The sequence below is a fragment of the Quercus robur genome, chromosome 4 (assembly GCF_932294415.1).
Source record: "Quercus robur chromosome 4, dhQueRobu3.1, whole genome shotgun sequence".
NCBI classification, from domain to species: Eukaryota; Viridiplantae; Streptophyta; class Magnoliopsida; order Fagales; family Fagaceae; genus Quercus; species Quercus robur.
Genome location: NC_065537.1, coordinates 40519869 through 40591957, shown reverse-complemented (window position 1 = coordinate 40591957; position 72089 = coordinate 40519869). Strand labels below are relative to the sequence as shown.

Here is a 72089-nt window from a genome sequence, read left to right as displayed (position 1 = left end):
CATCAAAATAAAGCTTCCAACGCCAAGGTTCCACATAGCTTGGTTTCGGCACTATTGCCAAAACATCTTCATTTAGGAAGAGAGATTTTGAGAAATCTTGATCATTTAATGGCTGATCTGCCAGGTAATCAGCTATAGCCTGACCCTTGATGGCCTTTCACACTGTAAACACAATATTGAACTCAGATAGCAACATCTGCCAATAGGAGATCTTTCCTGTGAGAGCAAGAAATCAACTGCGTGGTAAAGTAGAGCATGTATTGCTAAAGTTTACTCGAGGCCCTACCAGCACACAACATGTCTTTTTAATGGCGATGTAATTGATCTCGCAATTGGTGATCTTCTTACTTAGGTAGTAAATCACCTTCTCCTTTTTATTAGACTTACTTAACTAGCCTAACATGCAACCCATGGATGTATCTTGCACCGTTAGGTAGAGAATCAATGGATGTCTTGGCATAGGGGTACCAAAATGGGAGGGCTCAACAAATACTACTTGATCTTGTCAAAAGCTACTTAACATTCATCCATCCATTCTATCTTTGTAGAACAAAGGTTCACATGTGGCAGTTAACTACGCTATGAAGCGGGCTATATAATTAATCCTTCCTAAGAAGCTTCGAACTTGTTTCTCAGTTCTCGGTGCAGGAATATCCCTAATGGCTTGGACTTTCATAGGGTCCACTTCAATCCCTTACTAGCTAACTATGAACCTAAGCAACTTCCTTGTACTGGCTTCAAAGACGCACTTGTTAGGGTGAAGCTGATGGATAAATGCATGTGCGCAGCGGAAAATTAACGGATCTACTTCATACGAAATTGATAACATGTGCTATGAAATTTCAGAATACAAGAACAAGAGAGTGTACCTTGGTGTGATGAATTTCAAAACAAAGATTGTAAGCACTTGGGAATACTTTTAATCTTCACTCCAATTCCACTAACGCCCAAGATGTATGGTATCTCAATAAGTAATGTGAATTTGTTCAAGAGAAAATTAGAGAGTGTCCAACACTCAAATACACCATTTCATGTAAGTTGTCCATTTCAAAATTCTATATGTTTCTCTCCTTATAACTGATTATCTAATTGGGCTAGCCTTTTGGGCCTTTCCAAATGGGCTCTAGTATATGGCTTGGAGTGGGACCAAAAGGGACCAATAAAACACTAGCTCTAATGAGCCTTGGACTTTTCTATCAACTCTTGACAAGTCCAAAGTTACCATTAACTATAATTAATACCACTATATAAATATAGTTGCATTCTAGGTCTTATCTATAAATTATATCCCAAGACTTTATTGTACATACAACCCCTTCATAAAATATTCGTAGTAATACAAAGTTATAAATGTAGACTGCCACTTTGTAAATTACTACATCTCAATCCATGAGTACCGGGTTTAATCCTTTTAAGTTATTCACCATATATTTATGAAATCCAATTTGGATTTCATAAATATATACTTTAGTAATTTCTTACTAAAGTGGTTAGGCCTAACTCTCTGAATAACTGAACCTATTAAACTTATCTCAATGGAATACTTTATATCTCCGTTAAGAGATTATGAATTCCATCTTGAGAATATATGTTCCAACAACACTAAATGTGGCTGCTCAACATTCTGAGGTTTTGACTGTTACTTTAGATCTCACTCCTGATATATCAAAGTAACCTACATTTTATGATGAAGTCCATTATTCTCTCAGGATTAAGAGTTCATGTTAATATAAGTTGTGAGATTTATTATTCAATTAACAGTCATTATGAGAATAATAAATCTCACAGTAGTCTAGTTCAATATGTCTTAACTCTTAAAATATATCAACATATCAACTAGAAGTCACCATTTCCATGATCAAGACAAATCATCTTAGTTGATATGTTATAGTCTTCGCAGATGAAACGCCCAATTTCATCACCGACTACGAACTATATTTTGAGTTTACAAAGAACTTGTGATTTATATCTTCTGTGACTTTTCACATAAACCACATACTATGCATCTCATGGACTATATGATACTGTCTGAATATTCATGTTACCATTATTTTAGATAATAATAAAACAAATTTATTAATCATAATATTAAGTCATACACAATGTCATACTTAGTATCATACATAGCATCATACAATAGGATTTAAGGGCACTAATCCTAACAGAAGCTTTAACTTATACTAGACAAGGCGCTTGAACAACTTCCTCAAATATGTCAAACGATCTCTGGACTTCAATCATGTCATCTATGTAGACTTCAATCTCCTTATGCATCATATTGTGGAACAAAGTTACCATGGCTCGCTGGTAAGTCGCACCTGCGTTCTTCAAACTGAACGGCATGACATCATAGGCATAAGTTCCCCAATTGGTAGTGAATGGTGTCTTGGCCCTATCCTCTTCAACCATCTCGATCTAATTATAACTTGAGAACCCATCCATAAAGGAGAAGAATGTGTTGGTCATGGTGTTTTCAATCAGAGTATCAATATGTGGCAAGGGAAAATTATCCTTTGAGCTAGCCCGATTCAAGTTTCTATAATCAACACACATGCGCACTTTCCCATCTTTCTTCGGCATGGGGACAATATTTGCAACCTAATCAAAGTAGGCTATGGTAGTAAGAAAACCAACACTCAACTACTTTTCTACTTCTTCTTTAATCTTCAGAATAATCTCAGATTTCATCCTACGGAGGGCCTGCCCCACTGGAGGGCATTCGGACTTAACCGAAATCCTATGAACAATAATCTCTATATCTAATCAAAGCATATCTTGATAAGACCAAGTAAAGATTTCCTTGAATTCCTTTAGTAGAGCTATAAGGATGTCTCTTATGTCCTTAGGAAAGTTTACCGCAATCTTAACAAGTTTTTCCTTTTCGCCTTCTTCAGCTACGTTTATCACATTTGTCTATTCTATATAAGGCTTGGACCCTTCACTCTCTCTACTTAGAGCTTCTAGAATATCTCCAGGTAAACTTGAAATTTCTTCCAACCCTTCAATATCATGATCCAAATCTATTGTCTGTTCACATAGTCCACATCCTCATTATGGTAAAGAGATGATGTACCCACTTGGGAATTAGAACAGATCCTATAGAGCAAAACATATATAGAGAAACATAAGATAATTTGTACACACATTCATAAGAAAGAAATAAATAGAGATGCAAGAATTTTTCCTAAATAATACGCTGAATATTTCATTAATGGATTATGAGTAGGGGAAAACAAAGTTCATGTCTGAGAATGATAAAAGAGAAATGCTCTTTTTTTTTGGGGGTGGGGGTGAGGGGGGGGGGGGGGCAAACTGGGGAAATGAACAAGGAATACAAACAAAGCAGGAAATAACATAAGCATGCAAAACAAACTAGATATGCTATTCCAACCCTCTCAAGCGATTGGGAAACCTAACCACTTGAGGATGGAATACTTCTTACTTAGCTGGTGCTATCATAAAGCAAAGCTCGATGATCCAATGGCCTATCACATCGCCTAGTAGCCCTGGTCGGATAAAAGAAGCTGAACCATTTTCAGAAGACATGATAGTGTTCACTAAGAATTCCTTGGGACAAAGCCGAATAATACAAGCTAGATCAAACTCTTCATACTTTACTTCCTTGAAAGGTTCTGGCATAACGACCTCAGTCGGAGCCGGAAAAATTGCCCAGATATGAGGAATAAACATCCCTAGACTAGCACACTTCCTATTCTTTCCTCTGGAAGCTTGAAAAAGTTATTCATGAGTGAGCGCATACCTTAGACTAAATCCTCCTTTGTTATCTGAAAGCTCAACCAGAATACGGCTCCCATGACCTGTGGCTTTGAGGCCTATACCTAACTTGTACCCAAACTTGAGCATCTCCTTAACTGCCATTAAAACTGGTGCAGGCCATCCTAATTAGAGCTCTGAAGCATTGTGAATCATGGAAACTAGCTCAAATCTATGGAAAGATGCTTTTGGAAAGGCATTAGCATCAATGTAGGGTATAGATATCTCGTGGAAAAGAGTCACAAGCTCTTCAGCCATAATGGTTATCAACTGATTCTCAGATATAAACTTAAGTCTCCGATGAAGGGTAAACACAACTACACCTACTACATGTAAGCAAGGTCTCCCTAAAAGCATATTATATGGAGATTCCACCTTAATCACCTAGAAGTTAACCATGAAAGACCTCGGGCCAATCTCAATCATTAGCTCAATCTCTCCTTTCACTTCTCGGCTTGTCCCACCAAAAGCTCTAATAATCATGGTGCTAGGCTGAATAAGTGACAGGTCCACTTTCAAGCGCTCTAGAGTATTCATTGGGCAAACATTCAAGGCCAAACCATTATCAATCAATACCCTTGCAATAATCATGTCTTCACACTTGACTATAATATGCATGGCCAAAGTGTGATAATTTCCTTTTAGAGGTAACTCATCATTTGCAAAGGAACATGCATTTCCTTCAACACCTTCAAAAGGGCTTCATGGTGGACCTTAGAAGATAACAACAATGCCAAGGTAGAAATTTGAGCTGGAGACTTGTTCAACTACTAAATCACACTATAATTGGCCTTTCAGATAGTCTTCAAGAATTCCTCGGCTTCTTCAAAAGTGACCCTATTCCTGACTAGTTCGGTTGTACCTTGCCAAGCTCATTCCTTCTCTTTTCTAATTCCTTAAGAGTGTAACATTGACCACTCCTAGTGAGTTCAGCTAAACCTAAAGAGATATTGGAACAAGCTTTTTCCTTCCTAGTATAGGTAGAGATCAAGGCCGCATCACATTTCCACGAGACACTGTGGTCATCCTTGTAAGGAAAGGGCTTCGACATACAAATAATCAAACCCTCCTAAGCCTGCAAATTAGGTGTCAAATAAAAGGTCTTTGAACTAATAACAACCAGACCAGGTAAAGAAGCCTCTAAAGCCTTTGCACCAAGTGCCCCAGAGCTTCCTTAAACAAACGTTGACAAAACCAGTAGAGTAAAACCTTGAATAGTGGAAGCAACGTGGGTTTCTTTCTAAACAAACCCTAGAGACGACTTTGCAATCTCAGGCAATGATAAAATCAAAGGGGCAAAACCCTTAATGGCTGATACAACCTACTCTTTCTTCGAAGTTGAAACTTTTGAATCCAAAGATTATTCCACTATCTCTTCAATAACAACTGAAGTCAGGGGAGTTGATGTCCATATCCCAAAGGAACCTTGCAAACACGATATTTCGAGTACTCATCCTAATCTTTCCTTGATCCTAGCATTATCACTAGTTCTTGCTTGTAATCCAAAAAGGCATAGGCTAGTCGCCATGCAATCACCCCTATGCGCAACCTCTCTTTCTATCGAGATAATATCATGGTTGGCTAGACTTTGAACCTGTGCTCTAAGCACTCCACAATCGAACAAAGCATGCCTATCCCTACAATTACGAAATGAGCAGTCTTCCAAGTCGAATCCTGGGGCTCCCTTATTCTCTAAAACAACATGGCTTTGTTAGGCTAGAGCCCGCAACATGGCTTTCCATAGGAATGAGAGGGACAAGAAATCCAGAATCCTTTCTTCCACTATAGAGATAGCATTTACGTTCCCTTCTAGATGAGGAGGCAAGGGATCAGTAGTAACATTTGGCCTTAGAGTGTTCTCAAACTATAAGATCTGAAATCCGAAGCCTTAGAGGTTTGCATTCTTCTAAGGTGTGCCCCTCAGCCCCAAAATGGTGTTCGTATTTCTTAGACAGGTCAAAGCCGGGTGTAGAAGGACTATCCTTTAGTCTAATAAATAGGGGAATCTTCAACTTCTTTTCCAACAAATAAGGATAAAGCTCCAACATGGGTATTAGCAACAAAGGAAACTTTCATGGCTCTTTCCTAGGGTACTAGGATCAATCTGGCCTTCCCCTCTTATTAAACACTCGGTAAAGAGCCTGAGTTGGCTAAACCTGCTATTGATAAGGCTGGGCAACCGGGCGACATAAGCAGAGGTAGAACCCCTTGGCCTCTTAAGTGCCCTAGCAATCTTGTGAATATCAGCTTCCTTTCCCTTACAACAGATCACCTTCTTCACTCGTTTGTTCTATTATAGAATTCAAAACCTTTGGATTGACTATCTTCTTGCTCCTAATATCCTCATCAATAAGCTCCCCAATAGGAATCAGGCTTAAATGAATGACTTGAGCACTAATCATCTTCCCATACTATAGGGGCTTAAGGTTATCGATGAACCACTTAATCATTTCCTCATCCAATATTGGAGGAAGCACTCGTGTGGCCAACTCATGCAACCTCTACGCATACTTACAGAAAGATTCCCCATTTTTCTTTTCTGCTCCAGCTAGAGGTCTTCTCCAATCTCACATACCATGTGGCTGTAGGGCTAGTTAAACTATTAGGGAAAATTTGACAAAGAAAAGGCTAATTGTCCCCATAGGGTGCCATCTTTATATAGAACATATGCAAATGGGTATAGGGATCTCCAGTGCCGTCATACTTGACAAACTCAAGTGACTTGAACTTGGGAGGCATAATAACTTTAGGGAAATTGGTCAAATTGTCTAAATCGACATTTCCCTAGGAGCCTAAACACTCCATGATGCGTATCTTTTCCATCAAGGTTTCCACATGACTCTTGACCTGACTATAGCTAGACTTTGAAGTCTTATCCTTAGAAGGATCCACTTCCTTGTTTCCCTCCTACTGGCCAACAGGCGGTGTGGTTCCATCATGGTTTGGATGGTAGTGGTTGCGCCTCATTTTCAGACCAAGGCCTTCTGAAGTGGGACCAGATGAGTCACGCCCTCCTCCTATAACTAGTTGTTGCATCATGCACATCATTTCTACCATCTGCTCTTTCAGAAGAGCGATCTCATGGGCATTTTCCTCAACGAGAGAAGTACCACTAGTAGACATCTCTCTAGTATGAGACTTGGTGATAATGGGACCACAATGTGGTGGTAACTTAGATGATTTCCTTTGAGAAATTTTTTCTCTTTATCATCCTAGAAAGAAAAAGAATGGGACGGGAAAGAAATGGGTTACATTTGAAAATTTGACAATATGGAAACACAAAATGAACACAAAGTTAGTTTAGGTCCTTGCTTATTTAAAATGAATCTATCATTTTCAAAAATTGGCTTTAAACCATTGGTCAGGTTTTTATCATGGTGAATTTCTACAATGATGGGAATTGATGCATAAGCTTGGCAAGTAAATGAAATTTTCACATCATGCTGGAAAATGCGGAATGAATCTCTCTCTTTTCATTACAATGAAAGAATGCTTTTACAAAACTTTTCCTTTTACATTGCCCCTAAAACTGGGCTTTCACAATGGCCCTAAAATTGGGCTCTTTACAATACAAAAAAAAAAAAAAAAAAATCAAATTTACAAAATATATAGGTTTCATTCTTGTAGGCTTTGCCTTCTTGAAAATATCTTAGACTTTGGCAATGTCCTCCTTGATGCGAAATTTTGGCTACTTGCCATCAATTTTATTTGTACAAATTTACATGACGGAGCCATTAGTGTATGCTTGCATGCCCTTATAGGGTTGGAAACCCTTAGGATTTGAGTATGATCTAATGTGCAAGCAACATAGTTGCTTTTCCCTAAGGGTTGGTCACAAATGTTGTTTAAAGGGAACAGATAAAACCTGGAATAGAGCACAACCTTTCAATGCAAGCAAAAAGGGCAATCCTACAAATGAAAACTGGGCACTTTCCCAATAACTCGTTTTGAAAGAAGTCCTAACAAGGATATCCTACCATAGGCTTAGATGTTCACTCGACTTAACTCTTCCTAGCCCTCATGGGAATTTGACTTACTCTAGGCCAAATATATGAGACATGACTTAACTAGTGAGTTGGTCCTAATCTTAAAGGGGACCTTGACCATCTAAGCCTTCCCTTCATAGAAGTTGTGGGATAGAGAAAATCAAGGGGGGCCTTTTCAACTACTTATGTCCACCTATGGACCTAGAAGTGCCTACAAGTCGACGCCCAGTAATTATCTAAGGTATGTGCGTCAAGTGGTAACCTTACACTGCTGAGCCTTAGTTCGACTCAAAATGAGGGGTGATGTCATGCATTTTTTTATGAAAGGGGGAAGACTTTCCAAGCACAACAGGTATATGCATAGATAAAGGTTTAGTAAATATTAAATCTTACTACTCTAGGTTCACTCGTGTGAAGGAAAGCAGTAAAGCATGCTTACAAAAGAAGGAAAGCTTCACACATATGAAAATACCTCAAAGCTAGTTTTGAAAAACATTATTGAAAAATATTTTTTATTTTGAAAATAGTTTATTTGAGATATAGTAAAAAAAAAAAAAAAATCAAAAAGGAAGCCCCGAAGGCTAACGCCAATTTCAATATTTTTTTAACCTAACATCCAAAGATTAATATTTTATCAAAAGCTCTGAAGCCTAAACTCTCTAAGTATCCCCAGTGGAGTCGCCAATCTGTCAATGCCTTGCAGTGGCCAACCACCCATCACGGCAATGCTCGCATTAATGCTTAAGCGTAGGTGCTGTGAAAAGGATAAACCTCTAGTGTGTGACTTGAGTCGAGTCAATTTTAACCTATAATTACCAAAGATAGTGAAGTGGCCACCAATCATTGGGTTTTTTCTAAGGTGTGATTGGTCACCTTACTCTATTTGATTTTATAATTAATCCTAGGCTAAGAAAAATGGTAATTTTTCCTAATCTAATGCGGAATGGTAAAAATTCTTTATTCTTGAGTTCTAAAGTCTAGTCATGTATGGGGAAGGTGTTAGGCATCCCACAACGCCTATCCAGAGATAGTCCTTTGTTTTGGTAAAATCTTAATTTTCAGACATTAGCAGTTAAAAACAAGCTATTGGCTTTAGCTTTCTGGGCTCTAAAGGAATTGGGCTTTGAGGTTTGATTTTGGAAAGGGTGTGGCCTTAGTCAATGCTTTGCTAGCACATTTTGAAATTGTTGCCAAATTTCCACGACGAAAATCATGCAGCATTTTGCCTTATTTTCGTGACGAAAATCTGGTAGCATTTCACCTTTAGTGCTTCATAGCACACAAAACACTATCCTTACCAAGCTTTCGCTATGAGAATACAACAACAAGGGTGCCCCACTTTCACAGCAAAAATTCAATAGAATTTTACATTTGGTGCACTATGGCGCACCAGCAAGGTTTCGTGCCTGTGTATACGGCACGCATCAATATGTTCATACTAAAGCAAGCCAAAGCTCTCCAAAGCATCGAACATGTTGATGCGTGTCGCATACACGGGAAAACCAATGTCACTAGTTGACATGGATCGAGACATACACTGTGATGATCATGCACACAATATAGTATGAATATACACCTACAGCAATCATCTTGAACACATGCCTAACCCATGATTAAGATAAGGTTGCTCTCTAAACCGTAAGAGTCCATTGTACAAAGTGCACAACCACCCACAAGCAAGCATGTGTATATATATATATACACACACACATCATTCACAATGCAAGCACACAGAGTAGGGTAAGTAAAGCAGACATTGCCAGACCTAAGGAACGTAGCCCAAGCAAGGTACAAGAAAAGAAAGCCTATTCTAGATACAAGGTTCTAAAGAAAGAGGCTAGGAGAGAGAAAGAGATAACCCCACGAGAGGCTAAGCCCCCTAAACTACTAAACATTGCCCATTTTGGGCTTGCGTCGTTTTGCTTGCATTTTTCCCTTTTTAGCTTGCACTTTAGAAGTCATGCCCTTGCTCTGAGTGTGTACATGCAACAACAAAGAAAACAAAGTCAGCAGACAGCAAACAAGGAAAGATAGCACACAATGGGGCAAACAAGCATGTTATTAAATAAACAAGTAAGAAAGGGTGTCTTAGAAGGACAAATAAAGGTTTGAATTGGTATTTGTAGTTCCATTATATTGGAGTACAGACGACACACATGCCATTAAGAAAAGCTCCTAAAAGGGACTCGGGGTCTCGTGTACAAAAGACAGGTGCGAACCTGCACGAGATTATAAGTAGGAACTAGGCTTGATGATACGAACAAACACACAAAGACAGATGCATAAACACATAACCAAGGATGAAAAGATGCACACAAAAAAGGGAAAAGCCAAACGAGATGGCATAAGGCAAGCATAGCAAGCATAAAGGAAGCCAAGCATGTTATCACACAAAGGGGAAGGTTAAACATGTTATGAGACACATACAAAGGCTAACATGAGAAACCCTAACATGCAAGGCTAAGCAAAAGAGAGAAAGGCAAGCGATAAGCAAACCAAACATCACTAAGATGTATTCCCAAACATGGTTGCATCCAAACAAGCCACAAACAAGAAGAGGATACAATGAAATAAATAAGGTGGCCCTAAAGACCAACAAGCACAAATCCACAAAGGGAAAAACAAACAAAAATAAAGCAAGGGCCTAGATATAAACAAACAAGCATGGATCTAAAGCAAGAAGCAAACAAAGCATACACATGCAAAAAGGAACAAATCCAAACACTTTTGTTGTAAACTTGGGTTTATGGATATAGACCTAGACCACTAGATCTAGATCTGCATCCTACCCAAAAGCCAAAGCACAAGAAAAAGGCATAAACAAGAGATGCAAGGCTATAAAAGCACTAGGCATAGCATCCAAACAAAGCTTTAAGCACAAACATGGCAACAAGCACATAAACACGTAGATCTAACAACAAACATGAATTTTAGACATATCCTAACCCAAGAAGGCTAGGCTAACCACATCAAAAAATAAAATAAAATAAAATAAACATGTTAGAAAGCAAGTTGACATGCTAGGAAAATTATAAAACATACTATGAAGCAAAAAAAAGCAAGAAACATGCTAGGAAAAGATATAAAACATGTTTTAAAAAAATAAAAAATAAAAAAAGCAGTAAAAGCTAGGAAATTAAATGGGTGTAGATAGTAGCTAAAAAGCTACATCTGCACCCTTAAACCTCAAATTCAAGGTGCCAAGATCAAGGAGAGGAAAAAGAGAACAAGAACACTACCTCTTGATGTGTAGAAAAAGGTAATGATTCAATGGTTTTTGTGTGTGTTAAGAAGAGAATTTAGAGAGAAAGAGAGAGAGAAACTGCCCAAAAAATTTTGGGGTTGGGGGGGGGGGGGGTCAGGGGGTATTTATGGTCAAAATTTGACCTTTTGGCCTTTAGCGGCCCTTTAGGGACCACTAGCTAGCTCCGACAACCCTTTAGGGTGTGCTAGGTTAACTGCTGATGTTAGCAATTTTTTCTTTTTCAATATTTTACTTTGATCACACATTTGAATGCATTCTGGGACCCCGATTGAGCTGATCTTGGTGTCCTTAAAAAGGTATGGATATCTAGTTTCCATGACACTATAGAAATGAAAAATCCAACGGTTGGATAAATGGTTATGGCCTCAGAAAGTGAGCTAACGCACCCAACACAATTTTCCAAATATCTCAACCGTTTTAACTCCGATTTCGACCTATGAATAGTCATTGGAAAGGAAATTCAATAATCTTTGTAATGGCATTAGTTTCAACCCGTTTTGATAGTCAGATCAAAATTAGAGTTTCTGTGCCCTTGGGAGTCTACCTGAATAGCTACGGTTTGATGTAAAAGCATAAAAAATGTGGTTTTGGGGTGATTTTGACCAACTTTGACTTTTGGTCAACTCAAGTTGACTAGGGGCATTTTGGTCGTTTTGACCTAAAAAGGCACTTCGAGTGCTCCAATGCCCAAACGGGTTATGCCACGTCAATCTAGATGTTGCCGTGGCCCCATAGGGAAAAGTTAATATTTTTGGATTTTTAGAGGTTTGACATGCAAATCGAAGACGAACAAAATACGGTATCTACAAGTAATACAAGTAAGGGAGATTTTTTAGAAGACAATAGTGCGAGGTTTTCATAGAATTATTTCCTTAGATAATGATAGGCATAAGTGGTGGAAATTTTTATAAGGGGCTATGCCTTAGCAAATAACAACTATGATGGAAGACATCCGAGGATTGCCAGCTTAGGACATGTAAACATTTATCTTTTGTAATTAAGGTGTTGGTCAAACCATAGTCTTATATAAATTTATTTTTTGGGACATTAACTGTAGTGCTTAGAGTTTTTCTATTTTCAAAATTTATAGAAAGCTTATAGAAAATGTTCATAACTTTAATTAAAGGGCTTACACATATTGGTAAGAGGGTGGAAATTATCTTCTTTTCTTTTTTTTTTTTTTTTTTTTTTTTTTTTTTTTTTTTTTGAGAATGAAATTATCTTCTTTTCTAGATTTGTAATGCCGTATGTATTGATACATGGACTGGTTAGTGTAAATTTAATTTTGGAATGGATTTTTATCTTTTTGCATTTTAATAATTTTTCTAACTAAATAAAAAAAAAAATTCACATTTTTTTACGGTGCATAGGTTAGCCATTAGTAGTTGGTTATCCCATAATGTGCAACCAAGTGTTTAAAATTTTTGTTAAGTATTTGTTTTTTATTTTTCACAAGTGAAGTCTTACTAGCTAGAATGAATGCAATGATCTTAGACAATTTTTCTTTGAAATTGTTATATGTTAATGCGTTACTAGATCATTTCCAATGCTTTTGTAACTGTCAGTTTTCGACTTCTCATTTTTTATGCCCACCCTTTGATCATCGTATATGAGAATTATCATTTATTGTGAGATGAAAAAAAATTGTCATTCAAAAATTTTTTTTTTTTGAGGAAGGTCATTCAAAAATTTGAGTGCGCTTCTTTATTTATCATAGTGAAGATTTTCTTTTATGTAGATATTTTAACAGTTTCTTAAAAATATTATGAAACCCACATAAAATTAAAAAGCAAACAATTATTAAAAAACAAGCAAGTTGGCATGTTTAAATAGCACAAAAGACATTTACAATATTATAACTCAAAGTCATTCTAAATGTTGATCTCAATTTTGTTTTTGTTTTTTAATTCCAATTAATAAACAAACAATTTGATTATGTCGATTTCTTTTTAAAAAGAATGTTGTTAATCTAGAGTTTTCTAGTATCATATATTGGTTATACAAATATCAAAAACAGCCATATTATTAATACTAATTAACCAATGCTTGTTTCAAGAAGAAGAAGAAGAAGAATAAATAAATAAATAAATAGCAATCTACATAATCCTATAAAATATGGGCAAAATTCTTCAATTTTGATTTTTTTTTTATTATTTAATGTTTCTATGCATAAGCATGAGTTATATATAGATATATATATATATATATATATATATATAACTGAATTGTTTTTTCTTCTCAAAAAACTGACATGAATTTTTAAAAGGAAAGAGACTAAAATAAAAAACACCAGATAGAGAGGCATTCAAATTTCCATCTTAATTCTTAAAGCTTGGTGCAATCTGTTGGTTTGAAGGACACAGTTTCATTCAAAACATCAATGCCTACCAACAAATTAGATTGGGCCAAGTTACCAAAGAAGGCGGCTGGCTGTAAATCGTCTGCAGGAACGAAAGCCAAGCACACAACTTCCTCATTTACACTAATGAAGGTGGTGTTAGAACTCAGCTCCACGTCTGCACCGGTGAAATGCGCTGTGATACTTGGAATTCTAAAATCATCTATCTAACGAGGACTTGTAGCAAAGAATTAGTTGTCCAGTCGGGTCATCCACGTATGGTAAATGAATTTCATCTTTTAAAGCTGACATAAAACCGGGGTACAATTGTTCAGGCAACGATGTCACTGTTATGCCTTTTTCTAGGTTCCGGATTCGGAAGCACCGGTCAAGTCGATTCTTTTTCTGCCAACACGAATTGCTTCGAGTGTTATGTAGTAGTAGCTATCCTGTCCTAAGACTAAGGGAGTAGACACGGCTCCAGAACCGGATACCACAGCATTACTACCAAAATTCAATTTGCTTGTGGTATTGCCATGGGAAGTAAATGGAATCAGGCAGTAGGAGAATTTGCCATCAATAGAAGAACCCAGTTGGGAAACAAGAGAAATCGCACCACGTCCAAGGCCAACAACGCCGGAACCATTTGCATTAGTGAATCTTTCGTTATCATGTCCACACCCTATGATAGATTTAGGGAGAGGCACGGGGCGGCTTGTAGTTGATCCCAGAGTGAGGGTGTCAACAGCAAAGTCTGCATCTGAGGATGATCCTGATCCGTCATAATAATCCACGAAATATTGGTAACTTGAATTATTACCGCCTGAGCATAAGCTATGTGCTAGTGATGAAGATAACGAATACAGGCGAAAATCAAGAACCCCTCCGAGCGAGACTTTTTCCTATGAGGAAGAGCAGCCTCGCAAACGCAGCCACAAAAGCCTGTCTTACCAAGGCCTGGCCAACGATGCCATGAGCAAGGCCCTGGATCGCATCTTCCAATCGCCGTTCACGCGTAGAATAGAGAGGGCAGTGCTTCCTCGGTGGTTCCATTAACCAACGTTTGCCATATACAATGGTCGGACTGACCCCGTAGAGCATGTAAGCCAATTCAATCAGAGGATGGCCGTCCACTCCAAGGATGAGGCGTTAATGTGTAAGGTGTTTCCGTCCAGCTTGGGACCCATGGCGATGAGATGGTTTGATGCCCTCCAACTGAATTCCATAGATTCCTTTAAACAGCTGACGCAGGCTTTTGGTTCCCGTTTCATCACCAGCACTAGAGTCCCTCGGCCCCTCGATTCCCTCCTATCCTTGTCCATGCGGGAAGGAGAGACGTTGAAGGCCTACTCGGACAGATACTGGGAAATGTATAACAAGATAGAAGGAAATTACGATGACGTCGCCATTAGTACGTTCAAAAGGGGCCTGCCGACAGAACATGGCTTAAGAACGTCCCTCACTGGGAAGCCAGTCACCAGCGTGCGCCAACTCATGGACAGAATTGACAAGTACAAAAGGGTCGAGGAGGACCAGCAGATGGGGAAGGGTAAAGCGAAGGTTGTCCCTCAGGAGAGGAGGGACTTCAGGTCGGACCGCTTTCACAGTAGTAACAGGCCGAGAAAAGACTACGCGGAACAGTCCGGACCTACTGGGGCTCAGGCAGTCCATGCTGTGTTCTGAGAATCATTGCATAAGATCCTAGAGAAGGTGAAGTGCGAACCCTTCTTTCAGTGGCCGAACAGGATGGCAGGAGACCGATTGGTAGATGCGACTGTCAGGCACCCCCGAATGAGTTTTTTGGATGCCTTCCAGGGCTACCATTAGATATCCCTGGCTGCCGAAGACCAAGAAAAAACTGCTTTTGTCACCCCAGTTGGAAATTATCATTACAAGGTGATGCCCTTCGGCTTGAAGAATGCCGGGTCGACCTATCAAAGGATGATGACTAGGATGTTCGAACAGCAGATGGGTAAGAATGTTGAAGTGTATATAGATGACATGGTGGTAAAGAGCAAATTGGTGGCCGACCACATCAGAGACCTCAGCGAAGTATTTCAAATTCTGAGAAAGTACAAGCTACGACTGAACGCATCCAAATGTTCATTTGGGGTGGGATCAGGAAAATTCTTAGGCTATATGGTGACCCACAGAGGAATAGAAGTTAACCCTGACCAAATAAAAGCCATCCATAGCCTACAGCCTCCTCGGAATCCCAAAGAGGTCCAGAAGCTTACCGGTATGATAGCTGCCTTAAACCGTTTCATCTCTTGCTCAGCGGACAGATGCAGGCCTTTCTTCCTCCTATTGCACAAGTGGAAGGGCTTCGAGTGGACTGAGGAATGTGCTTTAACTTTCCAACAACTCAAGGAATACCTCGCCCGACCACCGATTATGTCCAGTCTCGATGCCGACGAGGTGCTATTCGCATACATTGCAGTAGCCTTTCATGCGGTGAGCTTAATGCTAATCCGAGAAGACAACGACACGCAGCGACCCATGTATTACGTGAGCAAATCGCTGCAAGAGGCAGAGACCCGGTATCTCCCCCTCGAAAAAGCTATCTTGGCCGTCGTACAAGCCACGTGGAAGCTCCCCCACTATTTTCAGGCACATACAGTAGTTGTGCTAACTCAACTTCCGTTGAAATCCGTCCTCCGCAGCGCCGACTACACAGGCAGAATTGCTAAGTGGGGAACGATTCTGGGCGCCTTCGACATTAGATACATGCCTCGCACCGCCATAAAAGGTCAGGTCCTCGCCGATCTAGTAGCTGAATTTGCGGAGCCCACCGTGGAAGGAATGGAAGTGTCGGGGTCACTAAGTGCTAGTGTGAAACTAATCAACATAGTCTCTCAGCATGAACACAATTGGTGGAAAGCACACATCGACGGTGCAGCGAACCAAAGGGGCTCAAGCGTGGGGCTCGTTCTAGTCTCTCCCGAAGGGATAACCATAGAAAAGTCGTTGAGGCTCGTATTCTCAGACACGAATAACGAAGCCGAGTATGAGGCGCTATTGGAGGGGATGTCAATGATCCGGAAATTGGGCGGAAGATACGTAAATATGTTCTCGGATTCGAGACTCATCGTGGGACAAGTAAACGGGGAATTGAAGGCGAAGGATGAAAGAATGCAAGAGTACCTGGCCCGGGCTAAGCACCTGCAGACCCATTTCTACCACTTCCATTTAACGCATGTACCCAGGACTGGGAACACCCATGCTGATTCTCTCGCAACGCTGGCCACCTCCTCGGCTCAGCCCCTTCCGCGGGTTATTTTAGTTGAAGATCTCTGCCGCCCAACAACAGAGAAGGCCAACGGAATTCGGGTACACAACGTCGGGGCAGGACCTAGTTGGATGGACCCTCTGGTGCTGTTCTTAAAGCACGACACCTTGCCAGACGATAAGGTTGAGGCCGACAAAATTAAGAGGAAAGCTTCTCGATTCTGGCTGTCCGAGGACTCCAAACTTTACTGACGCTCGTTCTCAGGGCCGTACCTGCTGTGTGTGCACCCAGAAGCTACTGAACTCATCCTGGAGGAGTTACATGAAGGGATTTGTGGAAGCCATACGGGGGGTAGGTCCCTGTCCCACAGGGCCATGACGCTGGGTTACTGATGGCCGAGCATGCATAAAGAGGCTCTGGAATATGTGAAGAAGTGCGACCAGTGCCAAAGGTTCGCCCCGAACATACACCAGCCAGGGGGGGAACTTAACCCGTTGTCCAGCCCTTGGCCATTCGCACAATGGGGCCTAGACATACTAGGAACGTTCCCCAAAGCGGCTGGGAACGAGAAATTTCTTCTCGTCGGCACCGATTACTTCACAAAGTGGGTCGAAGCTGAGGCGCTGGCAAACATTAGGGATGTTGATGTCAAGAAATTTGTTTGGAAAAATATTATCACTAGATTCGGGACCCCGCACACACTGATCTCGGACAACAGCCTCCAGTTTGACAGCAAAGCCTTCAGAGAATACTGTAATGAGCTGGGAATCATCAATCGATACTCCACACCGGCCTACCCACAGGGTAATGGACAGGCAGAAGCCATCAATAAAACCATAGTGAATGGACTGAAAAAGAAGTTGGATGATGCGAAAGGGAGGTGAGTTGAAGAGTTAGCCCACATCTTGTGGACATACCGCACCACACCTCGCAGGTCCACGAGAGAAACCCCCTTTTCATTGACCTACGGAGCCGAGGCTGTCATCCCACTGGAGATAAACTTCCCAACACAGAGGACTACTGCCTTCAACCCCAATGCTAATAACAGCCTTCTGGAAAAAAGCTTGGATCTCCTCGAAGAAAAAAGGGAAAGTGCAATGGTCCACCTAGCATACTATCAGCAAAAGCTCAAACAGGGCTACGACGCCAAGGTGAAGTCAAGGCCATTGGCGCCCGGGGATCTAGTGCTGAGGAAGGTCCTGGGCACCGCGAGGAACCCTGCATGGGGAAAGCTTAGACCAAACTGGGAAGGCCCATATCGTATCACTTCCGTAGCCGGCATAGGGGCATACTTTTTGGAAGATTTGGATGAACATGTAGTGCCACGCCCATGGAATGTAAATAACCTGAAAAGGTATTGTTATTAATGAAAGACATCATTCTTGACTCCGTATTACTGTACAGCTACTTGGGCTAAGTGTTAAATAGAACCCAAGTCCTGCCTGGCTCCTCGGATCACAGACTTGGGGGAAATTAACCCCGCAGTCATTTTCACTAAGTGTTAAACAGAACCCAAGTCCTGCCTGGATCCTCGGACCACAGACTTGGGGGAAATTAACCTCCGAGCAATTTTCACTAAGTGTTAAACAGAACCCAAGTCCTGTCTAGCTCCTCGGACCACAGACTTGGGGGAAATTAACCCCGCAGCCATTTTCACTAAGTGTTAAACAGAACCCAAGTCCTACCTGGCTCCTCGGACCACAGACTTGGGGGAAATTAACCCCGCAGCCATTTTCACTAAGTGTTAAAGAAAACCCAAGTCCTGCCTGGCTCCTCGGACCACAGACTTGGGGGAAATTAACCCCGCAGCAATTTTCACTAAGTGTTAAACAAAACCCAAGTCCTGCCTGGCTCCTCGGACCACAGACTTGGGGGAAATTAACCTCGCAGCAATTTTCACTAAGTGTTAAACAGAACCCAAATCCTGCCTGGCTCCTCGGACCACAAACTTGGGGGAAATTAACCTCGCAGCAATTTTCACTAAGTGTTAAACAGAACCCAAATCCTACCTGGCTCCTCGGACCACAAACTTGGGGGAAATTCACCTCGCTGCCATTTTGTCTAATTATCGACTATCATTTTTTACACATTCATCCACTCACGCTTGGTTTTCAACAGTTAATGGTAGAATAGACATCCGTTTATGATAAAAACAGAAGAGGAAGTAAAACAACAAGAATAAAAGGAAACGACACCTTTCATTAAAATCCCCAAAAGGGATCCTTTTACAACCATTAAATAGAACAAAATATAAAGGGTCTAACAAGTAAAATCCTACACTACTTTCCTAAATTTGATCCCTGAGCAGACCCGGGTTGGTCGTCTGCTGGCTGGGGCCCTGGAACAGTCTCCTTAGCCTGTGCAACAACCTCCCTGATTGAAAGACTGTCCTCGGGAAACTTGTCCTTCACGGCCGACTGCGCATCGTTAGCTTCAGGCATAGCAGAGTCCGAGGCTAAAGCCTTCATTGAGAGAGGCTCTTCAGGCGCGACCACGTCTGGGATCTCACGAACGTCCTCAGGAAAAAAGATATTCTCAGCTTTCCTAAGATCGGAATCCGCTGGGACTGCCGCCCGGTCCAAGGCTACACCCCAAGACAAGGTAATGTATTCCCTGCATACAGCGGCCACCTCCTCGGCCAGCCTGACCTCAGTGTCCTTGACCCCGCGATCATAAGAGGCTGCCACTGCTTTCTTGGCCGCCTCTCTAGCCAGACAGGCCTCCCCCTTGACCTTCGCAAGTTTGGCCTTGAGATCTAAAACCGCCTGCTTCTCTGTCACGAGATTTTCCTCGGACTGGCGGAGCTGTAGGCGCAGATCCTCAGCCTGCTTAGTAGCGTTTTTAAGGCCGGCCTCCGCGCTCGCACGGCCCTTCTTTGCCTCTTTTACTTCATTGCTCAGGCCGTCATTTTCCTTCTTAAGGTCGCCAGCAATCCTCTCGGCAGCACAGCGGGTCTGAGCCTTGTTGTGAAGGTCCTCACGTGCCTTTTTGGCCCATTCCTCAGCAACGAAGATTTGCTGAGTGACTTGTGCCATAAAAGTAAAGGCTTAATTAAAGAGAATGATGCATAAATAGATACGTAACAAGAGAAAGAGATAGGAGAAGTTCTCACTTACCATAGCCATGTCCCTCTTCAGCGACATGAAGAGGTCTGGTTGCCGAGTATCCCGTAGCCCCTTCATATTGCGAGGCAAGAGAAGAGGCTGCTGTAGGGCCTCGGCCAAAAATGATGCCTGCCCTCGCTGGGATTCCCACAGGGTCACATCCCAAGAAATTGGAGCGCCGTCCAGTTCGAGCCGTGGCGACCAGATTCGCTGTTCCCTTCGAATCGCCGCCTCATCTCGGCTGTCAATGGACCTGGTCCTCTTCTCTTTGGGCTCTTTGGTCTCTTTGCCTTTCTTTTGAGGCTTGGATTTTTCTTGGCCAACCTCGCCCTCCTCCAATTCCCCCACAGGCCTCTTTTGCCTCAAATTGGGCATAGGCTGCAATGCCGCATCCGATGTGGGAGGAGGAGGAGGAGGAGGAGCCTTGGAGGTCGGCTGTTCCTTCGGGACATCCTTGGAGGACTGCCCTTTGTTCCTATTGGAAAGGAGGCCCCTGAGACCAGACCTTTGTTTCAAGTCCATCCCTTCTTCTTCAAGCTCTTGGCTGGTATCAACTTGTGCGATTGCTAAACCAAGATCAGGGGCTGCCGAAGCGCGGTCTAAATCTGAATCAGAATCCGAGAGCTCTACTGGCCTGGCCGACACCTCTCCCTCCTCGGCGAAGTGGAACTGGTCTATCTGATCCTCCAAAGACGAGTGTGAGGAACCGACTTCTTCCTCTGGGACAACCACTGCGGGAAAAGCACGCTGAGCAGGCAGCTGGACTGGAGGCAAATCTCTCGAAGCGAGAAAACCTGGTACGGAGACGTCGATCCATGCCAATCGCAGACTACCAGCCCTGATTGCTTGGCCAGCCTCCACTAGAGCACGAGTAAGGGGTTCGTAGTCCAAAATCAGAGGTGCGGCCCGCAATTGTCCGTCTACACTCACGTAAATCTCAAACCTTAGAAAGAAATTGAATGCTTGGATGTTGACCAAACTTAGCCGAGGAGTCGTATGCGCCTTGTCTGCAAAGCCCATAGAGAGTGTTATGTTAGTCCGATGAGGCAAACAAGCAAAGTCAAAACTGAAACGAAGAAAAAGAAAGATCAAAACTAAGACCCCTTCCAAGGGATCTAACTCTATGGTGTCCCACCTGGTTTTCCTGCCCTGACTGGGCAGTGAATACCGTCGTGCCATTGTCCGGAGACGATCAAAAGGTCGTCCTTCAAGTCTTTGTTGGACTTGGGAAGGCAGGATATCAACCTCACCTCATCGAACCTGGACTTCAAGTAATATGAGTCGTGAGGCTGTGCAATTCATATAGATGAACCACGTCATGCCATGTAAGGCCGAGGTTCATCTAATTGTTCAGGACCTCTACGCACCCCAGAATCCGGAACATATTCGCGACGCATTGGTGAGGGGCCAACCTATGACCACGCAAATAATCCCTAGTTATCCTCCCCATAGGGATGGTCATTCCTCCTTCCACGAAAGCTATCACTGGAATGGCAACCTGCCCCGTTCTCCTCTTGATTAAGACCTCCTTTAGAGAACAATACTCTAGACCTACCTCCGGCGGAATACGGTATTTAGCCCTGAAGCCTTCCATACCGGTCGGGGAATTTACCAATTTGTCAAGCTTACCCATCCCCCTAATCCTAGGTGACGCGAAGACGATTTACTTAAGGAATAATGCCGGAAAAGGCAATAGAAAAGGAATGTACACTTACGGGTGAGGAACTTGCAGGAAATCTTCAAGGGGACGATTGCGAAGGCTTGAACGCTTTAAAAGGGAAAGTGCGGGAGTGCTCTGAGTGCTTGAGTGTTTGTCCAAAAATGAGAAGGGAATGCCTTTGAAAATCTTAAGTATCCGAGAGAAGCTGGACAGACCGTACTCCCGCCTAGAGAAACGGAAATGATCCCAACCGTTAATCTAGCGTCCAACCGTCGGATTAAAAATATATAAAACCGCTAAAAGCAATAAATTAGCGCCGCATGGGTCATCAACTAAACTACCTCCGTCATTAATGAGGCACGTGAGAAGCATACCTCCGCACGAGTGAAGCGGGGACCCACAATAAATAATCCTATGAATGTCAAAATCCCGCCTCTCCTCCTCGGACAAGAAAGAAGGAGCCGGAATTTTGAGGGGCTATTGTAGGGGTGAAATTCCCAAAGTCAACAATGGGCCTGGGGCCCCACACGAAGCCCAACCATGACCCAAAGGGGAATAGGGGCCCAAAAAACTTCTGGCCCAATCCTGTGGAGCCCAGTTTGTTTTAAAAGACGTCCGAGGAGGAATGTCTCCTCGGACACACAAATATGGGCCCAATGTGCGTCCCCTCCACAGTGAAGAACCATCCCAGACGAACGTGGGTAGTAGGATGAGCCTCACACAGCAGGAAAGAGAAAAATGTAAGACGTTAGGGAGAAGCCACAACTGCCGCATTAAATGTAAGAAAACCACTTTTTCAGCCGCATTAATGTGGAGAAGACAGGCGAACAGTGTAAATTGGCCAGTGCAACTCACAGAAAGATAAGGAAGATGTCCGATGGGACAGGCACTCAAGTGAAAGTCCAGATGGTTAACAAGTGTAAGGTCCTTATCAATTTAAGGAGGCTATATAAGGGAAGGAAATCCCCATGAAGAGGGGATCGAAGAATTGAGGAAAAAGAGAGAGAGAGAGGTGAAAGAAGTCTGTAGTCTGTAACCAGAGTAAGAGGTGCACTTATACGTCTCCTCGGACCGATATCCTGTGAACGTAAATGGAATATTCTCACGTTCAATATGTTGCATGGCGTACATCTAACTGACACTCACTTCGTCTAGCCCTAGTTCTGTAACCCGCTCTCTACAAATTCATTGTCTGGGAACTTTTGGGGCAGAACCACTTACTTGCTGGGCCTGGGCCCCAAAAACCGCCCCTACAGACTCATTATGAAATTTAACTAGCAAAATTTCCTTGTTTCTTGTGTAGACCTTGTGTACTAGGATAGTGCTTTATTTTGCTCTTTTTTTTTTTTAATGAAATTTTATTACTTATTTAAAATAAAAATAAAAATCCATGTGTTCTTGCTGTATGAGGAAGTGCATTACCATTAAAAGTTCATCATTTTTGTTCCTGCTGTCAGGGCAATGAAGATCTTATTATTGTTCATGATGGTCTTAAGTATGGGAACTGCCGTCTATCATTGGCAGTAAGTTGTTCTTGCAGATAGCCAACTGAAACTTACTGCTTATCTCATAAATTTTACTGTTAATAATCTTGGTATATCACCGATCATAACAATCTTGGTATATCCTTTGTCTTTTCAGATTCCCAAATATGGGATTTTTGAGAACATAAATTCTCTAAAAGAGCTAGCACAAATGCCTCAATGGACTGCTGAAAATCCTCTGCGAGTCACTACTGGATTCACCTACGTATGATCTGTGTTTTATTTTATTATTTTATGAAAAAGTTCAATTTATTTTTTATTTTTGTAACATTTTCAGTTTTGGCCCTATCCTTCTGCAAAGCTGGGTCCTAAATTTATGAAAGAAAATTGACTAAAGTATGTGACTTTTTCAACTGCTGATGGAGCACTGGAGGCAGCTCTTGCGGTGAGAAATGCATTCTTTCTCTATGATTTGCCGATTTCTTTCTTTCTTTTTGTTATTCTCTTTTTCCTCAATTTAGAACTGAATTGTTGCTGTCCATTGAGATAGTTGATCTAGTCCCTCGTCATATATATATTAGCACAATGCATGTTGTTCTCGGGGAAGAGGCTTAGAATTTATTTTGATCCAGAATATTGATCACCCTGCTAGTCAGTTTATTTGTTATTAACATATTCTTAATATTCTTTTCCCTTTTAAAGAAGGTTGTTTATTTTGATTATCTAATTATTTATATTCTTTACTGTTTTACCAGATTAGTGGTTGATGAGATAAATTTTTTGATTGTCGGTTCTGTATACAGCACTGAACAATCTATTTTCATTTTCCCCCATTGCTTAGAGACGTAATTTTTTTGAAAGATGATAAGAATGGAAAAATGCTAAATTTTTTTTTTTGTTTTGTTTAATTTTATACAGCTTACTATAAACAAATAAATTGAGATTATTCTCCCAAAATGAGATAATTTGCTAGGATACGTTGTACTTGATTAATTATGAAAAAAAGTACGTAACAATGACTTTTTATTTCATTATTGCTTTCTCTTTTTGTTAAGTATGGGGGTTTGAAACCTTGAATTACGTACCTTTTTTGTTGAAAATTAAACTTTGTGGAATAAGATCCTCTTATTCATTTAAACTAGCCACCTCAAAAGTCCAATAAGATGTGATACTATCTCTCAAGAAAAGGCCATCTTGAACACCCACATTACATGGAAGTCACCCATTTAGTCAATCAACCTCTTCGTTTAAGAGGTAGCTATTCCAAAAATCATTTATTTCCTGCTTCTGTAAATTTCCATCTTCAAAGTTTTTTTAATTTAGTTTTTGTGTGAGTATAAGGAAATGGTATTCCAAGTTGGAAGTAATTGGAGTGTGGAATTTTATTATATTATTTTGAATAGGCAGTATTGGTTAATCTTATTGGAGTGTGTAATTTTCTTGGGCCAGATTGTCAGATGCTTTAGCTCTTAAATATTAGTTATTTAATCTACCGACTTCTATTGAACAATGGTATCTGGTTGTCTTCATTCTTTTTAGTTTTTATCAACATGGCGGGGTGCTACATTATGCATGATGATAATACCGGTTTTTTTCCAAAAATAAAATTTATATATAAAAAAAAAAAAAACTGCTTACAGAAGCATTATGCACTATTTTCTGTTTGCTTTCAGTACCTAAGTTTTGATGTGTGATTAGTGTGCTGTCCAAATTCAGACTGAATTATAATTAGAAATTAGACTCCCAATAGGGTTAAGTTAGAGACGTAATGACTATGGCAGTTAATAGAAAAATATTCTCATGCAGGGATTGTAGATAGTCTTTTCATTTATGATTTTATAAGTTAACGCGCTATCTGCATAAATTTCCATCATCTTATTTTTATCATCTTCATTGTGTAGGTTTTCCTGAAGTAGCATCTTACAAATGTTGTCTTTGACTCCAATTTTGCTGATGAAGGTTAGTTTTCTGTTTTTGTCTTGTCCGTTATGAACCAAGCCAATTGTATTGTTTCTTGTGCTGTGATTATTCTATTAGTGGCATGTTGTTACAGTTCGTGAACAAGGAATGATTGGGGGGACAGGTACCAATAATGTAGTCTAAGTATGAAGCAATTTATTGCTTATATGATATGAGTGATAATTCTAACACTAGGCTAGAGCTAATGAGTTTTAGCTCAAATGACACATGCTCCTCCCTCATTAACGGGATGGAGGGTAAGATAGTGAGTTCAAGACTTACGAGATGTGTATAGCTTACCAATGAGGAAAGGTCTTATCACTTTGCCCCCACCTGGGATGCCTCAACAATAAGGGAGAGTGCCTGGATAACTGTAAACCTAGAAGTCTTTGATTCAACTCCTAGCTAAGGCATTTTGTGATTTACTTGATGCCTGCTCAGTGGGGGTATGTAGGCATCTTGGGTTTACCTCTCAGTGGCGGTCCCATTGGCCCATACCAGTGCTTGCATGTGTGTATTTATAGTTATCTTTGCATAATTTCTTGTTAGTTGATGATTTATTTTCTTAGGAATTTAAATTCAAAATGAGGACAATAATGTTTGTGACTCATTGTTTATAATATGAGTTATGTTTGTAAGGGAAGATGATACTGAGGAGCAAAAAATGGCAATGAAAGTATTGCGATTGGGCAGGGAAAAAAGGGAAAAAAAAAAAAAAAAAAGCCTATAGTTGCATTTTAAAAAACGTGGCTATAGACAAAATCCTATAGGAGGCTGTAGCTGTGTTTCTAAAACGCAGCCCAAGCATGGTCTATAGCCGAGATTTGAAAAACGTAGCTATAGGTCTCAGACCATAGCCGCGTTTAAAACGTAGCCCAAACCGGGCCTATAGCTGCATTTTCTACAAAAAACAGCTATAGGTCCCACATCTGTGGGTGGGTAAAAACGCGGCTATAGGGTGTCTAAAACGCAGCTACAAACCCCGATTTGGGCTGCGTTTTTAAAAACGTAGCTCTAGGTCCCTGCAGGGGGCTATAGTCGCACCGCATAGGCCGTGTTTGGAAACGCAGCTATAGCGGCTATAGCTGTGTTTTTTAGGGTCTATAGCTGCATTTTTCAAATGCAGCTATAGCCCTCTTTTTTTGTAGTGATTGTAGCGTATGCTGCAAGGTTCACACTGTAGCCAAATCAAACCAGTACTCGTATCAGCAAAGCCTAGGATTTCGACTGGTGGTGTACCAACAAAGTATTTCAAGAGGTATTCACCTCCATTTGAGCTTATATCTGATTGAGCTGCATTGGTAGAGAGTGAGGAAGTTGGCTTGAAACGATTGACACGGCTAATGGAACGACTGACACAGCTAATGGAACGCCGCACAACCTTGGCTATGCACTGTGAAGGAGTTTCTGAAGGGTTATAGAAGGGAGAGTTTGGAGAGTCACGATGGATTAGATCCACACCGGAAGCCTCAATGAAAGAGAAGCTACAGGAAAAAAACAAAAAAAAAAAACAAAACAAAAAAAAAAACAAAAAAAAAACAAAAAAAACAAAACAAAAAAAACAAAACAAAAAACAAAAAAAAAAAAAAAAGAAAACAAAAAAAAAAAAAAAAACTACAACAACAACGGAGAATGCGGCTGTCAATGCAGCAAAGGAGATAAGTGAGTGAAGAGATGTCATGACTGGTTGTGATGATGAAAATGTAAAAGGATTTCATTGTATATATAGCACTCTACATGGGGAAATTGAAAATAATTTAAAAGCGTATTCACTATTTGCTACCATATATAAAAATGGAATTAATATGCATTTTCTAACATGGAAAAACTTTGAAATCTTTCAATAGGCTGATCTGGGATTGGATGTAACAATGAAATAATTGGGAAATTGAAAATAATTTAACAGCAAATTCACTCCTTTCTACCATAAAAATGGAACGTCACTCTTTTCCTCCATAAAGTAGAAAATTTAAGATAAAGTTTGAAATTGTTCAGTACCTCAACATCAAATAGACTATGAGGTGTTTTGTAATGGATGAGATAACACGAGAGCTATAGTGAGTTGAAACTTGAAAAGGGGGAAAAGATATATTTGATCAAACTGGGATTGGTTTTTTTTTTTTTTTTTGAGAGTCAACCTGCCATTGGATTTAACATTTTAACTATGAGATATATGGGAAATTGAAAATAATTTAACAATAAATTCACTTTTCTACAAAGAAGCACTTGCACGAATATGGACATGGGAGCATGTATAGATACGGTACGGCAACACTACAATTTTTAAAATAGTAGAACACGAGTATGGTGGGAATACGTATAGTAATTAATTATTAAATATATTTTTATTTATACTTTTATATATGGTTAAACATTTATTTTTCATATAATATTAAACATTTATCAAATTTAGAGAAATAATGAATATTTTATTTAATGTATTATTAATCATTTATTTTTTATCAAATTAGGAATAATAATGGATAATAAAGCATATTCATTGCTATTAAATGATATTTAGAAATAAAGATATTTATTAATTTTAAAATGGAATATTATTACGCGAAAACACCATTTTGGTTTCTACAGTTTGAGGTTGCAGTCAATTTAATCCCTACATTTTGATAGTAGTCAATTTGGTCTCTGTTATTTTTATTTTACAATCAATTTAGTCTCTACCGTTAACTCACTAAAAAAAAATGCCTATGTGACAAACAGATTGTATTGTTGGCACATCTAATATTAAAATATTAAATAAAATGCTGATGTGTATGAACTTTAGTGGCCACATCAAATAAAAAACACATGTCAATTTTTTTAAAACAATTTACCAATTTTTTTCCTTTCTTTATTTTTTATTTTATATTTCTTACAATTTCTTCAATTTTATAAAATAATAATAAAAATAAAAACTGAAGAGAGCCTTCCGTCTCTCTAAGTCTCTTCCTTAATCTCCGTCTCTCAATTTCTTTAAGTCAACACTCTATTCTTACATGTCAAAATCTCCCTCTTCTCAAACCACTCTCTCAAACAAAATGAAAATAAAAAATCTCACCATCAACTAACACCTTCATCCCAAAAGCTAACCATCCGAGACCCACAAGCCACCCACCAAACCTCCATCAGTTGAAGGCCCCAAACAAACCACTGAAACCCATCCCTAATCTACTAGGTATAAACCCATCCCAAAAGCACTGATTGGTGTTTGGAGTTTACATACTGTAAAGTTGTGATTTACAACTATATTTTTGTTTGTTTTAATTCCATATCAAATTTGATTGTATTTTTCTTCAATCATTTCTTTGTATTTTTGTGGGATTTAATGTAAGGGTTGAGTATGAGAGTTTGGTGAAGATTTGTGAAGAAAGTGAATTCGCAACTAGCTCGCTAGTGGACAACACGTGAAAGGCCACGTGAGAAGCACATGCTGGAATTTGAACAGTCCAATGACAGGCTAGATTTTGCGAGTCACTTCACGACTCAGGCCAAGTCGCGAGTGACCCACGAAACTCACTGCCTGAACTTTTTAATCAGTGTTTTTCTCATTTCTTTACCAACACTACATAAGCCCACATTACCCACAAAATTGTAAGGAGTTTTTCCAAGGAACTTTTGAGAGAGAAAACCCTAACAATACACTTGAGAGTTAGAGATTGGAAACAACAATCATCTACACAATTTCCCTTAAGTTTTCCTCTACTCCTACCTCTCCAATTACACATCCTTGAGAGGTTCTTAGCTCAAACACTTACCTCACTCAATTAAGTGATGAGTGAAGTTTTGGTACATGTGGGAAGCATTGGAAGAAGCCATCGATTGGTGAATGCAATTTGGAGCTCATTGTGGGATTTGGATAAATAGTGAAGACATGGCTTGGTGAAGCCCGTTGGTAGCTAGAACTTGGAGAGTTCAAGTACATTGGATAGATTAGACTTGGAGGGTCTTTTTGATATTCGTATACTCCAACTTTATTCACTAGTGGATCGATTTTGGCTTGGAGGGCCACAGAGAGGTTTTTTGCAGAGTACTTCAGTTTCCTCTTTGATAACACATTTCGATGTTATCTTATGTTTGCATCTCTCTTCCCTTACTCTTTAAGCTTTATATTTGTTGTTGCTTGCTCGTGTTTATGGCTTAGAGAGTAGTTCCAATTATTGGGTATCATTCACTCTTGTTCCGAACTTAAATAGGTTAGAGTAAAAGTAATTAAGTCATGTTTTTAAAATTGGGGGTCTAAACAAGTTGTAGTGTTTTAGCTTTCACATACAAAATACAGTCTAGTGCTACGACTCCACATGACGAATCTACTGGGTACTATAGCAAAATATTTATTGATTTGGTAGTGGGTTTGGTTTAGGTTGATTTATGGGTTTGATTTGGATGTGTATTTGATTGATGAGACGTCAACAGTCGTTGCCGCAAACGCCAAAGCTCCTTCGCGAAGTTGCTAAAGATGGGTTTGTATTTTATAATTTGTGAGAATGTTTAGATTTGGTTAAACTCCCCAAATACAGATTCTAGGTTTGGGGAAGAAGAACAATGAATGGTGTTGAGCCAAAAAATATTTGGTAAAGTAAATGACAAGGTAAAAATTTTGTTTGGTTAGTAACTGCGGATTCTAGGTTTGGGGGAAGAACAATGAAGAACATTTTGTAAGTGGAAAATGAAATTATCTTTAGTTAAAGAAATTGTAAGAAAAATAAAAGAAAAAACAAAGAAAGAAAAAAATTGGTGAAGAAATTTTTTTAAAAAAAAGCTAACGGGGCTTCTTCTTTTTTGCCTTGTAAGCGCTAGATGGCCACTAAAAATTCAGACATATCAGTATTTTATTTAATATTTTAATATTAGACATGCCAACAATACAATTCGTTTGCCACGTATATACTTTCCGTTAGTGAGTTAACGATAGAGACCAAATTGATTGCAAATTGAAAATAACATGAACCAAATTGACCGCTATCAAAATGTAAGGACCAAATTGACTATGACCCCAAAATGTAGTAACCAAAATTGTGTTTTTGACATATTATTATTTAGAGCGCAAATGTGCTTTTTGTTTTGTAAAATGGTATTTGATTCCTCTTGTTCTCCGTCCCAATTGTGTCCTGCATTTTTTTAATATTTTTTTTAAAAAGACACAACTGGGACATCTTTGCAAAAGTATTTGAGGAGTGTCAAGTGCTTGACATGTATCCGACACGAGTACGACACCTCAAATAATGTATTCGTGCCACCTAGCTTTTCTATAATAAAATGGAAAATACATTTTGTAACGAGAGAAATTTTGAAATCATTCAGTGAGCTAATCTAGAATTGGATGTAATCATGAATATATGGGAATTGAAAACAATTTGATAGAAAGTTCACTCTTTTTTATCATGAAAAAGTATGTTTGTTTCAAGTGTAACATTTTTTGGAAAATGAATAATTTTTCAAAAATATTTTTCTAAAAAGTTATTTCATTGTCCTATATTGAATAGTGACCTTAAAATGAGTTAGAAAACTATCTTTTGACTTATTATATTTAGCTTAGTGTGTGATAGAGTTGTTTTCCAAAATTAAATTAGTTAAAAACAACTCTATCTTATCCTAAGCTAAATAAGGGAAGTCAGAAGTAGTTTTCCTCTAACTGTTTTTTTTTTTTTTTCCTAATACTACCAAACACAAGAAAATGCAAATAAAAAACTATCTTTACATAAAGTTTAAAAGCAAACTCATTCTTTTCTACCATAAAAATTGAAAATAAATTGTACCAAAAAAAAAAAAATTAAATACATTTTCTAACAAGAGGAAGTTTAAATTGTTCAACAACTCAACATCATGTAGAATCTGCAAAGAAAATGGGCAAATACCCATCTCAAAAAAAAAAAAAATCAGCGTTTTGCCCCCTTTCCCAAACTAATTAGGGAAATGCCCCTCTTTTAAAACTCAATTTTCTCATAATCGAGTTATAAAAATAAAAATTCTGGAGCCCTATAGTAGTGTTTTAAGGAGCCTATAGTGACGTTTTAAGGACTTATAGTGACGTTTTGTAACTCGATCTCCATGAAGTTGAGTTGCATGCAATGTTTTTTCTTTTTTTTTTTACCTATAACTCGATTTCAAAGAGCTCGAGTTTCAAAACGACACTATATGTCCTTAAAACGTCACTATAGACTACTTAAAAACGCCACTATAGGGCTTAACTTGATTTTGAGAAAATCGAGTTTCAAAAAAGGGGCATTTTCCTAATTAGTTTGGGAAATGGAGCAAAATACTTGATTATTTTTTTAAAAAGGGTAAAGGCCAATTTTTTCCTAGTATATGTGGTGTTTTGTGACGGATGAGATCTCACAAGAGCTGGGTTGAAAAGGGGAGTGGGGGAGGATATATTTGAAGTAATAAGATCTCAAAATTTTATCCAAAAAATAAGTTTAAAAAAATTTTATAGGTTATAATCCCACCAATAGATCTTGTATTTTTTTTGGGGGGGGGGGGGGGGGGGGGGGGAAGAAATTTTCCCATTCGTCCAAGGAAATTTCTAACACCAAACATAATTCGAATAACACTTATATGAACTAGAAAAAATTCATAACTATAAAAGTGAGATAGTAATTTGACCTAAATCTGATTGACTCATCATATGATATAATTCACTTTAAGATACCCACTTGGACAAAGTTTCACTTTCTCCCATTGAAATCCGTTTATCGTGGGCCATTTACCATCATTTGGTCATAAGTCTACCAAATATCCAAGAAACAATTCAAATGCATCAAAACTTCGCTTTATTTCCATAAGAGATGAATGCTACAAGACATTACTATAGTGGAAAAAATTATGTACGTAATAAAATCTCAAAAACATCTGCTGAACCACGTTCATATTATTTTATTTTAATGTATGGTGGGCTGACCTTATCTTCTTGTAAAAATATTATGAGATTTTGATATAGCAGTAGAATAGCTCTAATTTATTATGGTCAGTAATTTTTTTCTTTTTTTGGGTTAATAACATTTTAGAAGAAGAAGAGTAGGCTGACTTGGCATTATCCTTTATGGAATGTGATAACTTATTAAGCAATCTGTCACTCTATGTTGTATGAAATTATTGAATGTAATCGGTATATTATATATTCCATTACACATAAATGTGAACCCTATATGTAAGTGTTGCACATAGAATCCACATTTATGTGAGAGAAATGTCTAATACACCAATTGTATGTAGTAATTTTGTAAGATTGAATTATTCAATCATGTGTTGGCTTTATTCCATGCCAAATTTGCTTATAATTTAGCAATTAGATACCCTGTATTTAGGTGAGAATTATGTAAGGGTAGTATGTGAGAGAGTGTGAAAGCATGCAGGGGGAACAATTAGATACCCTGCACGACTAGATCTTGTGACTGGCAAGTCGCTAGAATGGCACACGTGTGAAGCATGCAGGGGGAACTAAAGGGTCACACCAGCTATAGCACTACAGAACAAAACTTCCAGTCTGACCAGGCAATTAGTTCACGACTCAAACTTGCAACTCATTCCAGTCGCGAGGTCGAGTTGCCAGAATGCCCTATTTGATTGAAACCTAACCTTTCGCATTCCTCATACACCCTACTATAAATACCCTTATACCCACGAAATGTAGAAAGCTTCCAAAGAGAATTTTGAAAGAGAAACCCTAGAGAAAAACAAGATTGACTCAACCACAATCTTTATCCTTTAATTCTCCAAATTCCTCTACTCTCACCCTCTCCATTGACATATCCTTGAGAGGTACATTAGCCAAATCCTTATCTCACCATACCCATAACAGTGAATAGGTATTTTGGTGCTTGGGAAGCAGTTTAGAAACGACCAATTCATTTTGCTTGATGCAATGGGCGATTGCGGGATCCGATAAGCTAGAGAAGACAAGGTTCGGCGTAACCCTGTTGAAGCAAGAAGCTTGGAGGGCTTAGGTGCACTGGAAAGATTAGGCTTGGAGGGTCTTTTGCTATTCATATATCTCAACTTCATTCTCTAGTAGATTATTGACCGCTTGGAAGATGGCGAAGAGGTTTTTCGCTGAGTACTTCGATTTCCTCTTCGATAACACATCGCCGTGTTATCTTTGTGTTTGCATCTTTCTTCCTTTTCTTTTTACCTTTTAATTGCTGCTGATTGTGATTAATTATGGTTTAGAGTGTGTTACCAATTTGGTTATAGCTTATATTTCATATTCCCCACATATATTATTTGATTATAAGCTTGTGTTGGTATTTTTGTATTTGGGGGTCTGAATGTTCATAAGTGTTTTACACACTATTTGAACTTTCAATTAGTATTAGAGCAAGTACACTTGTTGTGGTTTAAATACCTAAGTGTAATCCTTGACCCCTTGTGTTATTTGTCATGGATAGTGCTTTGTATGCTTCTATGCATGTTTTAGATGTTGATGAATGTAACATGCCACGTATTTGTATAAATGCCTCTATGAGTGATAACCCTCATGATTGTGATGCTATGTTTCATGAATCCTTGGGTGTTGTTGATATTCCTAATATTAAAATCTTAAAGAAAAAGGCTAAGAAGTTTCATAAGGATTTGAGCAAGTTATTTTGTGAAAATGATGATTTGATTGTTAAGCTCAATGAATCCAACAAATTGGTTGAAAAATATAAGAAACTGCTGAAAATTCTCTTGAAAAGCTGAAAGAGTTTGAATGTTTGAATATGGACTTGGATGCTAAATTTGTTTTGTCTAACACACTTGTTGATAAGCTAAAATGTGAAAATGAATCTCTTAAGATGCATGTTAAGTGTTTGAATGCTAAACCTATTGCTAGATGGGATGAAAATATTTGTTGCAATCATATTGTGGTACCAGATTTTGTGTTTATTGTGTGTTTTACCTCAAAGGACAAATCGGTGTACATTTCTCCACATAAAAGAAATCAAAAGGTGGAAAGAAAGGCTCTTAAGTCAAAGCCTCCGTTTAGGTTTCAACCTAAGGTTCTGGATGGGTCTAAGTTTGTTCCAACTTGTCACCATTGTGGTTTGATTGGTCATATAAGACGTCAATGTCATAAGTTGAAGAGAGAACAAAACCATGTTGCTAGATCCTTTCCCAAAAAGTCTAGTGGACCTAAACACATTGTTTGTCACCATTGTGGTTCTTTTGGTCATCTAAGCCTCATTGCTCTAAGTTTCATGCTTTCAAAAGAATCAAAAGAAAAGATAAACTTGAGCTTCTCAGAAGTTGTGCTAAAAATGGTAAACTGGATTTGAGTGAAAATAGCATGTTATTAAAGAAAGTGTTTAATGCTCTTAACTCCTTGTCTATATGCATCTCTGGTTCTCATTCTTCCAACCCTCATCTCACTTCTCATGAGACACTCATTCCAAACAATAGTTCCGTTTGGATGAGGAATGGTTCCTATGGTTGAGCCTTTGCTCTTTTGGTCCTTAATCTAATTCGTTCGATCTTTGTAGGACCCTTCATGCATTGAATGCCATATCTTCATGCATTTTGTGCATCTTGCATTTCTTTGTATGCATTATTTTTGTTTTGATCTTACTTTTATGTTTTAGTTTTGTGTGAGGAAAAAATCTAAAACCACATAAAAAGTGAAAAATTCAAAAAGTTTGATCGTATTTGTTTGAGCACATATCTAATGTGTGTTTGGCCTAGTACCTTTGTACAAATGGCTTTGTGCATTTATGAGCTTAGCTTGTTATGTGTGCACATCTATCTTTGTGGGAAAAATCTTGACATCTATGTGTGATTGTTGTAAATCGATTTTCAAGCTTGTCATGTATGATTAGTCAATAGTCATGTTGGTTTTGATACATGCGTAGACTTGTGCCTATATCTCTTCCCACTCTTTTTTTTTTTTTTTTCTTAAAGAGCTCAACAAATGTTAAATCTCGAAAAGAGATAATAAGCTGCAAAAGTCATCGCACATACTAGTATTCAACTAGGAAAAAGGGAAAGTGACTTGTAATGAAAATGTATGATGCCCAAAAAACCAAAGGCTTGCTTATCAAATTGAAATATCAAAAATTTCAGACATCGATCTCAAAATGATCAAATGTTATGATGTATATAAAGCCAAATGAAAAGTTTCAAAGTTTATGTTATCAAGTTTTGTGGGAGGTCATGTTGGGAAATTTAGACCCCGATTGATAGAATTAACAAGTTTTAAATCCAAGTTGTTAATTAGATTTATTATCAATAAAACTTATTAAAACAAACAAACATCAATATCATGTCAAAATCATGCAGCTAAAAAATAAATAAGACAAGATATGATCACCCAGGAAAACCAATTAAACAAACTAGTTTCACAGTAAAAAAACCTGAGGGGAAATCTTCCCAAAAAGTAATCCACTATAGTAAAGAGAAGTTTTAGATCTAGTACAAAACCTTTGTCCCTAAACTCTACAATCCCCGTAGATAAACTCACAGCAAAAATCTTCACCGCTTCAAAACTTCTGAACTCTTCAATATATGAACGCCACCCTTTTGATGCATGAATCTCAGTACGTGACTAACCAATTGCGCGGATCCCAGTACGCGACTTAATCACAAACTAGAAGAAGATGTTGGATGCAAACTTCTTCACTTCATCAACAATGAAGATCAAGAAACACTTGGTTACAAAACCCTAAGGCGCAAAGACGCAGTAGCTTCTTTCAGAGAAAATAAGGCATCGGTCACCTTTTGCATATGTTCTCCTTGTATTCTCTCATGTGACCGCCTCTAAAATAAGTCTTATATAGGTCTAGGGTTGTGAGAAAAGAAACCCTACACATACATGTCAGCATGGGCTGAAATTCAGATCTAAAAATCTGAATTCCCGTAACCTTGATCGATCGAGAGGTGTTGAGGAGGTATCGAGCTTTAAACTTCGACAGATACAGCTATCGAGGAGCTATCAAAGAGATAGGAGATTTTTCGATCGACCCACCTAGCTATTGAGAGGTGTCAAGATTGCGATAACAATCAACTGAAGAGCTCGACAGATAGCCTAGCTATCGAGATGTGTCGAGCAGCTATCGAGCTTTAAAAGATCAGCACTTCTTCACTGGTTTCTTGGACAAATTTGCATGGCTTCAATACTAGACTTGAACTCTTGTTCCTTGAAGTATTAAATACATCCTAGATCTACCCAAGTACAAATAAAGTGTATTTTGTCAAAGGATTAGCCAATTACACAAAATATGTCCTTAACAGGTCATATATGCATATTTTTATAATTGAGATTGGTCACTTTTCCTCGTGCTAATTGTGTATGTCTTGGTTGAATTGATCATTGAAGTTTCACGTTAGACTAAGGACTATCTCATCTTTGATACCCACACACAACACACATGTCTATGTTCAATGAATGCCTTATTCATTTATGTGATTGTATTTTATTAAATGTGTTGCACATACTCAATTATATGTTGATCAAACACAAAAAGATTTTTAAGTGTTTTAATTGTTTTTGGAAAGTGTTTTTGTTTGGAAAATTTTCAAAAACTGTGCAACTTCGTTTTAGCAACTCACTCTCGTGAGTCAATCCAATCATGTGCCCTCAGTCGCGAGCTTACTCAGAAGCTTTTGCCACTCTCTGGTGAGTCAGGCCCCCAGTCGCAAAAAAGACTTAGAAAAATTTTCAAAAATCTGGGTTTTTAGGTTTTTCGCAACTCAGTTTGGCGACTAGTTCGCAAGTGGAAGCTCCAGTCATGAGTTTTACTCAGAATGTTTACCGACTCCCGTCGCGACTCACTCACGAGTGGACCTTCTAATCGCAAAATACGCGTGTTTTGCACAATGCGGGTTATTTTCAGGGAAGTTTTCAAAAACTTTTCAGTTTTCCCTCGCATATTGACTGTTCATTGTCTCCCACTTTCAAAATCACCGTGTTCACACACAATACCTCCATATTCTCCCTCATTTCTTCACCAATCTTCAAGAAAAGGTATGGGTTCTGTTTCTTTCTTAATGTATTTCACATTTATTGCCTTAGATCTCTTGGATTGTGTGTCTTTAATGATATCTGCAAATATGATGTTTGAATGTGGTTTTCTAACATTTTGTTGAGATTGTTGTGTGGGTTTTGTTGGTTATGTGCTGTTTTTACACTTTGCCCTAGGGTGCACATGGTCTCATTTGTTGCACACACACACTCTTTAACATGACTGTGACCTCAATGTCATGATTTTAGGGTTTTATCAAAAAATTCTAATCTAAGACTAACTTTGTGCTAATAATGTTTGTGTCATGTGTGGTTTCTCTTACTCTTTGATGTTACATGATATAGCTTGGAAATGTCTCCGTTCAAGAGATCGACCGTGAAAGGTGGTAGTAGCAAAGGAAAAGAACCAGTAATTGATGTTGATAACCTCTCCCCAAGGTCAAAGAGGACTCGATCACCGACAGGAGTTTTTGATCTTGACAAGTTTCGATCCTATGTTGCATTTTAGAAATATGAGAACTACTTTAAAGACAGTCCATTGTTAATGAAAAGGACTGTTGACCAGGCATCTTTTCTTGATACAAAGATTCCCAAATGGTTTGTCACCAAGAATTGGAACTATATTCTCTCCAACCTTGATGATGCATACGAGAACATGGTGAAAGAGTTCTATGCTAATGCCATTTCTGAAGGGGATGATCTCAAATGTTGGGTTAAAGAAGAGAGCTTCTCAGTGACTCCCGTTTATATGGCAGAGATCCTACGCATAAACCGGCCAATGTTTCCAAAACAATTGGTGTATGATGACTTGAATCTGGATGAGGATTTGCTTCGTGACTCTCTCGGAGATAGCTTGGAATTCTCTCCCAGTGGGAAATCAATCAGTGTTTCCTCACTATCTACAAAATTAAGGGTGCTTACAACAATCATATTCCACAATCTCTATCCTCTCTCAAGCACCGGATACATGAATCTCGATAAAGCTTTGTTTCTTCATGATCTGATCACTAATGAAGAGATCAATATTGTGCTCATATCTTCCATATTTTGAGCAAAACTGCTGAGAGAACAGCCTCGCGGAACTGCGTCCCTTTCTGCTGCCTTATTTCAAAGATTTTGAAACTCAAAGGCATTCATCCATCGGAAGATGAGTCTCGCTACCCAAAGCCAAGTCCAATCATCATTCGTACGCTCAATGCTAGCATTGGTCATAGTCGGAAGGGAATCAAGACAAAAAACCTAGCTTCTTCGGGTGGTTCACGCTCTAGATCATACTCTTATGATGAGAAGTTAGAAAACATTATGGCATCCGTCCACGACATAAACACTAAGATGTCCAAACTTGCCTCTCTCCTACACCATCACAACATCCGTTATGATACGAAGCTTACTTCTCTCCAAACTCAATTGGACCAAATTCAAAGAAAGCTAGAAGAAAATGAGGACTAGCTATTCCATGACAAAAAGGGGGATATGGTACTGATAGGGGGGTATAATGATAGGGGGAGAAAAAGCTTGATCAAAGGGGGAGTATTGAAGTTGAAGAGCAAAAGAAAGAAAAGGCATATGCTTAATATTTTGCATATATTTTGCTTCATATTATCATATATCAGAGTTTATGTTGTGTACTTGAACTATATTATATTTGTACCTTTGCTTTGTAGCTTAGTACTTTCAGTTAATGTTATGCATTTTCTTTAGTACATCACTCTTGTGCCCTTGTTGGATTTTATATCCTTGATGCAATTACTTTGTGTTTTTGTATTGGTTGAGTGTTGGACATGCAAATGATACTTTGCATTGAGCTTATTAGCTTGCATGTTTGGATGCTCATTCCTTGTGTGAATGATCATTGTGATCACTATTTATAATGATTATTCTTGTTTGGTCAAGCCATGCTTTATTGCTTTAATCTATTCTACTTGATCACATTGTGCTTGCTCCATATGCATTTCAAGATTCCTGCTTACAATGATCGTCTTACGCTATTGTTTTCAGGAAATACTTATTCGTATGGTTCAAGAGCTTCACAGTTTCTAGAATTAGGATATGAGTGAGTTTTGGCAACTGTTCCCAACTCACATGTTTAGTCTAGAGTCTGTTTTAGGGTTTTGTCACGGAATAGCCAAAGGGAGGAGATTATAAGGTTGAATTTATTCAATCATGTGTTGGCTTTATTCCATACCAAATTTTCTTGTAATTTAGCAATTAGATACCCTGTATTTAGGTGGGAATTATGTAAGAGTAGTGTGTGAGAGAGTGTGAATAAATCTCAAGAAGTGTGCAATTCAAGGGAGTCTCACGACTAGATCTCACGACTGGCAAGTCGCTAGAATGGCACACGTGTGAAGTATTCAAGGGGAGCTAAAAGGTCACACTAGCTGTAGCATTACAGGACAAAACTTCCAGTCTGGCTAGGCAGTTAGCTCGCGACTCAAACTCGCGACTCATTCCAGTCGCGAGGTCGAGTCGCCAGAATGCCCTGTTTGATTGAAACCTGACCTTTCGCATTTCTCATACACCCTACTATAAATACCCTTATACCCATGAAATGTAGAGAGCTTTTAGAGAGAATTTTGAGAGAGAAACCCTAGAGAAAAACAAGATTGACTCATCCATAATCTTTATCCTTTGATTCTCCAAATTCCTCTACTCTCACCCTTTCCATTGACATATCCTTGAGAGATACATTAGCCAAATCCTTATCTCACCATACTCATATCAATGAAGAGGTATTTTGGTGCTTAGGAAGCAGTTCAGAAGGGATCAATTCATTTTGGTTGATGCAATGGGCGATTGCGGGATCCGGTAAACTAGAGAAGATTAGGTTCAGCGTAACCCTGATGAAGCAAGAAGCTTAGAAGACTTAAATACACTGGGTAGATTAGGCTTGGAGGGTCTTCTGCTATTCATGTATCCCAACTTCATTCTCTAGTGGATTATTGACCGCTTGGAGGGCGGCAGAGAGGTTTTTCGCCGAGTACTTTGGTTTCCTCTTCGATTACACATCGCCGTGTTATCTTTGTGTTTGCATCTTTCTTCCCTTTCTTTTTACCTTTTAATTACTACTGTGATTGTGACTAATTATAATTTAGAGTGTGTTACCAATTTAGTTATAGCTTATTTTTCAAATTCCGCACATATATTATTTGATTATAAGCTTGTGTTGGTATTTTTGTATTTGGGGTCTAAACATTCATAAGTGTTTTACACACTATTTGAACTTTTAATTAGTATCAAATTCGGTACACTCATTGTGGTTTAAATACCTAAGTATGATCCTTGACCCCTTGTGTTATTTGCCATGAATAGTACTTTGTATGCTTCTATGCATGTTTTGGATGTTGATGAATGTAACATGCCACGTGTTTGTGAAATTGCCTCTATGAGTGATAATCCTCATGATTGTGATGCTATGTTACATGAATCCTTGGGTGTTGTTGATATTCCTAATATTAAACTCTTGAAAAAAAAGGCTAAGAAGTTTCATAAGGATTTAAGCAAGTTATTTTGTGAAAATGATGATTTGATTGCTAAGCTCAATGAATCCAACAAATTGGTTGAGAAATATAAGAAACTTGCTGAAAATTCTCTTGAAAAGTTGAAGAGTTTAAATGTTTGAATATAGACTTGGATGCTAAACTTGTTTTGTCTGACAAACTTGTTGATGAGCTAAAATGTGAAAATGAATCTCTTAAGATGCATGCCAAGTGTTTGATTGCTAAACCTATTGCTTGCTAAAAGGGATGAAAATATTTGTTGCAGTCATGTTGTGGTACCCGATTTTGTGTCTATTATGTGTTCTACCTCAAAGGACAAATCGGTGTAAATTTCTCCACATAAAAGAAATCAAAAAGTGACGAGAAATGCTCTTAAGTCAAAGCCTCCATTTAGATGGAATTTGTGGTGTGCTTTTGTGTTACAACTCTACTCTCTCTCCCTTGTGTGCGTGTGTTTGTTTGTTTATAGGAAAATTTTGAATAAAAGTAACAAGAAATGCTCATAAGATTTTCAAGTGAGAGATTGTTTCTTTAAAGTCCCTTAAAAGCTTTATACCCATGAAGCTTTGCTTGTAGCTCCAAGTCAAAATCTTATTAGTTTTCAGCTTCTTTCTTTTTCCAATTGTGTTTTTTTTTTTTTTTCTCTCTCTCTCTGCCACTCTTTACGATAGCTTCAATCCTTAGGTCATCCACATCCGAATCGGTTGTCTATCAATATTTGAAGATGCAAAAATTGTACATGGATAACAGGCAACCCAGATGAGTATTCCTTAACCTGAACCAAGTCAAATAGTGACATATTTGCTGAACTTATAGCCATCAAGCAAGATACATATCCTAGGCTAGCCAAAGGAAGAGCATTGATTCTTATTTTTAACATAAACAGCAAGTGTTTTCATTTTTAACTAGGGCTATTCTCGACTTAATGTGTGGCATGTGGCCAAAGGCCTTGTAGCTGAATTGGCACCTCCTCATGTACAAAGTGCTTGGGGGTCTAAAAAGGAAAGGGTTCAAGCTGCGGGGTTAGCAGCATATTGTAATTATTTCTCAAAAAAAAAAAAAAAAAATGTGTGGCATGTGCATTTTCATTATATAATTAATCCTAAATCTATTAATAAGAACCCTGGTTTTTTTTTTTTTTTTTTTTTTTGCACGGAAGCTTTTATGTCATGGTACTAATTTATTAACTTCATAAGAAATACATATATAAATAAATAATAAAAAAGCCAAGATTTTTATAAGTTATTTGGCACCTCTTCTTGCATGAAGCACTTAAGGTCTAGGGAGAAAAGAATTGGAGTTGTGTGATTAACATAGCGTAAGTTTGTGACACACAAATATATATATATATATATATATAGGTCAAGTTCAAGTTACATCAGGTATAACTTTAAATAATGTTACACCGCTCAATACTTTTTAATTGTATGCAAATTTTGACAAATCCACCATTAGAAAAAATAAATAAATAAAAATTCACATAAATCCTAAAAATTAGGACACTATTTTTATCTCATTTTGAAATAACACACCACTAAACCCAAAATAAATAATAAATAAAAAAGAGTCTTGTCGCTAGTGGCAGAGTTAAGATTTTAGTTTAGGAGGGCAAGATCAAAAGACAATAATAATAATAATAATAAAAACCTAAAATTATTAATTGATATCAATAATAAAATTATAAACAAAAAATAATTGTCATACAAAGCCTATTAAAATTAAACACTTGTAAAATAAATAAACAATTGTAAAACATCTAATTCATAGTTATTGATGATCAATCATCAAAGTAAGAGATTAATCTATATGCATAAAGTATAGAGATCTAATTTGATTCCTCAAAATAAATTGAGAAAATAAATTTCAACTTTTCTCTATTCTTTTAATTATTTAAAATTTTGAATTTATGGTAGAAACTCAAATTTTGAAAGTATGAAAATGCAAGAGATGAAGGAGAAAAAGTAATGGACATTTTAATGTTTTAGTACCATACAAGACGTGTAATTAGAGCTCCACGGGCTGAACTTCAAATGAAAAAAAGGAAATATAGTTAAATGAAAAAAAGAAAAAGATAAAAAGAGTTAATATTGGTCAAAAGTGTAAACAGCTTTAACAAGTTTAGTTTGGTGGCATTTATTTTGTGTCAGATTGTTTAAAGTGGGAGGAGACGTTTTAGTAACACCACAAAATCTCACCATATTTTTACAATAAATTGAGGTGTTAGTATATCATTAGTCAGAATAAAATAAAATAAATTATTCTGAGATTCATCTGAACTAAAAACAAGAGTATTGTGAAAATATTGTGAAATTTTATTCAATCTCTAGACTTTCTCAATTTAAAGATTTGTTATTTTATTATTTATTTCATGTGACATACAGTTTGTTTAGAGAAACTATTTCTTTGTTTTTCTATTCTACGTTAGGAGCAAACTCAACTTTATATAAGTATACATAATGGACTTCTTAGGAGGAGTCAAGAGGGCCAGTGCTCCCCCCTCCCCCTCCCCCTCGTCGCACATGCAAAGCATGTGTGATGAGGTCTGTGTGTGTATATATATATCATTTAAAACTTTACATACATAATATGATATCTAACAATTTAAATAAAGGCGAAAAACACATTTTGGTCCCTACATTTTCAGCCGATTTCCGTTTTAGTCCCTAAGTTTTTTTTTTACCACTTTTAGTCCCTCTCCTGAAAAACGCTTCCATTTTAGTCCCTGCCGTTACATCAGAAACGGATATTGCAGACGTGGCAAACGACAAAGTCAAAAAATAATAAACTAATGTCCAGGTGGCCTAAATTAATAATAAAAAATATTTTTTAATGCCACGTCAGCATCTAAATTAAAAAAATTAAAAACTCTCATAAAAAAATCCTTAAATAAAAAAATTAATTTATTAATTCTAACTAAATAAAAAAAAATTAAAAACTCTCATCAAAAAAAAAAAATCAAAAACAAATTTAAAACTAAACCCAGCAAGAACGTAAACCCAACAAGAACATAAACCCAGCAATATCCTTTGAAGGTTGTGAGCAAAGAGAAAGTGATCCAAGTGGGTATGATGGAGCACATCAAGAGAGAAATCTCGGTGATGAAGATGGTACGGCATCCAAACATAGTCGAGCTCCACGAAGTTTTGGCGGGCAAATCCAAGATCTACTTCGCCATGGAACTCGTCCGTGGAGGCGAGCTGTTCTCGAAAATCGCTAAGGGTCGGCTTAAAGAAGACGTGGCGAGAGTCTATTTCCAATAACTCATCTCCGCCATCGATTTCTGTCACAGCCGCGATGTCTACCACCGAGACCTCAAGCCTGAGAACTTGCTCTTAGACGAAGAAGGTAATTTGAAAGTCACTGATTTTGGTCTCAGCGCTTTCACTGATCATTTGAAGCAAGATGGGTTGCTACACACAACGTGTGGCACACCGGCTTATGTGGCGCCGGAGGTGATTGGAAAGAAAGGCTACGATGGTGCTACAGCTGATCTTTGGTCCTGTGGAGTTATCCTGTTTGTTCTTCTAGCTGGGTTTTTGCCATTTCAGGACAATAATCTTGTGGCCATGTATAATAAGATTTACAGAGGTGACTTCAAGTGTCCACCATGGTTTTCTTTGCTGGGTTTAGTTTGTTCTTGCTGGGTTTAGTTCTTTCTGGGTTTTGTTGTTCTTGCTAGGCTTAGTTTTAAATTTGTTTTTGATTTTTTTTTTATGAGAGTTTTTAATTTTTTTTATTTAGTTAGAATTAATAAATTAATTTTTTTATTTAAGGATTTTTTTTTATGAGAGTTTTTAATTTTTTTAATTTAGATGCTGACGTGGCATTAAAAAATATTTTTTATTATTAATTTAGGCCACGTGGACATTAGTTTATTATTTTTTGACTTTGCCGTTTGCCACGTCTGCAATATCCGTTTCTGATGTAACGGCAGGAACTAAAATGGAAGCGTTTTTCAGGAGAGGGACTAAAAGCGGTAAAAAAAAAACTTAGGAACTAAAACGGAAATCGGCTGAAAATGTAGGGACCAAAATGTGTTTTTCGCCTTAAATAAATTAACAGATATTGTAACTGTCTAAACCGTTCCAAAAAACAAAAACAAAAACAAAAACAAAATCAAAAACAAAAAAAAAAAAAGTAACTATCTAAATCATGCATGCTTAATATATATGAAACTTATAATTATTTGGAGGCTGAAAGATGTTAGTACGATTTATATTTATTCATCCTTAAAAATATATATTTAGGCAATTTCATTGCGTAACATAAAATATATGGCAATTCAATAAAGGAAAAATGACGTAATAATTCCATATAAGAGTATTGTGGTGAGCATAAAAGATAATTAAAAAAGTCAATTCATAATCATTTTTTTTAGGAAAATTCAATTCATAATCTATAACTACAATTCAGAATTTGTTTATTCAAAAAACTAACATACGAATTTATAAGATGGAAAAACACTAGATATAGAGGCATTTCAATTTCCATCTTAAAGCTTGGTGCAATCCGTTGGCTTAAAGGACACAGATTTCTTCACAACGTCATAGCCTACCAAAAGATTGGATTGGGCCAAGTTACCGAAAATGCCGATTGAATCTACAGGAACGAAAGCCAAGCACACAACTTGCTTATCTACCCTAACGAAGGTGGTTCTAGAATTCAGATTCACGTCTGCACCGGTGAAATGCGCTGTGATACTTGGACCACTAACATCTGATGAGGACTTGTAGCAGAGACTTAGAGATCCATTCGGGTCATCTGTAGTTGGTAAATTAATTTTATCTTTTACTGCAGATTCAAATTTGGGGTACAAGTTCGATGGCAACATTGTCAATGTTGTGCCTGAATCAATGATAATATTGCCTTCTGAATTTCCAGATTCAGAAGGATTGATCAAGTCGATTCTTTTCCTGCCAACACTAATTGCTTCGAGTGTTAGGTAGTAGAAGGTTGTATATTCTCCGGAGACTAAGGGAGTAGACACGACTCCAGAACCGGATACGACTGCATTACTTCCAAAATTCAATTTGCTTGTGGTTTTACCTTGGGAAATTAATGGAATCAAGCAGTAGGAGAATTTTCCATCAATAGAAGAACCTAGTTGGGAAGTAAGAGAAATCGCGCCACGACCAAGGCCAACAATGCCGGAACCTTGTGCTTCAAAGGTTCCAATGTTATCGTGTCCACACCCTAGGATAGTTTTAGGGAGAGGCACAGGGCGGGTTTTAGTTGATCCCAGAGTGAGAGTGTCGGTAGCAAGATCACCGTTTGAAAAAGATTGATCGCCATAAGCCACGGAATATAGGCAACTTGAACCAGCGTAGCCTGAGCATGAGCTTCCTGCTAGAGACCGACATAGGGATGAATCGCATGCAACTCTTTTGTATGTTCTTGACCTTTTTGGATCAAAAATTGGCGCTGTTTGATTGTAGCAGTCATTGCAAGGCTTGCACTGTAGCCAAGTCAAATCACTACCAGTATCAGCAATGCCTAGGATTTCAACCGGTGGTGTACCGACAGAGTATTTCATAAGGTATTCACCTCCATTTGAGATTATATCTGCTTGAGCTACATTGGTAGAGAACGAGGAATTTGGCTTAAAATGACTGACACGGCTAATGGAACGACGCAAAGCCTTGGCTATGCGCTGTGAAGGAGTTTCTGAAGGGTCATAGAAGGGAGAGTTTGGAGAGTCACGGTGGATTAGATCCACGCTAAAGCCTCCATTGGAAGCCTCGGTGAGAGAGAAGTTACAGATAAAGACAATGGAGAATGCGGTTGCCAATGCAGCAAAGGAGAGAAGTGAGTGAAAAGATGCCATGACAGGTTGTGATGATGAGAATGTGAAAGATTTGATTGTATATATAGCAATCTACATTGACGGAGAATAGAGAGAGTTTAATACGAAATCAAGGAATGAGAAAGTCAACGACAATGATACGCTGTTTGTTTTTTCCATTCTTGTGTTGATTTTCTTTGACTTTTGTAGTATTGTTATGGAAGATCTGATAACTTTGTCCAAAATAAGGAATGGTGATAAAGGATGATTATCTTGAATTTGATCTTTTTTCTTTTTTGAGAATCAACCTGGTACTGGATTTAACTATGAAATATATGGAAAATTGAAAATAATTTAACAGCATATTCACTCTTTTCTACAATAAAATGGAAAATACTTTTTTTTTTTTTTTTGAGACAGAGGAAAATATATTTTCTAACAAGAGAAATCTCGAAATTTTTCAATAGACCAATCTAGGATTGGATGTAACTATGAAATATCTGGGAAATTGAAAATAATTTGACAGAAAATTCACTATTTTTACCATAAACAATGCACTGTTTGTTTTTACATTGATTATCAATTTTTAGGAAATACTTTTTTGAAAATTATATCATTTTCCTAAGTTTAGTAGCAACATTAAAATAAATTGAAAAACTATATTTTGACTTCCCTTATTTATCTTAGGGTGAGATAAAGTTGTTTTCTAGAAAATTTTAACGGAAATCAATTCTATCTCAAGCTAAGCTAAATAAGGGAAATCAAGAGATAGTTTACTTTGAAGTTTGACCCCTCCCCCCCCCCCCCCCCCCCTTTTTTTTTTTTTTGGAAAAAAACAAAACAAAAAATTATACATAAGGTTTTCTTACAATATAAACTTTGAAAAGATTAAATTCTATAAGTATGTGGAGTAAAACCTAAAACTTACCCCTCCAATCTCAACATGCCACATCATCATATTACAAATTAAAGTATAGGCACAACTCCACTTAATCAATTCTAATACTCATTTGAAAATCAAACTTAAATGTGAGTTTATTGAAATGTTATCATGTGTGGTAGGATTTATTAAGTTTTAAATAAAAAATTTATATGGCAATCTCTTATTAGATGGTATAAAACATGAGTTTTACACCCCTTCCTTACCAAATTCGGACTCAAATTGGAAATCTTTCAACGAGCTAATCTAGGATGAAATTAATTCTATAAGGACTTTGTGTAAATCCTTTGGTTTGCACCCTCCAATAAGAACATGTTGCATCACCGTATTACTAAAACATAAATATACCTTATCACACACAATAACATATCAAAAAACACCATATTTCAGGTTTAATGTTAAAGGCTAATATAGTGTTATTTGGTGTAATAGGATATATTGAGTGTTAAGTAAAAGACAGATGTGGCAATCTCATATTGAATAGTGTAAAACATGGGTTTTACACCTCATCCTTACTAAATTTGGATTCATCTGGGATTGGATGTAATTATGAAATATATGGGAAATTGAAACTAATTTAACAACATTCCTTAATCTGGGTTTGGCTTACCTCTAGTACTTTTTTAACTGAAATCTCATTTTATTTTAATGAGAAACAGTCATATCATCCACTAACTAAATAAAATATGGAGATTAAAGCTCACTACCCCTTGCTATTGTGTAATTTTTTTTTTTTTTTTAAGTACTGAAGGTAAGCCAAGTCTCCTTAATCTGTACCAAGTCAAATAGTTGACATATTTGCTGAATTTATAGCTATCAAGGAAGATGCAGATCCTTGGCTAGCCTAAGGGAGAAGTGTTTTCATTTTTAGCTAGGGCTATTCACGACTTAATGTGCTGCATGTGCATTTTCATTATGTAATTCAAAATCTATTTAGAACCCGGGTGTTTTTCCCACGGTATCTTTTATGTCATGACACTAATTTATTAACTTCATAGGATATAAAAATAAAAAATCCAAGAGCCACGGTATCTTTTACGCTCCGTTTGTTTCTAAATAAAATATGTTACATATTTTACAATGTTTATTTTGATGTAAAATTTGGTCAACTGTAAAATGTTTGGATCAGTAAAATATGTAAATGTATATTGTTTGTTACCTTAGACTACTAAGAAGAATATGAGATGAAGAAAGAGGAAATAAAGGGTAAAAATGTCAACAAGATATAAGATCTATTAATCTGAACATAATTTTAACAATTTCATTTAGTCCAAAGTTTTGGGGTGTAAATGTAGCAAATGAAACTTTTGTGGACTAAATTGTGATAAGGCCAAATGACAAGGAGAAATTGTAATTTACCCCCCAAAAAATGTTCTAAGGTTACCAACAAATATAATGTAGTTATTGTCATATGTGAATGTGATATTGTTTTTTTTTTTTTTTTTACTGTGAAGATAGGGTGAATGTGATATTGTTACTATCCAAAACTAGCATGTAATCCATGCATATGCATGGATGTATTTAAAATTAAAAACAATTTTTATCATACAAATATAAATAATTAGTCAAATTATTAAAAAACAAATAGCATATAACACATGCATATACATGGATACATTTAAAATTAAACACAATTTAATCATAAAAATATAAATAATTAGTCAAAAAAAAAAAATTTAAGTAAACGTAATTAGTCACATATTACAATTCTTACATAAATTTAATACTACTTATGATCATTTTTTTCTAATTTTTAATAAGATAAAACATGTGACGATCTTTGTTCTGTTTGATTTTTATTGAATATATGTGATTGGTTTTTTTTTTTATAGTTTATTAATATTAGATTCTTAGTATTTTGCACTCATTAACTCATTTGACACAAAAATTAAAAAAATTAAGTGGATGCATGGCACAAAATTAGCCCACAATTTAATTCTAATTTAGAATCTAATTGAATTTTCTCTAAGTTTTGACTTTAATGATATGTGTGTGTGTGTGTGTGTGTGTGTGTGTGTATGTGATTATATAAGGAATCTATGTGTTTAACGAAACATGTTTGGATTTTGCTTGACCTCATAAAATATTATCACGTAAGTTTTTGAGGCCTCAACCCAAACTTATCATGGCAATCCAAGAAATTCTGTATTCAACTTCTATGTATATATTATTTTTACTTACTATTCTTTTATAAAGTTATTAAAAAAAAGAAAAAAAAAAGTTTAGCTTAACTCTAGTACTTTTTTGTAATTCCCACCCCCAATCAATAATGTAATAATTGTCATCATCCAATAATAGACGAAATGTAACGATAAGATAAAATGCCAATTTTAGAGGACATTATTCTAATAAATATTTTTGAATCAGTTTAAATTACATTCTATATTTAAATGCTCCATTAGAATCTTGACACAAAACATTAATAAGTACCATAATCTGTTTACCAGCACTGCCAGGAGCAATGAATCTTCTAGCTTAGAACTGTCGTGGGCTTAGGAACCCACGTACAGAGAGAGAACTTGTTGAAATAATACAGGCAAAAGATTCCTCTGTCATGTTCATAGCCGAAATATGGGCAGATGAAGCAAGGCTAAGTCGAACTCTCAACACTATTAATTTTGATCAAAAGTCGGTGGTATCAAGGACAACTAAAGGAGGTGGGTTGGTGCTGTTTTGGAAGAATTGTGTTAAACTAGATGTTGTTGACTCACACAGGTATTATAACGATGTAATTATCAATAGAAATTCCGATGACGAATGAAGGTTTAGAGGTTTCTATGGTGAACCGAAGACAGCAAAGCGAGATGAAGCTTGGGCTAAATTAAGAAGCTTGAAAAGGAGCCGAGATATTCCCTGGTTGTGTGCTAACGATTCTAACGAGATAATCAGGCAAAATGAAAAATTGGGTGGAACTTTGAGGAACTATAACCAAATGCAGTCGTTCAGAGATGTTATTGATGATTGCAGCTTCATGGATTTGGGGTTTATTGGTCCCAAATATACCTAGAGAAAACATTTTGATAATGGGAATTTGATTTGGGAGCGGTTGGATGGGGCTTGGCAGCAAAAAACTGGTTTTTGAAATTCCCAGGTACCAAAGTATTTCACCTTCCACGCAACTCTTCGGACCATCTAGCTCTTTTTATAAATTTAACTGGGTTGGAGATGCCAGCTAGAATAAAAATATTTAGGTTTGAAGAGATGTGGTTGTCAAATGTGAGGTGTGGGGAAACTGTTGAAGCAACGTGGACTAACACTGTAGAGCCAAACAGTGATAGTCTTATCTTAAGAAAAATTGCTAAATGTGAGAAAGATCTGACCTGGTGAAATCACAATAATTTTGGGACTGTGACGCGAGACTTAGAAGCAAAAAAGAAGTTGTTGATCTTAGCTGAGGAAGAAGCAATGGTGAGCGGTAACAACTCATCGGTTCAACATCTGAAGGCAGAAATAAACATTTTGACTAATAGAGAATCCAGGATGTGGAATCAAAGATCTAGAGTTTTATGGCTAAGCAAGGGAGATAGCAATACAAAAGTCCTCCATAGCAAAGCCAAAAAGAGGTTTTGAAGAAATTCAATATTTGGCATCAAAGTCACAAATTGGAGATGGTTGGACCAAATAATGGATATTGGGGAATTTTTTATTCAATACTACAGTGAGCTTTTTTCCTCCTCAACCCCTCATCAGGTTCAAGAAGCTCTTCAAAACATTCCTCGAATTGTGACAGAGTCAGTGAACTCTAAGCTCGTTAGTACTTTCCACAATTGGGAAGTAATGAATGCGCTTAAGCAAATGGCTCCTTTAAAAGCACCGAGTCTAAATGGTATGTCTCCGCCGTTCTATCATCATTTTTGGCCCTTGGTGGATCAAGAAGTGACTAGTTCTATCCTTTCCTGACTTAATTAAGGTACTCTACCCTCACCTATAAACCATACATTTGTTACTCTAATCTCTAAGGTTGACTGCCCAGGGTTGGTAATGGATTTTCACTCCATTAGTTTATGCAATGTATTGTACAAGATTTGTTTTCTAAAGAATTAGAAAATAGGTTTAAAAAAAAATTTGCCATCTATTATCACTTAAAATCAGTCGGCCTTAGCAAAAGATAGGCTCATCACTGATAATATGCTAATTGCTTTTGAGACTTTACACTATATAAAAAATCTTAACTCAAGGAGTGAGGATTTTATGGCTTTGAAATTGGACATGAGTAAGTCACATGACCGGGTTGAATGGGTTTATCTGGAGGAAATTATGAGGAGGATGGTTTTTGTAGCTAGCTGATGGATTGTTCTTATTATGGTTTGTGTTAAAACCGTCTCATACTCTATTTTGGTGAATGGCGAGCTTTAGGGACTTATCTACCCGTCTAGAGGGATTAGGTAGGGTGACCCACTCTCCCCCTTCCTTTTCCTTCTATGCACTGAAGGGCCATATGGCCTTATTTCAAAGGCAGCAGCTAATAGAAAGCTTAAGGCCTTTTCTATTTGTAGACGAGGCCCTAAACTAACCCATATGTTTTTTGCATATGACAGTTTGTTGTTTTGTAGAGCAAATTCTAAAAAATGTGGCAACATTATCAAACTACTATCTACCTATGAATCTTCCTCAAGGAAAAAAATCAACAAGGAAAAAACAACTATTTTCTTTAGCAAATCAACAACTAGTGATGCCAAAGAAATTATCAAGGGCCTCCTCGGGGTACAAAAGATAAAATTTTATGAAAAGTATTTGGGACTACCATCACTGGTTGGAAGAGGCAAGAAAGCAAGTTTCAATTACATTAAGGAGAGAGTCTAGTAGAAGCTGCAAGGGTGGGAAGGGAAACTGCTTTCACAAGCCAAGAGAGAGGTATTAATTAAATCTATCATTCAAGCCATTCCAACATATGCTATGGGATGTTTCAAACTCCCAATTGGTTTGTGTCATGAAATTGAAGTCATGATCAAGAAGTTCTAATGGGGACAACGTGGAGATAGGAGGAAAATTCACTAGATATGGTGGAAGGAATTAACAAAATCAAAGATGGCTGGAGGGTATGGGTTTCAAAGATCTGATCCATTTGAATGATGCTCTATTAGCAAAACAAGATTAGCGACTTTTGAATAACACTAATTGATCTCTGTTAGGTTCTAAATGTTTAGAACAATTGGCAAATTATGAACACAAACTTGTCTAGATATAGATCTTAGAGTCTATAGGTTTTATTAGACAATACTCAATGTGATTCAAGTCAAGATTCAAGAACATACAAGCTGCAGGAAGAAGATTTCATAATCTGTCTGGTTCGATCGATCGAAAGACAGGCTCGACCGATCGAAAGTCGTATCTGTAGAATTTTAATTAAGCCCAAACAGCAGTTCAAGCCCATTTAGGATTAGGGTTTCTAATATACTTCTCCCAGTATATAAAGGAAACCCTAAGCACGTTTTTATGTGGCTTTTCAGAGAGAAAAGAGTGTGCCTCTTTTGTATTTAGAGTTTTGTTCCTAAAAATCTCTCTTATGTCTTCTACCGGTGCTATTCCTTGAAGAATCTCAAGATCCGGTATTGTAGAAGTTGTTGCCTTCTCTTGTCATCAAAGGTGTTGATGATCTAAACCTTCAAGGGTGGTCTTGGAGTCACAAACAGGAGAGTTTGCATTGCTAAACCTTTGAGTGAGATCTCAAAGTCACAAACGGGGGTGTTTGTGTTTTGCAAAGGCCAAAGAAAGAAGGAGTCCGTGGATTCGGAGCTTGCACGTGGTCGTGTCAGTAAGTTCTACTGGTTGGTAGCAATAAGAAGTCGAGCGTGGGGGCTTGTAAGTCTTATTGTATGAACTTCCATTCTTTCTAGTGGATTTGCTTTTTACCTTGAGAATAGCTAGGTTAAATCCTCCCCAGGTTTTTTACCGGTTTGGTTTCCTGGGTGATCATATCATTGTCTTATTTATTTTCCGCTGCTATGCATGATATGATTGTTTGATCGTGATAACCTAGACTTGGAATTTGGACTAAGTAACAACTTGGCTAATTAACTAAGTTAATTCAATTGTGTTTTAAGGGGTCTAAAAACCAACAATCTCTATTTTATAGTCTTTAAAGCAAGATTTTTTCCACATTGTTCTATTTTGGAAGAAAAAGATTCAATTTCAAGTTCATATGCATGGAAGAGTATTTTAAGAGGGCGTGATGTTACCTTTGATGGTGCTTGCTAGAGGATTGGAGATGGTAAAGACATCAAGATTTGGCAGCACCGTTAGTTGCCCATAAAACAGCCTCCCAAAATTACCTCACCCGTCCTAGAATCAATGGAAGATGCTATGGTTGATTGTTTGATAAATTCAAAAACTAGAACCTGGAATCATGAGATGATAGAGGGAATTTTTATCCCACAAGAAGCTGAAATCATCAAAAAAATTCCTTTGTCAAGAAAGGAAGCTGTGGACTACCTATTGGCCGCTAGCACAAAACGGTGAATATTCTTGTAAAGCAGGCTATAGGTTTCTTAATGAGGAGGATGCAGACCCACTCCGTAATGATCCACCAGCTAATGATGATGGCCTTTGGAAAAAAAATATGGTCCTTGGACTGCCCAAACAAAGTGAAACACTTCCTTTGGAGAGCTTGCAAAAATTCGCTCCCCTCCAAGAGTAATCTAGTTCGCCGCAAAATGATTCAGGATCACACTTGTGATAGATGCTTGGGACCCTCGGAAAGTGTAATACATGCACTGTGGAGCTGTCTAGCAATTGATTTTGTTTGGGAGGAGACGGCATGTGGGGATTTCCGTGAAACTGAAGCATTCCAGAACTGCAGCGACTTGGTAGCGTGGATTTTCAGGCATGATAAACAGCCAGAACTGTTCTCCATGATTGCCTGGTCCATCTGGACCCAACGGAACCAGATCCGAACTATGCAGCAGCATTGCTCGGCCAATCAGATCGCACATGTTACCAGGGTCAGACTTGAAGAAGTCTAGGCAGTCCAATCTGCTGCTTCCGCTGCACCCCTTCAATTTCCATCCCAGACACATATACATGGAAACCACCCCAAGCGGATGTTTTCAAGGTGAACTGCGATGGGGCGGTTTTCTCGAAATCAAACGGGTTGGGTCTTGGCGTCATTATTTGGAACAGCAATGGGGAGGTCACAGCTTCATTGACACAACAATTGAATCAAGCATAAAAACCCATTGAACTGGAGGCCATGGCTGCCATTAGAGCTCTGGAATCTGCGGCTGAACTGGGCTTGAGAGTGGTTGTTGAGGGTGATTCAAGCATCGTTATGACAGGTTTGAAAACAAAGGATCCAGGCTTGGCTTCCTATGGTTTGCTTGTTTTGGACACGTGCATTTTTGAGAACTTATTTTCAGAATTATCCTACTCTCATACTAAGAGGGAGGGTATCGAAGTTGCACATTATTTGGCTAAGCTAGCAGTTAGTTACCCAAATAGTGTAATTTATACTAGGACAAGGATTTCCTCCAAACATGTTTGCAACAACTACTGCAAACAGGGACAGGTGTCAATTAAATAAGAAGACACATAAGCAAGGGTCATGTGCAATCCCATTTTAAGAGGATTGCTATTAACCCTAACGTTAACAACGTTAGCCAAATAGTCTTTCTCCTCAAACACGCCTCTGCCTCTCTCTCATCTCCTCCACCTCTGTTTTCTCAGCAAACTCAGACCGGCAAAAGCTTGGGTGAACAGGTGGAATCGACGGCGGCCACATGCAGCGCCCGCGGATCTCACCGAACCATATCTCCATTCCTCCTCTTCACCTGCTTCCCACTTCATTGATTCCGCCCCATTCACTTTCTCACTCTGCCGATGCCGCTCCAATAAATTCGCCGCCAAGGACCACCACTCCATCGTTTCTCGACATTCTCCTTGATAGTAACAAATGCAATGGTTCTCAATTTGTTCAGATCTGATTTTCATTAATTTTATTGTAATTAAAAAAAATAAAATAAAAAAACATTGTGTTTTTTAAAGATAATTATTTCCTCAAATTGGTTTCTCAAATTGCATTATATTTGAAGTTTAAATATTTGTCCTTATGATTATTACCATAGCTGAGTTCTATAGCTTAAGAGCTTATGGTTTTGTTGGCTTTGAATGGGTATTTATTGTTGGTGGCAAGGATTTATATACTGCTTATTTTTTGAGAGTTTTTTAGTATAATTTCTGTTGAATAGGATGTCTAGGTATTTTGAGTTATGAATATTGTTGTTGTTGTTCATCATGACTGTTTGTAAGACTATAAGCAACTACAGTTATTTGCAGGGTTTATTAAAAAAATTGAATATTATTTTTCATATTGAATATTCTTAACACTATTGCTTTTTATTGGTTTTTGGATTTAGGAAGAAGCTCAACTAAAACCTATTGATGGCAATCCAAACACCCCAAGTAAACACAATAAGGAAATTAAGGCACCAATGATTGGAATGAAATTTGATTGTGATGATAGTGCATATGAGTTTTACCAACAATATGCTCATAGAATGGGCTTCAGTGTAAGGAAAAAGTATGTTAGGCAAGGAAGTGTTGGACATGTTAAGAGGAGAACATTTTGTTGTTCAAAACAAGGTGAACAAGCTATTGACAAACGTCGTGAACAGGTATCTTTCCATCACCCAATTTCACGAATTGGTTGTTTAGCACAAATGACTTGTCAACTTCAAAAGGATGGTATGTTAAAAGTTATTTCTTTTCACGAACAACATAATCATGAGTTTGCTCCTTCTCCAATGAAACACATGTTAAAATCAAACAGAAAAATTACACCTACCCAACAAGCTTTTGTAGATGATGCAAAAAAATCTGGGGTATCAATAAAACAAACCATAGATTTGTTGAGCATGCAAGTTGGTGGTTATGAAAATCTTGGGTTTTTGAATGTTGACTATAAAAATCATGTAAATTCCAAGAGGAGAGAGGCTTTAAAGAGAGAAGATGGTCATGCTGTGATGGATCACTCTAGAAAGATGCAATTAAAAGATCCATCTTATTTTTATGTTATACAACTTGATGATGATAATCAAATTTTGAATATTTTTTGAGCTGATTCTAGATATATAGTTGCTTATGGACACTTTGGGGATGTTATATGTTTTAACACCTCTTATCGAACAAATTCATATGGTTGACCCTTTGCTCCATTCAATCGGGTTAATCATCATAAACAATCAATTATCTTTGGTGCAGCTTTACTTTATGATGAAACTATAATGTCATTCAAGTGGTTGTTTGAAACTTTTTTGAGTGCAATGTCAGGGAAACAACCAAGAACAATATTTACATATCAATCTGTTGCAATGGCTAATGCAAAAGAAGATGTGTTTCCTGAATCAAATCATCGTCTATGTGTGTGGCATATTTATCAGAATGCTGCTAAGCATCTACATCATATATTTAATTCATCAAGCCAATTTCGAAATGATCTTAGTAATTGTGTATATGATTTTGAAGATGAAAATGAAAGGATAGTTTCTTGGAATAACATGTTTGAGACATATGATCTAACTGATAATCCATGGTTGCTGGAAATGTTGGATGTGAAAGAGAAATGGTGTATGGTGTATGGTATATGGTCGACATATGTTCACTTCTAATATGAAAGCACTCAACACAATGAGTCAATGAATAGTGTGTTGAAGAAATACTTGAAGGCAAAACATGGTCTTTTACAATTTTTTGGACATTACTCTAGAGTAGTGTCTGATAAGCGAAGTCAAGAACTACAAGCAGAGTTCAAAATGAGGCAAACAACACAAGTTTTATTATTTGTGTCACGCCCCGAGCCCAAGTAGAGCTAGGCACGTGACAATAGCGACACACTTATTAAGTTTACACCCTATAAGTGTGTAAGGCCCTCTTAACAATTAAAGAATTATATTCAAGAAAATTTCATCAATAACTTAAAAATATCCTCAATAAAGCAATTCTCAAAAGATCTCCAAATAATAAGCATTCAACATCTATTAAAAAATAAACTAAATCCTTAAAATCAAAAGGACTACAAAATAGTAATCTTAAACATAAAAGTTCAAATCTTATTCCATTGATTTCTTAAACTTCACTCATGCGCACATCCCAACAGAAGCCCAAACATATGCTACTCTTCTTGATCAACTCAATAAGTAACCAAAATCCTCATGAGTTCAATCAAGCTATAAATCTGTAATGTAATAAGATGTAATAAGAGTTTTCAAAAGTTATAATATACTATGGCTTTCCAAGAATAACTAAGAAGTTTCATAGTCTTAAAATAATAAGTTGCAAATAGATCACGTACTTTAACCTTACAATATATATATCATAGCTGGTTTAGAAATTAGTCAATTTTCCATATATCAAAAGCTATAACTTACAATAGTTTCCAAAAATACATAAGCAGTTTAAGTGACTCAAATAGTTAAATACTCAAACATTTCCAAAATCACATATGTAGTTTTAAGGACTCAAAATAGTTCAAATATTCAAACGAAATTCATATTCTTAACAATCTTATGACTATGGTCACGCTATATCCTCGTGACTGGGCATCGGAGTACCAATGAATAACCCTCACTGGCTGGGTATCAGAGTACCAATGAATAACCCCCATTGGTTTGGGTATCAGAATACCAATGAATAACCCCCATTGGCTGGGTATCAGAGTACCAATGAATAACCCCCATTGGTTTGGGTATCAGAATACCAACGAATAACCAACGAATAACCCTCATTGGTTTGGGTATTAGAGTACCAACGAATAACCCCCATTAGCTGGGTATCAGAGTACCAATGAATAACCTTCATTGGTTTGGGTATCAAAATCAATTCATAGTCAAATTGTCTATAATCATATGTATGAAATCATAGCTTCTAACAAAAATATATCTTAATCAAATACATATATAGAATCATATATTCAATAATCAAATATATTTGTGATATTTCTATATTCTTATTTTAAATCAATATAGCTAACAACTATCAATTAAATAAAATAAATCTTATATACAGTGCTCATAGGTATTTGTGAAAATTCTTTATTCATTACTTTGAATCAGTATAGCTAAAAACAATTAAATAAAATACATCATATATTCAGTAATCAGATCTATTTGTGATAATTCTTTACTTGAAATCAGTAATACAATAGAAATAAAATTGTAATAACTGTATACAAATTTCAGGAGTTAAAATACGCCAAATAAAATCAATTAGGATAAGGTTACTTACCTCAGCTAGCTCACCACAAAGAACTTCTCCCTAACACTGTCTCCAAAATCCTTAGATATCACCTAACAATTTAAAACACCATTTACCCAATAATCAAATAATAAGAATAACCTCAAGTTACTTGACCAGATGAGAAACTTCTAAAGTACCCACTAATTTCTCACTATTAATTCTCCTACAGTTTCTCTATGGCTATATTCCATATTCTATCATTTGACTTACTCCAATTAAAATTTGTTTCACGCCAAATCCCAAGCACTGTGTAATATGAGACTCACCTTACACGATTATTTAGGCTAAAAAGTTAAAAGCATTCATTCATAAAGATTGAATACTCTATAAAGCTGAGTACAATCTCTAACAAAAAGCCTTTGTCTCTTATCTCCATAGACTCTAAATTCAAAGGCTATTGGACTAATGGTGGTCTAACCAATAGTCTACTGTTCCTTATAATTAAATATTCACAAAAGAGTATTATACACCCAAAGCAACTCCATGCCCAACAAAACACCAGAACTAACAATATTACAGAGAAAGCCGTGCCACCCAAAAAAGATTTTATCACCTAAATCCAATTCTTCCCTGTTTACACTTACGTCGTAAAACCCATAGAAATTTTAGATAATTCCGCTATTGGCCAAAACTACCAACATAAAATATACTCTAAATCCTAGCAAAGCTTAGATTTGACAAGAAAGAGATTTATAGGCTCTTACCTCAATTGTGTAGTAAATCCTTCTCTACTTCAGTCATTTGAGTAGTCTCCTCTCTCAAATATCTCTGCCAGTATACGCTGACATAAAAATTTACTATATAAACTAGGGTTTCAACCTTATTTTCTAAAAAACCCCTTAGTAATATTAGTTATAAAAGTTGACCCCCATAAACAAATTTACTTAAATACCCCTCCTTTTATTTATTTATATTTTTTTTCCAGGTATTACATTCTCCCCCCCCCCCCCCCTTAAAAGAAGTTTAGTCCTCTAAACTTGACATACCTGAATCCTCAAAAAGATATGGATATTTCTCCTTCATTTCATCTTCTAACTCCCATGTAGCCTCTCTCACAGACTGGTTCCTCCATTGAACCTTGACATAATGTATGGTACGACACTTCAACTCTTGCTCCTTCTTGTCCACAATTTTAATTGGTTGCTCTTCATAAGATAAATCATCTCTTAATTTTAGAGGCTCATAATCCACTACATGATTTGGGTCTGGAACATATTTCCTCAACATTGAGACATGGAAAACATTATGTACCCCTGATAAAGAAGGTGGTAAGGCGAGCCTATAAGCAACTTTACCCATCCTCTCCAAGACTTCGAAAGGTCCTACAAAACGAGGGCTCAACTTACCTCGAAAACCAAATCTCATAACTCCTTTAGTAGGTGAAATCTTCAAGAACACATGATCACCCACTTGGAACTCTAATTTCCTTCTTCTAACGTCTGCATAACTCTTCTGCCTACTTTGAGCTGTTTGGAGCCACTCTTTAATCACTTGAATTTTATCTACTATTTGCTGTACAATCTCAGGACCCAACAATCTTCTTTCTCCAACATCATCCCAACATATAGGAGACCTACACTTCCTGCCATACAAAGCCTCATATGGTGTTGCTTTAATACTTGCTTGGTAGCTATTATTATATGCAAACTCCACCAAAGGTAGATGTTCATCCCATGAACCTTTGAAATCAATTACACAAGCTCTCAGCATATCTTCCAATGTTTGTATAGTTCTTTCTGAAAGTCCATCTATTTGAGGGTGAAAGGTTGTGCTAAACTTCAAGTTAGTACCCATTGCCTTATGCACGCTCTCCCAAAATTGAGACACAAATCTTCGATCTCTATCAGACACAATGGATACAGGTGCACCATGCAATCTCACTATTTCATTGATATACAATCTAGCTAACCTTTCGAGTGAGAAATCCACCCTAATGGCCAAAAAGTGTGTAGATCTTGTCAATCGATCCACAATCACCCAAATTGCATCTTTAGCAGTAGGGGTTCTAGGCAGCCCCATCACAAAGTCCATAGTAATGTCTCCCACTTCCGTTCTGGAATGGGAAGAGGTTGCAAAAATCCAGCTGGTCTTTGATGCTCCATCTTGACTTGTTGACACACTAGACATTGAGCAACATATTGAGTAATCTCCCTCTTCATGTTGTTCCCCCAAAAAGTCTCCCTTAAATCCCGATACATCTTAGTGCCTCCTGGGTGTATCGTGTAACTCGTATTATGAGCCTCCTTTAGAATTTCTGCCTTAAGGTCTGGATCATTTGGTACACAAAGCCGATTACCAAACCTCAAGGATCCATCCTCATGAATGCAAAACTCAGATTGAGAGCCTAAATTTATCAAATCTCTTATCTTCTGCAACTGTGGATCACTACTTTGTGCAATCTTTATCCTTTCAATCAAGGTGGGCTGAACTCTAAGGTTTGCCAAATGTGCCTCTACTTCATGAAACCATCTTCTTTGTCTCATATTCAACTCCTTTTGAGTAAAAAGGTACTTGAGGCTCTTGTGGTCAGTGAATATCTCACACAGTTCTCCATACAAATAGTGCCTCCAAATTTTTAGAGCAAAAACCACCGCAGCTAACTCCAAGTCATGTGTGGGATAATTTTGCTCATAAGGCTTCAATTGTCTAGAGGCATAAGCCACTACCTTCCCATGCTGCATAAGAACACACCCCAAGCCTTTCCTAGAGGCATCACTATAAATGGTGAAACCTCCCCTACCTGAAGGTATGGTGAGAATGGGTGCTGACACCAACCTTCTCTTCAATTCCTAGAAGCTTTCTTCACACTTTCCAGTCCACTCAAACTTAGCTCCCTTTTGGGTCAAACAAGTCAAGGGCATGGCTAAGTGAGAAAATCCCTCAACAAACCTCCTGTAATAACCAGCCAATCCCAAAAAGCTACGAACCTCTGTCACACTGTTCAGTCTATTCCATTCTACTACTGCTTCCACTTTCTTAGGGTCAACAGCAATCCCATCTTTAGATACAACATGCCCAAGGAATGCAACACTGTCTAGCCAAAATTCACATTTTTTAAGCTTTGCATACAACTTCTTCTCCTGCAATAGTTGTAGTACAAGCCTCAAGTGATTCTCATGCTCCTCCACACTCTTGGAATATATCAAGATATCATCAACAAAAACCACAACAAATTTATCTAAGAAGGGTTTAAACACCCTATTCATCAAGTCCATAAAGGCTGCCGGTGCATTGGTTAAGCCAAAAGGCATAACCAAAAATTCATAATGACCATATCTTGTACGAGAGGCTGTCATGGGCACATCAGCAGTCTTAATCTTCAATTGATGGTAACCGGAACGAAGATCAGTCTTAGAGAAAACTTGTCTCCTTGGAGTTGATCAAATAAATCCTCTATCCTTGGCAAAGGGTATTTATTTTGCACTGTCACCCTATTCAACTCCCTATAATCAATGCAAAGTCGCATGCTCCCATCCTTTTTCTTTACAAACAACATAGGTGCACCCTAAGGGGAAACACTAGGCCTGATGAAGCCTTTGTCAAGCAACTCTTGCAACTGTGCTTTTAATTCCCTTAACTCAGCAGGTGCCATATGGTATGGGGCTTTAGAATTTGGGCTAGAACCTGGTAATAGGTCAATAGAAAACTCTATCTCCCTATCTGGTGGTAACCCTGACAAGTCTTCTGGAAACACATCTGGGAACTCTCTCACTATAGGAATGTCCTCCAGCTTCAATTCACCTTGTTGTGTGTCTCTCACAATGGCCAAATATCCTTTACACCCTTTCTTCATCATACGTCTAGCTTGTAAAGCTGAAATCACCCGTGGAGAAGTATATGCCCCACTTCCCACAAAATAGAAATCAATCTCGCCAGGTACTTGGAAAATTACCTTCTTCCTATGACAATCAACCATGGCATAATGTGCAGCCAACCAATCCATCCCAAAGATTATGTCAAAATCCCACATCTCCAACAATGTTAGATCTGCTAGTAATTCTCTATCTGCTATTTTGACAACACAAGACTTGCAAACACTATCAGTAACTACTACACCCCCAACTGGGGTATCCACACATAATTCAGACTCCAAAGGCTCAAATTTAAAATTATGTTTCTTTGCAAAATTTAAAGATATGAAGGAGTAAGTGGCACCAGGATCAAACAATGCATAAGCATAAGTTGTGGAAACCGGGATAATACCTGTTACCATAGCATTAGAAGTATTAGCATCCTGTTGAGTGAGTGCATAGACCCCTTCCTTGGATCTTGGGCCTTTGGCTTGCTCCCTGATTCTGTCCTATTGTTGGTCTTGGGGTGGTCTGAACCTCCTTCCGTTGGGGACACTCAGCAATCCTATGACCCCATTGTCCACATGAGAAACATGCTCCAGTATTCCAACGACAATCCTTATCTGCATGAGGCCTGCCACATCGAGAGCACTTTGGCAATGCCTTGGTATCAGCATGTTGTGTTCCTTGTTTCTTGGCTTGAAAGCTAGAGCTTTGCTCTCCTTGCCTAGGCCTCTTTGTCTGGTTATTATCTCTATCTGCTTGAGCCTCATTAAGCCCCATCTCCACTAGTAAAGCCTTACTCACCACCGCCCTAAAGGTAGTTAACTCAAAGGGCACAACTCCTTGCTTAATTTGGAACCTTAATCCATCTTCAAACCTTCGAGCCTTAGTTTCTTCATCTCCCACCATTGTCGGAGCAAATTTAGCTAACCTGGAAAATTCTGCTTCATACTGAGCAACTGTCATGTTACCTTGTGTCAACTTGATAAACTCTTTTTCCTTCTGAAAACAGATGCTCTTAGGAAAATATTTCTCATAGAATATAGACTTAAATAGCTCCCAAGTCCAAGGCTCAGTCTCTTGGCCATGTTTTTCTTCTTCCAGCCGCCACTAGTTATAAGCATCTCCACGCAACATATAAACTGCATAAGCCACTTTCTCACCCTCAGAGCATTCAAGAACTCTGAATACTTTCTCCATCTCAATGATCCATTTTTCTGCTTCCATAGGCTCAGTAGTCCCCTCAAAAACTGGAGGAGACAACCTCTTGAATTCAATCATCCCACCATGATGACCTCGGCGTTGCTCCATCATCCTAGCCAAGTTATCTCCAGTAGTGACCTGTTGTTGGACCACTCCAACCAAGGTCTGCATCATCTGGATCATCTCTGGTGGTTGGCCTTGGTCGTGCCTAAATTCTCGGTTCCCATCTTGCTGATTCCTACCATGGCCAGAGTTGTTAGGAGTGGTCCCAGTGTTTTTACTACGAGGTGGCATCCTAACCTCTGTTCATTAAGCACATAACAAACTAACATGTTATCAAACTTCTAATTTAAATAATAATAAAAAATAGATCAAAAACTCATCTAGTATATATATATATATATCATACAACGTATCCCCAAATACCTAATTTCTACCCCTCTCACCATTTAGTTTCATAAATCAATGCTTAGGGATCCAACCTAGAACTCCGATACCATATGTAACGACCCAAGGAAAAGCGCTAGCCACGTCTGCGCTATACCTCAAAAGAACTGGTCACAATTGAGGCTCCTTGCAGTTGTTAATAAAGCCCAGTTCAACCCAGTAAATACCCGATGTGAAACTCATCACACACCCACACACATCACACAATCAATCAAATTAGAGCATCACAATCTCCCCCACTTAAATCCCTAACATCCTCGTTAGGGCCCACTTTGTGGGGTAATGTCTCTGAGCCCACATAGGATTACCGGACCGGCTCTGATACCATATATATTGTCACACCCTGAGCCCAAGTAGAGCTAGGCACGTGACAATAGCCATACACTTATTAAGTTTACACCCTATAAGTGTGTAAGGCCCTCTTAACAATTAAAGAATTATCTTCAAGAAAATTTCATCAATAACTTAAAAATATCCTCAATAAAGCAATTCTCAAAAGATCTCCAAATAATAATCTTTCAACATCTATTAAAAAATAAACTAAATCCTTAAAATCAAAAGTACTACAAAATAGCAATCTTAAACATAAAAGTTCAAATCTTATTCCATTGATTTCTTAAACTTCACTCATGCGCACAACCCAGCGGAATCCCAAACATATGCTACTCTTCTTGATCAAAATCTGAAAGGAGAAAGGGGGGGGGGGGGTGAGTTAACAACTCAATAAGTAACCAAAATCCTTATAAGTTCTATCAAGCTATAAATCTGTAAAGTAATAAGATGTAATAAGAGTTTTCAAAAGTTATAATATACTATGGCTTTCCAAGAATAACTAAGAAGTTTCGTAGTCTTAAAATAATAAGTTGCAAATAGATTACGTACTTTAACCTTACAATATATATCATAGATGGTTTAGAAATTAGTCAATTTTCCATATATTAGAAGCTATAACTTACAATAGTTTCCAAAAATACATAAGCAGTTTAAGTGACTCAAATAGTTAAATACTCAAACATTTCCAAAATCACATATGTAGTTTTAAGGACTCAAAATAGTTCAAATGTTCAAACGAAATTCATATTCTTAACAATCTTATGACTATGGTCACGCTATATCCCCGTGACTGGGCATCAGAGTACCAATGAATAACCCCCACTGACTGAGTATCAGAGTACCAACGAATAACCCCCATTGATTGGGTATCAGAATACCAACGAATAACCCCCATTGGTTTGGGTATCAGAGTACCAATGAATAACCCCCATTAGCTGAATATCAGAGTACCAATGAATAACCCCCATTGATTTGGGTATCAAAATCAATTCATAGTCAAATTGTCCATAATCATATCTATAAAATCATAGCTTCTAACAAAAATATATCTTATTCAAATACGTATATAGAATCATATATTCAATAATCAAATATATTTGTGATATTTCTATATTCTTATTTTAAATCAATATAGCTAACAACTATCAATTAAATAAAATAAATCTTATATTCAGTGCTCATAGGTATTTGTGAAAATTCTTTATTCGTTACTTTGAATCAGTATAGCTAAAAACAATTAAATAAAATACATCATATATTCAGTAATCAGATCTATTTGTGATAATTCTTTACTTGAAATCAGTAATACAATAGAAATAAAATTGTAATAACTATATACAAATTTCAGGAGTTAAAATACACCAAATAAAACCAATTAGGATAAGGTTACTTACCTCAGCTAGCTCACCACAAAGAACTTCTCCCTAACACTGTCTCTAAAATCCTTAGATATCACCTAACAATTTAAAACACCATTTACCCAATAATCAAATAATAAGAATAACCTCAAGTTACTTGACCAGATGAGAAACTTCTAAAGTACCCACTAATTTCTCACTATTAATTCTCCTACAATTTCTCTATGGCTATATTCCATATTCTATCATTTGTATTACTCCAATTAAAATTTGTTTCACGCCAAATCCCAAGCACTGTGTAATATGAGACTCACCTCACACGATTATTTTAGGCTAAAAAGTTAAAAGCATTCATTCATAAAGATTGAATACTCTGTAAAGCTAAGTACAATCTCTAACAAAAAGCCTTTGTCTCTTTTCTCCATCGACTCTAAAGTCAAAGGCTATTGGACTAATGGTGGTCTAACCAATAGTCCACTGTTCCTTATAATTAAATATTCACAAAAGAGTATTATACACCCAAAGCAACTCCATGCCCAACAAAACACCAGAATTAACAATATTACAGAGAAAGCCGTGCCACCCAAAAAAGATTTTATCACCTAAATCCAATTCTTCCCTATTTACACTTACGTCGTAATACCCATAGAAATTTTAGATAATTCCGCTACTGGCCAAAACTACCAACATAAAATATAGTCTAAATCCTAGCAAAGCTTAGATTTGACAAGAAAGAGATTTCTAGGCTCTTACCTCAATTGTGTAGTAAATCCTTCTGTACTACAGTTCTTTGAGTAGTCTCCTCTCTCAAATATCTCTGCCAATATACGCTAACATAAAAATTAGACTATATAAACTAGGGTTTCAACCTTATTTTCTAAAAAACCCCTTAGTAATATTAGTTATAAAAGTTGACCCCCATAAACAAATTTACTTAAATACCCCTCCTTTTATTTATTTATATTTTTTTTTCTGGGTATTACAATTTGATTTTTAGATGTTGAGACATGCTGCAAAGTTGTACATTCCAAAAATATTCAAAATGTTTCAAGATTAATATGTGAAGATTGTGGATTGTACTATTTACAAGGCTAGTAAATCTGATTCTATCACAGAATACAGAGTGAAATATTGAAACAGAACTCAAGAGAACTTAGTCAAATATGAAGCCTCAACAACTACAGTCTAATGCAGTTGCATGAAGTTTAGCTGTTTGGGAATTCTATGTTCCCATGCTTTAAAAGCTCTTGACAAGAAAAATGTTAAAAGAATTCCAGTCTATTATGTATTGAAAAGATGGACACAAGATGCAAAGGTTGGTTCTATCAAGGACTATCATGGCATTGATATTAAAGGTAGTGCTCAAGAGTCGGTGGGAAGGCATTTTCTCATTTGAGTCACAAATGTCTTCAAATTAACACACTTGCAGCGGAGAGAGAGAGAGATGATGTATGAACATGTTGATAAATGTTTTGACAAATTAGTGAAAGATTTACAAGAAATGAGAAATGAATGTTGTTTGTCCTCTATGGAGGGTGAGGTCCATGGTGAAGTTGTTCCCGAGAATGTTTTACAAGGTGACAGTGGATTTGTGTCACGTGTGGACATTTCTCAAGGCATATGTGGGATTAAAACAAAACCTACTATAGGTTGTCCATGAGAAAGGTTGAAAAGTTCATTAGAAAGGGAAAAAAAAATCTCAAAGTAAGAAGGATCAACCCAAAAAGACTTGTGGAGCAAGACAAGTTCAATCACGTGGTGGCCTAAATAGAATAAGTTCATTTATGTTCCATTATAGAACATGAATTTGTAGGTTCATAAATTTGTTTTATGTGAAAAAAAAAATTCCCACATAGGTCAATTCCTCAGTTAATATTAATTCTCACAAAGAACATAGTAATGTTGAACAACCATCACAATTAGTAGATAACATAACTCAGGTATGATGCTACTACTTACATATTTTTTCTAATATTCTATTAAACAATTACTACTATTAAAAAGTGACACATAAATTTATTTAAATGTCATATACAGGAATCTTTCAATTGTAGTAATTTGGTTGGACAAGACAATGTTGTTGGGTTAAATGGTCTGAATCAAGTATACTTATAAATTTTGTCTAATATTTTACTACCCAGTTACTTTCATTAGCATAGAAAATGAAATATTGATTTTTTTAAAATGTTATAAGTAGGAATCTTTTGATTGTGAATTTTTTGGTTGGACAAGATCACGTTGAGTTATATGGCTTGAATCAGGTGTGTATAGTCATTATGAATTTTGCTACAACTTAAACTTATATTTTCCTTTTAGTTATTTTTTCCATACACTTATTTTATATTTGGTGGCATATTTTGCAGGTTTCAGTAGATCCTGATATTGACAACCTTTGAAAACACCATATTGGCTGTTTTCCTTGTGTTTTGCACAATTTTTGGACAACATATTGGCTGTTATATAAAATCTAATGGACAAAACTTTGACAGTATTTTTTGAACAGCACATCTGACTTTGACAGATTTTTGGAGAGCATATATGACAATTTGGACATCACAATTTGGACAGATTTATTTGGATAGATTTTGGATAATTTCATATGCAATGGGAAAGTTTTATATTTTTGTATCTATGTATTTGCATATTTGAACAAGGCAGCTATAAATGAATGCAATAGAATGATATGGATGGAAATTTAAATTCAGGAACTTTGAATTTAGCAATAGATTTGTTGAGCTTTTCTTTTTATTTGGCTCTCTTTTAAGATTCAGGAAGTTTAAAAAAAAGCAGGCAAAGTTTTTTTTTTTTTCCTTATTTTTGGAGATGGTTTGTGTAGGCAAAGCTAGTGGTACAAACCTTCTGTGTAAGTAGTGGGGATGTTGATTGTAAGGTTGAATTTATTCAACCATCTAATTGGCTTTATTCCGTGCCAAATTTGCTTGTAATTCAGCATTTAGTAACCCTGTATTTAGGTGGGATTGTTGTAAGGGTAGTGAGTGAGATAGTGTGAAGATTGCTCAAGAGTGTGCAAGAAAACAGAGAGTCGCGGCTGGGACTCGCGACTGGACTCGCGGCTTCAACCCGCCAGAATCTGCACACGTGCCAAGCATGCTGGAAGATGAACAGTCATGCTAGCTGGAGCACTACAGGACAAAACAGGACAACTGGCCATACGGTTAACTCGCGACTGGAACTCGCGACTTAGTCAAGCCGCGAGGTCAAGCCGCGAGCCACCCCTGTTTTGGAAAAACCTGACGTTTCGCATTCCACTCCTCTTCAGTATAAATACCCTTTTAACCCACGATTGAAAGAGAGCTTCCAGAGAGAATTTTGAGAGAGAAACCCTAAAGAAAAACCAGATTGTTTTACCCACAATCTCTACCTTAGAGTCTCATCAAAATCCCTCACTCTCTTCCTCTCCATTGTCAAATCCTTGAGAGGCCTTTATACCAAACCTGGTTCTCACCATTATCATCTCTGTGAGACAGTCGTTTGGAGTTCTGGGAAGCAGTTAGGAAGGAGCCAATATTCATTGGTTGATGCTACGGTGTAGTAGCGGAATCCGGAAAGCTAGAAAAGAAAAAGGTTCAGCGCAACCTCGTTGGAGCAAGAAGCTTGGAGGGCTTAGGTGCATTGGGTAGATTAGGCTTGGAGGGTCTATTGCTGTCCTTGTATCCCAACTGTATTTTCTAGTGGATTGATTACCGCTTGGAGGGCGGCGGAGAGGTTTTTCGCCGAGGTCTTCGGTTTCCTCTTCGATAACATATCTGGTGTTATCGCTGTGTTTGCATCTTCCTTCCTCTCTATCTCTGCCTTTACATTATCTGCTGTGGTTTATTTTGTTGTGGCTTAGATAGTTGTTTAATCAATACCATGTTATAGCATATGTTAAGTTTCCGCACACTATTGTTTAACATATTGCGTGTGTTGATTAAATTGGTTTTTGGGGGTCTAAACGTTCAAAAGTGTTTTTGTACACGTTTTTGAACTTTCAATTGGTATCAGAGCAGGTACACTTGTTGTGGTTTAAATACCTAAGTGTGATCCTTGACCCCTTGTGTTTATTTGCCATGGATTGTGCTTTGTATGACTCTTTGCATGATTTGGTTGGTGATGAATGTAACATGCCACGTGTTTGTGAAAATGCCTCTATGAGTGTTAATCCTCATAAGTGTGATGACATGTTATTTGAATCTATGGGTGTTGTTGACAAACTCTTCAAGAAAAATGCTAAGAAGTTTCAAAAGAATTTGAGCAAGTTATTTTGTGAAAAGGATGATTTGATTGCTAAGCTCAATGAATCCAACAAATTGGTTGAGAAATATAAAAAACTTGCTGAAATTTCTCTTGAAAAGCTGAAAGAGTTTGAATGTTTGAATATGGACTTGGATGCTAAACTTGTTTTGTCTAACAAACTTGTTGATGATCTTAAATGTGAAAATGAATCTCTTAAGATGCATGCCAAGTGTTTGATTGCTGAACCTATTGTTAAAAAGGATGATAATGTTTGTTGCAATCATGTTGTGGTACCCGATTTTGTGCCTAGTGTGTGTTCTACCTTAAAGGACAAATCGGTGTACATTCCTCCACATAAAAGAAATCAAAAGGTGGAGAGAAAGGCTGTTAAGTCAAAGCCTTCGTTTAGGTCTCAACCTAAGGTTTTGAATGGATCTAAGTTTGTTCCAACTTGCCACCATTGCGGTGTGATTGGTCATATAAGACCTCAATGCTCCAAGTTGAAAAGAGAACAAAATAATGTTGCTAGATCTCTTCCCAAAAAGCCTAGTAGACCTAAACACATTGTGTGTCACCATTGTGGTGTCTTTGGTCATGTAAGACCTCAATGCTCTAAGTTTCATGCTTTTAAAAGAATCAAAAGAAAAGAGAAACTTGAGCTTTTTGGAAGTTGTGCTTTGAAAGCTAAACCGGATTGGATGGAAAATGGTAAGCTGTTGAAGAAAGTGGTTAATGCTCTTACCTCCTTGTCTATGTGCATCTCCGGTTTTGATTCTTCCAACCCTCATCTCACTTCCCATGAGACACTCATTCCAAACAATCATTCCGTTTGGATGAGGAAGGGTTCCTATGGTTGAGCTTTTGCTCTTTTGGTCCTTGATCTTATTCTTTCAATCTTTGTAGGACCCTTCATGCATTAAATGTCATATCTTCATGCATTTTGTGCATCTTGCATTTATTTGTATGATTTATTTTGTTTTTGATCTTACTTTTATGTTTCAGTTTTGTGTGAGTAAAAAATCCAAAACCACATAAAAAGTGAAAAATTCAAAAAGTTTGATCGTATATGTTTGAGCACATATCACATGTGAGTTTGGCCTTGTACCTTTGTACAAATGGCTTTGTGCATTTACGAGCTTAGCTTGTATTTTTGCACTTATATCTTTGTGGGAAAAATCTTGACATCTTTGTGTGATTGTTGTAAATCGATCTTCAAGCTTGTCATGAATGATTAGTCAATAGTCATATTGGTTTTGATACTTGCGTAGACTTGTGCATATATCTCTTCCCACTCTTTTATCTTTATTGCTTAAAGAGCTCAATAAATGTAAATCTCAAAATGAAAAGAGATAATGAGCTGCAAAAGCCGTCGCACATACTAGTGTTCGACTAGGAAAAAAGGAAAGCGACTTATATGAAAATGTATGATGCCCAAAAAGCCAAAGGCTTGTTCATCAAATTGAAATATCACAAATTTCAGGCATCGATCTCAAAATGAGATGTTTTGATTCAAAATGATCAAATGTTATGAATTGTAAAGAAGCCAAATGAAAAGCTTCATCATATGTAATCATTTTCTTGTGGGAGGTCATATATGTTCATTTCTATAATTGAGATAGACCACTTGACTTAGCACTAGTTGTGTATGACTTGATTGAATTGATCATTGAAGCTTCACTCTAGACTAAGGACTATTCCACATTTGATACACACACACAACACACATGCCTAATGTTCAATGAATGTCTTATTCATTTGTTAGATTATACTTGTCTAAATGTGATGTGTGTGTGCTCAATCTTATATGGATTAATCCAAAAAGATTTTTGATCATTTTATATGTTTTTGGAAGTGATTTTTATCACTTTTTGTGTTTATGTTTAGTGCTTACTTTGTTTTTCAATGTTTAAACATGTTCTGAATTGAAAAACAGGTGTCAGAGTTTTTCGCGGCTCAGCTGGCGACTCGCCAGTCGCGAAACCCCAGTCGCGAGCTCATCCAGAAGCTTTTGGCGACTCACTCGCGGCTTGCTCGCGGCTCACTCGCGACTCGCGAAGATTTTCGCGGCTGAAACTCGCGGCTCGCGGCTGAAACTCGCGGCTCGCGGCTGAAACTCGCGGCTCGCGGCTTGCTCGCGACTGAACCTCGCGACTCGCCCAGTCACGAAACGCCCAGAAACAGTTTTTTAAAGGGCTTTTTGTGGGAAACTTGTTTTAAACCTCTCCCATCCTCTCTAAAACCCCTCTTTCAATATTTTTACATCAAAACCCAACCAATTTGAATGGTTTTTTCAATCCATTAACATCTCTAAGGTAATTATAAACTCTTTTCATTGATTTTGATCCTTAGATTTTGTTTTGGAGAGTTTTGTGCTCTTGGTTGGGATTTTTATCATAGGGGTTGGGAAAACTTAATTTTTGTCAAATTTCTTCATGGGATTGGTTTCTTTTGTTGATTTGCATTGGTTGTTGGCCCCTTGTGGCAGAAAGAACATGTATTAAGGGTAGATTTCATGATGTTCATGCATTGTTTCACATTATTG

At 37.4% G+C, this 72089-nt stretch overlaps 2 protein-coding genes, 1 long non-coding RNA gene and 1 pseudogene across 3 annotated transcripts; 2 read left to right on the top strand and 2 right to left on the bottom strand.

Annotated features, from left to right (window-relative positions):
* Positions 1 to 13725: 13725 nt before the first annotated feature.
* On the bottom strand, positions 13726 to 14464 carry LOC126721868 (aspartic proteinase CDR1-like). The gene is made up of 2 exons (XM_050424942.1): positions 14315 to 14464; positions 13726 to 14265 (listed from the first exon to the last, which is right to left on the bottom strand). Exons 1-2 carry the CDS (start codon positions 14462 to 14464, stop codon positions 13726 to 13728), a joined length of 690 nt encoding a protein of 229 aa, XP_050280899.1.
* An 8428-nt stretch (positions 14465 to 22892) lies between these two features.
* On the top strand, positions 22893 to 25500 carry LOC126721735 (uncharacterized). Its single transcript, XR_007653903.1, has 3 exons — positions 22893 to 23105; positions 23202 to 23285; positions 24742 to 25500. It is a non-coding gene; the product is annotated as an uncharacterized LOC126721735 (long non-coding RNA).
* An 11880-nt stretch (positions 25501 to 37380) lies between these two features.
* Positions 37381 to 43875, top strand: LOC126721867 (CBL-interacting serine/threonine-protein kinase 6-like; annotated as a pseudogene).
* An 842-nt stretch (positions 43876 to 44717) lies between these two features.
* LOC126721865 (aspartic proteinase CDR1-like) lies at positions 44718 to 46049 on the bottom strand. Its single transcript, XM_050424940.1, has one exon. The coding sequence runs from the start codon at positions 46047 to 46049 to the stop codon at positions 44718 to 44720; it is 1332 nt and encodes a 443-aa protein (XP_050280897.1).
* Between the last annotated feature and the right edge of the window lie 26040 nt (positions 46050 to 72089).

Excerpts from the sequence above, each read along its gene's own strand:
- LOC126721868 (XM_050424942.1), bottom strand. The coding sequence starts at position 14,464 with ATGCTCTACGGGGTCAGTCCGACCATTGTATATGGCAAACGTTGGTTA. Across the intron at positions 14,266-14,314 it reads GCATCGTTGGCCAGGCCTTG|GAAAAAGTCTCGCTCGGAGG; the intron begins GTAAGACAGGCT and ends TCTTCCTCATAG.
- LOC126721865 (XM_050424940.1), bottom strand. The coding sequence starts at position 46,049 with ATGGCATCTTTTCACTCACTTCTCTCCTTTGCTGCATTGGCAACCGCA.